Below are 72,089 nucleotides of genomic sequence, written 5' to 3'. Positions count from 1 at the left end.
AGTAACAAAGATACTTTGGCATCTTGTGCTCCCTTCTTTGCCTATTTCTCATATTTCCTTTGTTGGCATCATTTGGCTCTTCCACCACATCAGTATTTTGGCCAAAGCTTATAGGGTCACTACTATCATAAAACCTTTTCATAGTCATTGAATTACCCATGGATAATTATCCACAGAAAAAAGTTAGCATGTAAATCCTTGTTATTTACGAGATTACTTACTAATTTTATTAATATTAATAAAACAAAAAGAAAATTAGATCCATAATAAATGTATCTATGCGAAGAGAATCCTTGGAAAAAAGAATGAATGGGTATAACTAATTAATCTATGAGTAAAATTAAAAATAAAAATGTGTCTACTATTCTTCCCCCAAAATACATAACATATTCCAAATTTCTTAAACCTTTTTCTCCAAAACCCTTCCCTCCAAATCTATGCAAATAACTAATTAATCTATGAGTAAAATTAAAAATAAAAATGTGTCTACTATTCTTCCCCCAAAATACATAACATATTGCAAATTTCTTAAACCTTTTTCTCCAAAACCCTTCCCTCCAAATCTCCCAAAACCTTTGATGATTCTCACGCCTTGAATTAAGCGAACATTTCACATCGTCACGTTGTCCAGCTCACGCATTGTGAACCAAACACTAGAGATATGAATCCTTAACGTCATCCGGCTATTGAGAAAGTCTAAAATCTTGAGAAAATCTAGAATCTTGAGAAATTCGAAAAATTCAAAAACCTTGAGAAATCAAGAATTTTGAGAAGTCGATGAGAACTTGAAGAAAGTTGACGAGAACCTGCAGAAGGCGATTAACCAAAGGATGAGGTAGGATTTGCCATGGCAGAAAATCAACAAGAAATGAGAAAATGTAGAAGATTTTTTTTTCATCTGATACCATATTAGATATGTATAAGCCATGTGAAGGAAAAATAACATGTACAAGAAGTGCTTGATGAAAAGTAACTCAGAGAGCTTTCTTACTTTTCATATTAATCCATTAGAGAGTTGTTCAATATATAGAGTATAATATCCCATGATGTAAAGGAAAAAGTAAAACCTAAGATATCATAATACATAATATTTAATAATAATAAAATATATTATATCTCCATTATAAAATTAAAACTAGGAGATATATCAAATAAATAGATTAAAAACTAAAAGTATCTTTTATATTCAATGTTTTTTTTTAATGTCTCTTTTAAAAAATAAGACATAAATATTAATTATCACCTATAAAAATTATCCCACATATTTAAATCACTTGAAAAAATAGGTCACTATCTCTCTTTTGGCATTTGTAATAAGAATGTGTTACACATAGTTAAATCACTTTTAAATTTTAGAAAAACAAAATTAAAGTTAAAAAATATATAACTTATTTAACTAAACTAAAAAAGTAGTCGAAATAGTTCAGGTCGGTTTGCTTGAAATTATTTTTACTTTAGTTTAATTTTATCAAACTATTTTTCTAATTTAATTCATTTTTTTTAATTGAACTCATTTGTTTGTAATAGACTATTAATAATTTTTTTTAAATCTTTACTTTTTACTTATTTTGTTTTATATTTTACCAGTATATATATATATATATATATATATATATATATATATATATATATATATATATATATATATATATATATGTATATATAGAAGTATTAATTTCATATTTGGTTTCAGTTTAGAAAAAAAAATTGTAACTAAATTTTGTTTAGAAAAAAAATTATATGTTTATCGAAATATTAATTTGGATAATTCTCCTTGACATTGTGGTTACAATTAAAATCTCATTTACTACAACAAACTTAGTAACTTTGTTAAATATAAAAAAATCATTTTTTACCAAAGTCTTCATTACACTACGTAAGTTATTATAGTGGTAAGTCTCGTGTCATAAATAGCAATTTTATAGTTATTCAAACTTTGTTATATTTATTAAAAAGAGTGGCACCATGTTCACACGCGTGTTGTGGAATAACACATACTTTTTCTAAATCAAGATAGTTATATAAAAACATACCTATAGGGGAATAGGAATTAGACATGGCTATTTCTTTTTTTTCTTTTTTACTTCTTTCTGCATTATGCTACAGGTTGCTACATATTAGGTATTGTGGGTTCGTGCCTATTAGTAATAGGCTACTGTACATTGCCTTGACAATCCTAAGTTAGCATGAATGGGTAGCTTTATTTTTTGCTTGCATTCTTGAGTGCTCCTCGTAGCATATTCATGCAATTATTATTAAATAGCTAAAATGAGAGTTTAAGAAATTTCAATTCCCTTATTCTTTAGAATGAAATATTACAAGGGATTAAACGTGGGAAGAGAAGATATATGTCCGGAAAAATTTACTTTTTTTTTATTATAAAAAATATACATAATACTTTTTTAGTAGGATACATACACTGAAATCAATTATTTTATTTTTTATTGTTTTAGTTTTTGAGAAAAAAAAGAGAGGAAAATTTGTTTCTCTTGTAAAATTATCTTTGTAGTTAATTTTCCTATTTTAAAAAAGTATGTTATTATTTTCTCTTGGGAGTTACAAAGAATGGTAGTGGAATTTTATTGTAAAATTAAATTATTATTTATTATTTGTTTAGTTTCTCTTTATCTTTTATTCTAGTTGTGTCTTCTTATATAGTTATTTTGGTACTTTAGAGAATATCATGGAAAATTCATGTGCTTTTGGAGATAAGTTGCAAGAAATAAATGCAACAATTGCATCAACAAGTCAAGAAGCAGTAATTATGTGGCATCATAGACTTGATCATATGTCATAAAAAGACCTTAAAATTCTTGAGAATCTATCGTAAGCAGTTACATACACTACAAAAAATTGTGTAATTATAGAGATTATTTAAAATTACTGATTTTTACATTATAATATGATATTTCAAGAACTTATATATTTTACACGTAAAATGTAGCGATTTTCATTGTCATTTTTTAATAAATCAGAATAGTATTTTTCCTAGTTTCTTAATTAAGAGTTCCCTCTACATTTTTTTGTTTCATTTCCACACTTTACCGTTTTACTTTTCCAAAGTCTCAAACCTCAATTTCAAAAAGTCTCTTGTGTTTAACTCATTCATACTAATTCCTACACTAATTCACAATCGATGGTTACTCTCATGCTTCTCCCATTCATCCATTAATTCCCAATCTCTTTTTTCACTTGTGTTTTCCATTTTTTTCACGTTTTCCCTAATTTATTTCCCCTATCGCATCAAACTTCAGTGTCACATTTTCTCCACTCACATTTTCTCCACTCTCTATTTTGCAAACTCAATCCATTGATTCATGCATTTGTCCTTCGATTAATGTTGGTAATTTTAAGGTTTTTTATTTTGACTTAACATGTTTCATTACTTCATTCACACATTTGTCCATTCTGGCATTTTTCACCAGTGTTTGATTTTGATTGTGGTTCTTAAGACCATTTGGCTAGATAAATCCAATATTAGTGTCGTTCCCTATTGACAAAGGTTAGAAATTTTGTTCATTTTGCTTATTTTGTGTTTCTTTTAGTTTTGGTTAGAAATTAAAGTAATCCAATATCAAAATTTACCTCAAATTTTCCCATGTCACATATGCAACCTAACTAAGTGACTATATATATATATATATATATATATATATATATATATATATATATATATATATATATATATATATATATATAACAACCACTTTCGACGTATTATACTTGAATGTTTTAAATTTGAAGGATTTTCTTACGTTAGAGTACTATTCTCCTTTTATGCCATATTCGAGTGAAAATACAGGTCCATATTTGAAGACTTTTCTATACACTTTGATCTGTATAACTTGTTATGTTTGATTTTATGCTATATTTGACTTTGTTAATGATGTTAAAGAGCAAACCAATCACCATGATTCATGGGCATCTCCATTAATATATGAACATGTTAGCATGTTGTTGTTGAAGAAATTAATTATTGTCATACATTTATGTTATTTTGCCATAGCTAAAGTGCACTTGTAATAATAATAAAATATTTAAATTGCGAAAATTGATAATAGAGGTAATGATAAACATCACAACATAACGTGAATAATGACATTTTTATGGGGTTTTTTTCTATTGTAGGCAAATGGGATGGGTTTATTACGGATATGGACAAATTTTTTAAAAATTATGGAAGTAGGCAAAACGTTCTGGGGGTGCACATTTTCGTAAGAAGAAATCGTGTAGCCCCCATACGTTTTTGTGGGTCAGCGTGGTCAGAGGGGAAATCGTGTGGGGGTGAACGTTGTTGGTGGCGTAATCGATTACCGTTTGTTGTAATCGATTACTGCATGTTGTAATCGTGCAGGGGTATAACGTTTTTTAATCAGTAATCGATTACCGTAGTTTGTAATCGATTACTGAATGTGTTGCAGTTTTCTGGGTATTGTGTAATCGATTACGCACATTGTGTAATCGATTACAAGCGAAATTTTTTGAAAAAAAAAACATTTCACTCGATAGGAAAACAATGATGTATAATGTAATTGAATATGAGAGTAAAAAATAGTGATATTAGTGAAAAAAAAATGACTATCAATTAAAGTACTAACATAATAATATCAATGTCAAAGTGCATTAAAGAAATACAAAGTTTTTGAATGAAAATAAACATTTGAAATGCATCTAAGATGGAGGAAATTGGCGCCGCACATAAGCCATGTCTTCCTCAAGTTGTCCAACCTGAGCATCTATACTGTCAAATCTTGAACCAACAAAAGTCCAGAGATCGCGGATTTCATGGATAATATCATTAAGCATAGCAGCAGATGCATCCTGGGTAGGCTGAGGCGGTGGAGATGGTGTTCGGTCATCATGAATAGGTGCATCCTGCATATCACGTTTATGAATCCATTCACCATTTTGGTTTTTTACAAAACCAAAGGAATGAATCACTTCAGCACCAATTGGACCTGTTCTCCAATTAATCTCCTCAAATGGTTCATCATCTAGAGGAACATTAAACTTAATAAAAATGTTTGTAATATGATTAGCATATGGTAAAGGGGCATGGTCTTTTAATGCCTTTTTCATCCGATATCTAATCAGATGACCCCAGTTAAGTTGCCTTCCGGTCAGCATTGCCCACATTAAGATAATGTCTTCTTTAGTAGCTTGGGCAAGGTTAGTTGATCGGGGCACTAGGCATCGACATAAGATGTAGTGCAGGATACGTGTTTCCACTCTCATTTGCCCTGCCAGTATTCTTCCTCCAATATTTACATTGTCAAGACAAATCATCATTTTTGCATTGTGACTTGAATAATCATCTCTCCATTCCTAAACTATGTTTCCCTCAAAACAGACCCCTTGAGTGCCCAATTGAGTGATACGATAAAACATATCTATATCCATCCTAATTTTGACATGCTTAACTTCACTAAGAATAACCCCTTCCTCAGTAATTTGTAAGTTGGAATAAAATACCCTAACTAATTCCGGATAATAACGTTGACGATTAGTCAAAAAAGGTAATAATCCCAAGTTGTGGAGTATATCATAGCACTCAAAATTTTGCTCAGCAAGAAAATCATCAGGATATCTGGGTTCAAGAATATCTCTGGCAGAAAATTTTGAAGTATACCTCTCGTATTATGCTACGGAAGAGAAGAGTCTCTGTGGTTGTGAAGGTGCGATAATTTCTTCAGGTTCGTTGATGGCGGGACCACGGCGGCGGCGAGCACCAACTTGAGTCTTGCGTTTCCTTGATGATTCTGCCATTTGAGGGTGTTTTTGAAGATTTGAATCGGTGGGTTTTGTAGAGAATTGAAAATGAGAAAGATTGCAACAAACGGGATGTGATTTGGTGAAGATATGAAGGCAGAGTGATGAATTGACGGAGGAGAGAATGGAGGCGCGGGTGGGGTTTGTTGGATGCAGCGGCGGAGAGAGAAAATGTTGTTTTTATAGTGGAAGACGAGTCGTAATCGATTACAGGGTTTGTGTAATCGATTACGACGTTAAAAATAACATTCCAGGGACTCCTGAAAGTTGTGTAATCGATTACAGGGTTTATGTAATCGATTACGAAGGAAAAGAATCAGTTGCAGTGGTTCGTGGTAGAGTGGTAATCGATTACAGTGTTTGTGTAATCGATTACGAATGTAGAAAAGAATTTTGGCAAATTCTCCTGTTAATCGATTACAAGGGGGTTGTAATCGATTACGAAGGTATTGTTTGTGTTCCAGGTTGTCCTGTTGCTTGCGTAATCGATTACAGACTTTGGTAATCGATTACATTGAACAAATTTGGGTTTTGGTAATCGATTACGGTGGTATTACAAGTCCAAATTTTGGTAATTGTAATCGATTACACTTTCATGGTAATCGATTACCACACACTTTCATGATAACAATTTATTTTTTTAGCCTTTGTACTCCATTGATAAGAAACTTTAACATATTCCATTAATTAAAGAGAAATAAAATGAGAAATAAGTTGCACATAACTTCAAATGGAAAGTAAAATAAAAAATAAAAAAAACAATTTACGGCAACCATCTGTATCTTCTTCTTCCGCGGTGATCCACAAACCATCCAGAATTGATATCTTGGTATTCTTCGGAAGGTGTTGGTGGTCTGATGTCTCTAGTTTGGATGAAAAGGTCGATATAGGAAGATATGCGTGGTTTTTTGACAGATTGGTCTAGACTTTGTACGTGTGTCCAACGACTGATCATTTGTGAAACATCAAAGTCACATTTGATTTCCGCGGTGTCATGATATAGTCGCCTATTGCGTATTGTTGAAGGGCGACGATAGTCAATTTGCTTGACAACTCTACGGTCACCACACTCCACTAATTGAGTTACGGTTTGTAATAATTCATTGTAGGTGCAATTATGTGTGATGGAGAATGTTTTCGTGGAATCGGAACGAAACTCAAGACCAAAACCTAATCGACTCTCTATGATAGTAGCACCCCTTAAAGGTCCACCAAAATAAATAATAGTTGGTGAAGTTGGCAGAGTGTTTGAGGATGATGATGATGGGGTGTTTGTAGTTAATAGAGAAAGTATTTCTTCAGGTGATCTTGTGAAGGTCACGTACAATTCAATCATGGTGTTCAAAGGGAAAGAAGACTTACATTCCAACATTTGAAAAACATGTTCATCTGTCTTTATTTCAAATGCGTCATAGACAACATTTCCTTCAGAAGTCATTGTGGGTCGTCTGAAGTATAGGTTGTTAATGGTTGTGTGTGACTGGCTTGGAATGGCTGCACAAACTCTTTGCTTCAGCATGTTGTATGTGCAGTTGTATGGAATGCGAACAATCTCTGGAGTCTGACATATGAACTTCACCCCATCGTCACAGAGTTTGATTTCACCGTTTGTGTATAAGGCAGCTATGTATGAATTGGAGAAATCCTGTGACTCTGTTATGCCAAACATTTCAGGGGAAAATTGTTCCATCTTTGGGTTTTGTATTAACAAAGAAAAAGAGGAAGGAGATGTCAAGCAATTGATGTGTTGAAAAGTTGAAACTTTGCATTTGATGTAGTGTGGGGATGTGGTTTTTATAAGCATAGTAGTTCCACAATTATTGAGTGAATGAAGAAAGACTAAATGATAAAGGTTGAATTCATTACGTACATATGGAATTGTCATATTGAAATAATACACATACAAAGTACAATATTGTCCCATAATGTTATAAGTTTATTTCACAACAACATAATTCAACGGTGGCTGCCTGTGCCACATGGTGGCCTTCGTGTCGGTCGTCGAGGTCGTCTCTCAGGTTGTGGGGGAGGAGGGGGTGACTCACTTTCGTCATCAGTATCTTCCACTTCCACAGATTCAGAACCTCCTTCTGACACATTAAATGGAATTTCAGGTCTGTAGTATGGTTGTGAAGATGAGGCACCTCGGTATGCAGATGGTGGAGTTAGTGCTGATGTCCCAAACATTTGTGATGGAACACCCCCATAGCTGGAAATGTGTGGGCCACCTGAACCACCATAACATTGCGCTGGACCTGATCGAAAGTTTGAAGGTGTTGGAAAAAAACCATATGAACTGGGAACCTGTTGAGATGACGATGGAGGATGCATTCTGTGATCCCAATTCCCAAATCCAGCAGATACATTTTGTGACTGAAGGAGGTCGGAAAAGGGTGTATCCGGACGAAACTGCTGATGTGAAGGCGAATTCTGATATTGCTCCGGCATGTCATACTAATACAAAATATAAAAATCAATTTTATTATTTCAAATCAATTATAATGAAAACTTTAATTAACATGCAGGGAATGATAAATTGATTCTCACTTCATCATCGGATGATTGCGCATTAGCCGTGATATACCGGATGGTATGATTTATGTACCATTGCATGTAGGGCGAGTTATCACGCAGATGGCCGCTTTTGGTGAAAGGTTCGCCCTAAACAATGGAATTATGGCGATTATTCCATAGCATGATAAAGCGATGATGATATTGCCTCCAATTAATTTCCCCCCTTCCTCGGAGATCAATTCGGTGAACCTCATCCAGGTTCATCGGGTCGGATGGAATGTTTTGTCGCCAACCAAACTGTCTAACTACCCGGTCAACTTGGTGAAATTCAACCGTCGCAAAACAAATAAGAGGAACCAATGCCCGACTAATTGGAGAAACATTTATTATTATCATGCGATTAACATGTGGCTGTCGATATGGTGTCCATAAAAACTGCAAAAATTAGTGTTAATAATTTGAAAAGATAAAACTAAGGGAATTTCAAGGAACAAAATACTAAAGCATGGATTGATAATAAACCTGCTTTGGTTGAATTTGATCAAATTTTTTCCGGAAGCCAACCACAGTTGTTTGGTCATGGAACACAGAATGTGTTTGTCGACACCATCTCACACTTAAGGGAAACGCAAGCCCAGCCACAATCTCGTCCTCCGTGACTGGTTGTATTTCTGGAGAGATGCATGTAAATCTCTCCCATGCCCAACACTGGAGCAATAACATGCATCCACCAATATTGTCTTGATGGAATTTTGTGCTGTGATCCAGTGCACGATAGAGGCATGCCAATACTGCGGAACCCCAACTAAAATTTGAAATATGCTCCAAATCTGCTAACAATGGCAAGAACATAAAATGCACGAGACTGACTGATGTATCTGGCATCAACATGCTGCCAATCAAAATGAGGATGTGTGCTCGTGCATACTGTCCAACTGTAGCCAGTGTTGCGTCATCCGGTAATTCTCGGAATCTGCTATTCAGCCATGATAGCTTTATTCGGTTCCCTGTAAACATATTTTCGGGAGAAATATCCCCCAATAAATCTTGACACAGTTGTAGTAGGTTTCCTGAAGTTCCACCGGTGACAAGTTCACCATCAATTGGCATCCCCAGTTGTAGTGAAACATCTTCCAGGGTAACAGTTGTTTCTCCGAGTGGCATGTGGAAGGTGTGAGTTTCAGTCCTCCACCTTTCACATAATGTTGTTACCATTAGGTGGTTAATTTCCATATTACTCACTTTCAGAACGTGACCAAAACCAGCTGCATCAATTACCATTCTAACCCTAGGGTCAATAAGATCAGTATGTTTTAGTATCCAGATAGAATGGCATCGTGGTCGGAGGACCCTCTCGTTTCCTTCCCAAATGTGGTTGGTGATGTGATCGTCTTGATGACGCAACACGGACAAGTTTGCTGGGAGGTTGTTGTTCTGAGCCATAATAAACTACATCAAAGTTTATGAAAATATTAACAGAATATCATTTGAACTTAATCACTAACAAAACAAACAAAAAACAAATTATCATAAAATTTTCCAAACCTGTTAGGTTAACGGAGGACAAATAAATTTTTCTATGCTGCAAATCCAACAACTACGGGAAGCCAATGAAGTATTCAGTGATGTGAATGTTGCACCTCATATGGATACTTAAACTACTTCACAACACTATTCACTCACATGCCTTACTTCTCATTTTTCTCTCTCTCACGTACTCCACCACATGTCTAAAAAATAGGACACTATTTTCCTATACCTCCATGCACACCACCACATGGCTCCCTATGTTTGCCACTCAAACCTTCTCTTCAATAATAATCACTTTTTCAGAGAATCTCATACTATTTCTTATATTTGCAGGTGGCAGAGACATTTCCAATCAAACCATTATTGTGAATACTATCAAAAAAGGATGCATTATTTTCAATAGTAATGTGCAGAAGCATAATTGATTTAATTTGACCACAGAAGCGTGAATTTGTAATAGTATGATGGCAGGTGCAGTGCAGGAATCGCGCAGAATCGAAAAAATGTAAGAACAAAACGTGCTGGGGGTGCACGATTTTAAACTAGAAAACGTGTGGGGGGCACGTTTTCTAGTAGAAAACGTGTGGGGGGTGCATGTTTTCTTAAAAAATTAATTTTTTTTTACTTTTCACACCCCCTGACCCCTCCTTTTGCACACCAACCGACTCCAATTCATTGTAGTTACTAAAACGCCTATATATTCAACCACACTACCATTGTTTCTCTTATCAAAAGTTCTCTGCATACAAGCTTCACATCTGCAATTTTCTGATCTATTTTTGGATCTAAAAAATTCCGGTGTAACCTTCCATACCAACCTGTTCAGAATGAGTTCCTGGAATTATGGAGGATCTTCTTCGTCTAATCCAATTGATGACGAACCTATCATTCCAGACATTGTCGAAGACTTTACTTCCGATGATTTTGAGGAAGACAATGCAGACAATCAAGAAATTGTCCCAATTCCTCCTATGGATTACAATCCCTATGGGGAAGTCCAACTACAAGAAGCCATGCAATTCGATTCTAAAGAAGCAACGGTGTATGCCATCAAACATTATCACATCACTAATGGATACAGCTTCAATGTGGTAGAATCAAAACCGCATCTTTATGTTGCACGATGCATCCATTACAACAATGGATGTCAATGGCGTCTGAGGGCCAGTTATAGTAAAATCCGACATCATTGGGAAATCAAGTCCATTGATGGTACACATACGTGTTTGTCTACATTAATGTCACAAGATCACTGCAACCTAGATTCCACCCAAATTGCTTCAATTGTTTTTCATTTGGTCCGCACAAATCCAAGCATTCGCATCAAAAGCTTGGTCGCTGACATCAAAAGTCGTTACGGATACACAGTCACATATAGAAGAGCATGGATTGCGAAGGAGAAAGCAATAACAATGGAGTATGGTGATTGGGACCAATCTTATAATGAAGTTCCCAGATGGTTACTAGCTGCCCAGCAAACCAATCCTGGGACAATTTTTCAACTTTCCGGTCCTCCAGTTAATATTGATGCTGAGGATGGAAGTTCCACATACATTATGGAACGTTGCTTCTGGGCATTTGGACCTTGCATTGAAGGTTTTAAGTATTGTAAACCTGTTGTTCAAGTGGATGGAACCTTTTTAACAGGCAGATATCATGCCACCTTGCTAACTGCAATTGCTCAGGATGGAAATAGAAACATATTTCCTTTGGCATTTGCAATAGTAGAAGGTGAGACAAAGGAGGCATTGATTTGGTTTTTTCAACTACTGTGAGAGCATGTAACTCCTCAGCCAAATCTCTGCCTAATTACTGATAGAGGCAAGGGAATTTTGTCAGCCCTACGATCGGAAGAAGTTGACTGGGAATCAGACAATCTTCACTCTGTTTACTGCATACGTCATCTGGGTTCCAACTTCAACAATCGCTTCAAAAATTCCGATCTCAAGAAACAATTCATTAACTTGGGTAAGACGTTTTCCTAACTTTAAATTCCAGATGCACAAAATATTTCCCATACATAATACTTTTTCATTTCATTTTATATTTCTTTTTCACAGCTTATGAAGTCAAACAACCTATCGTGCAAGCAAAACTTTCAGCTATGAGGTCCCAATACCCACAAGCAGTAGCTTGGATTGATAAAATCCCCTTACATAAGTGGTCTCAGGCTTATGATGGGGGGCGCATGTACACGCACATGACAACAAACTTGGCGGAGTGCATGAACTCTGTGCTAAAGGGGGCTCGCTCATTACCTATCTGTGCACTTTTGAAAATTACATTTCAAAACATAAATGCCTGGTTTGTTGAACGCGGCTTAAAGGCAGACTCTATGTTAAGAGCTGGACATCAATATCTAGAAGATGTCACAACCTTGCTCCAACAAAATCAAAAGAAATCTGCATATTGTCATGTTCAACGCTACGATCGAGATAATTCAGAATTCGAGGTGCAAGAGATATCGAGCCCCCATTACTATCGGCCAAAACCAATCTCATTCACTGTCAGATTAAACGATTGGTGGTGTGATTGTGGTCACTTCCAAGCTAGTCGATTACCCTGTCAGCACGTCATAGCTGTTTGTTCTTTTGGTCACATGCCACTTTCAAATTTTATCGATCCAGTTTACACCCTTGATAACATAAATAAGGCTTATCAAGTCCAATTCCACCCCCTGCGAAATGAGGACTATTGGTCAACATATACAGGTCCTAATTTCACTCTAGACCCCCAAACTAGGCGTAAGGCTTCCGGACGACCTCCAAGGACTAGGATCCATAACGAAATGGATCAACCCGTTACGGATAAGCCAAAAAAATGCTCTTATTGTCGCACTGAGGGTCATCATAGGGGACAATGTCCATTTCGTCAATAAGTTGTACATTTTTTATTTCAATTAATTTAATTGTCAATGTTTTTTTCTTCTTTCTACAATGTCAAAACTAAGACAATTTTCTATGAACATTAATATTTCTTATGCCTTCATCAACTACAAGTTCAAATACTTTATTCTTTTATGGACCAACAAAATTTATCAAATGAGAACAAATTATTATGCTCGCCTATGTATCCAATTCAAATTTAACAACTTTGTTTTTCAAAATTCGCAATGTAATCGATTACAATACCATTGTAATCGATTACACTTCACTCGAACAAATGCATTAACCATGTAATCGATTACACTTCGTCTGTAATCGATTACATTACACCCAGAAAACTGCAACACATGCAGTAATCGATTACAGTATGGGGTAATCGATTACTCATCTAAAAACGTGCTCCCCCCCAACGATTTCCTTCCAATGTCGTTCCGCCCCCACACGATTTTCTTTAAATGTCGTCCACCCCCCGCACGATTTCCCCTCTGACCACGCTGACCCACAGAAACGTATGGGGGCTACACGATTTCTTCTTACGAAAACGTGCACCCCCAGAACGTTTTGCCTACTTCCGTAATTTTTAAAAAATTTGTCCATATCCGTAATAAACCCATGCCATTTGCCTACAATAGAAAAAAAACCCATTTTTATGTGTTGTTATTTTCATTAGATTTGATTTTTGGTCAAAAACTTATAGCGCTTTTAATTGTCATTATTTACCCCAAAAAACCATCACTTTATACAATGAAATAAATGGTAGTTACTGCGGCAGTTCACTTGAAACCACCATGATATACTTTGTGTCAGTAAGATCTATGATGGTTTTTGAAACCGCCACACACTTAAATTTTGGTTGTTAAAATCGCCACATTATACAAAAATAATCGACACAATTTACACCATTTTTTGTAGTGATATTAGACTTAATTCTTTTTGTTGCGGGGAATCACCAATATTATATCCCTAGATATATCCTTAATTATGATGATCATATTGTTATACAAGAGTACTATGTTTCTAATAACCACAAAATATCATATAGTGAAATTACTATGTTTTGAATTCTAATTGGATGGATGTGTAGAACTCACAACTGGGACTCCTAATACATTATATTATCTTTAAACATATTAAAGATGGAGTTAGAAATCTCAAAAAATACATAGAAAAATTTAGAAAAAAATTTATAAAATAAAATTCAATTAATATAAATTCTATTTATAATCTATCTTTTTAAAAACTAGAAACCCCAAACTTTTAAGTCCTCATAATATTTGTTTACAACATCTTACAATACTACTACAATTTACTCCATATAATTTGAACTTTTAAATAAATGATTAAATATGTTTTTTTAATTCTTTTTCTATTTCGAGATAACTATTTAAAAAGAACATAAATATCTATTTATAAAAGGATTATTGTTAATTTTTGTTAAGCAATACCAATTTAGTTTTTATAAACTAACAATACAAAATGTTATTATCAATCAATTATAAAACAAGATATATATTATTTTAGAAACAAATTTTCATAAGACACAAAATTATCAGATCATAACTTTTTATTACATGATAGAGGACAATTTATTTATATTATCAATCAATATATTATTTTTTTAAAATAATGTTTGTTTAAGAAATAAAACTAAAATAACCTTTTTACATTTTTTAAATAGTCAATGTAAGGCTCAATTATTTTTTACTCTTATTTGTAAGGGCTGCTCCTAATCAGTTGGGTCTAAAGGCTGGTCCATAGGGTGCCTAAAGCAGCCAAGGTCCCTCATTCTACACTCACTTGCCAAAATTAGTGCTCTCACTCTTCCCTTTTCTCTCCACAAAAGCTTTGCTAAGGTTTGGGTCTTACCCTTCTGCGCGTTAGCTCAACTCCATTCTTCAATCCATCTCGTGAATATGCTTCGTGGTCGGTAGTACTCACTTGCTTGGGTGTCGGGATATTCTGCTAGCTTTTTTCAAGTAAGGGAAGCTAGGGTTTATGTTATTAAAGTTATTTTGTCGATTTTTGGTCTGCTTGTATGACTGTGATGCTTGAATGAGGTTATTGGTCGAATAAAAATGTATGGTGTGCGAGTATGTTTGATTGATGTGGCGTTACTCTTTTTTCTACACTGCACACTTTTCGTAAAATGAAGGTTACTACTTCGTTAACTGTTGCATCTAGCTGAAATTTTAACAGTTGATCCTTAACACATAATTCTTGACTTTGATCGGTCGGATCTTGAATCGGAGCTCTGTAGTGAGCGTAGTTTTTATCGCAAGGTCACTGTAGTTTGGTTGTTGACAACACTACACACTTTTCGTAAAATGAAGGTTCCTACTTCGTAAACCGTTGGATCGAGCTGATATTTTAACAGCGGATCCTTAACACATAGTTCTTAACTTTGACGAGTCCGATCTTGAATCGGAGCTCTGTAGTGAGAGCAATTTTTATCGCAAGATCACTATAGTTTGGTAGTTGACAACATTGACCTTTGTTGCTTGTTTGGTGCATAACTTTCTTTATAGTTATTCAATTAAGTTGGTTCTTGTTTCATTTGGTTCTTGATTCAATCATTTTTAATTTGAATATAAATACAAAATTTTTGGAGCTTTACACAAGCTGCAATTTTATTTCTAAAATCCAAAAATCGTTTGCATAATATGTTGTTAAGTTGGATTGCTATGTTAAAGCATGAGATGAGTGAATATGCATGAGTAAAATGGTTTATGGGTTGTGAATGATGAGTTTGGCATGATCTTGGCGTGTAATGAGTATGGGATGGTTGGTTATAAAAGTGACATGTTATTGGTATAAACAATAATATATTGATTGATGGAACATGATGTTGGTGTGGTCAGGATGTAATTTCATGATAGTTTCGTGGTGGTGCCTCATTGGTCAGGGCGTAATTCCATAGAACTCTAGGTGAGATCTCATGGTGCTGCCTCATTGATCAGGATGTAATTCCACGTTGGTTGCGTGGTGGTACCTCATTGGTTAGGACATAATTCCATGACCCTTGTTAGTGAGAGTTCGTGGTGGTGCCTCATTTATATAATCTAGTAAGGATTCAAGGTAAGGATTGCATCCTAACACTCTAAAGAGTTAGTTAGTCTCACATAGAGCGTACTGACTCTAGTGATGAGAGTAGCAGGAGGCATGTAACACTTTAAGGGCTAACCTTGTGTGTGTGGGATGAAACACTATAACAATTAGCTCGGTAAAGCAGCTCGGTAGAGCAGTAAAGACCACCACAAGTGCAAGCATCCGTTGAATCCGACTAATTATATGTATTCAGATGAGTCGTCTCTTGAGTCTTAGTGTAGTGTTTGTAAGTCATATATAACATGATTGATTGACATATGCATTTTGGATTATGAAAGTGTATGTAACTGTATGATAAACTATTTTCTACTCTAGCTTACCCTTTGCTTGTTTGATTGTTATGTGTGTGGTCTTCTCTTTTTGCGATGATCATCAATTTATTGATATGAGCAGATGCGAGAAATCCTCATGGTCAATAGGAAAATGGTGATTCCACTGCATAACTCTGAGTTGGATTTCGTTTTTGTGTCTTCCTTGAGGGCTGTGGCCCATGTACCGTTTTATCTTGGCCCTGTATTTTGAATATTTTAGACCCTTTACCTTGTTTTGTATCGGCATCGTGGTGTGTCCTTGATTACTTTCCTTCAAAGTACCTTGGATACTTGTAGGAGCGACGTTATACTCCTTGACTCAGCTTCTTATATTATGTTGTGTAATGTTTTCATCTAATTATTTTAGTACTTAAATGTGACGTTACAGTCAACTAAATATAAATCATGATAAATTATACTTTAAAGATAATTATTGTAAAATTTAATATATTTACTTTTCATAATAATTTGTTATTGAAGAACAATATAAAAACATTCTATACTAATTATTATTTATTTTATTTTTTATATTCAAATGAAAAAAAACGTAATACATGCATTTTGATATATAATTAGAGGAATGATTAATGAGACTTATGAATACAAAAATAAGATATTTAAAAGTTCATACGCATTTAAAATATTGGTAACAAATAAATTTATATATATATATATATATTCTTTTATTAAATGTAGTCACTTAATTGAAAGTGCATGCATATTTTTTATTTGTTTAATGTAACAATTATGTTTAACATTTATTTTTTAAACTAAAATCCTTTTTCCAATAATTACCATATATAATTTATATATATATATATATATATATATATATATATATATATATATATATATATATATATATATATTCATACAGGTATATACAAAAAATTGCAACAATAGGAAATGAATATTAAAAATGAATACTCGTGGATAACGGATACAAGTATTTTTTATACTCGCATGTTAACGGGGCAGGTACGAGTATCACAGTATTCGTACCCGTGGATACCTATGTCCACTATACTCTAATTTAAATTAAAAAAAGTTATTAAAATATTAACACATTGATTTTGAATGGGTTATTTTTTATCAATTGGTTTGAAAAAATCTTCATCTATTTGTAAACTGTCATTCAACCCTATCTAAATGTGTTATTTGCACTTTGTTTGAAATTTATAAATATTATGTATTGTATTTTTATTTGAATTTATGGTTAAAATTTGTTGTTAAATATTAAATTTTCCTTTTTGTAAATATTAGCGGGTACCTATTGACAGTGGTGGAACTTGACCAAAAATCCTAAGGGGGCCAAATTATATTTGTTATATATAAATTATTTTTTTAATTAAAAAAATTAATTTCTTTACATCATTTTTTTTATTCAAAATAAGCACTCATGACAATAGAATCTAAACAATATAACAATAATATATATGAAAGAGTAACATAAAGTTTATCATCAACAATAATATATAAAAAAAAACAAAAGTTACCTTTATTCAGAGTGTTCCTTTACACTCTTTCAATGACTTAAAATCTTCAATAATTGAATCAGAGTTGAAACTAGTTGCAATATCCCTTTCAATATAGATTATCATAGTGCTTGCTAAAAATTCAGCCTCCATCTTATTTCTCAACTTGTTCTTGATTATTTTCATTGCAGAAAAAGATCTTTCAGTTGTAGTTGTAGAAACTGGAAGAGTCATGATAAGACAAAGTAATCTATTTATCAAGTAGTAAACTTCAGACTTTTTTGTTGTTGCCAAACATGTGCATAACTCTTGCATTGTTGATAAATTCTTCAATATTTGGATTCTCGTGAAGTTTCTCAATTTTAGATGACGTAGATGCAATTTTTTCAATTTCATCACAAGCCTTCCTCTTGAAAAAAGAATCAATTCTTTTACTCTTTATCATAATTTTTCTAATATAAAGTTTTCACCTCTCACCTATTTACTAAAAGATAAAATTATGAATACTTCATATTAAATCTTAAAAGCAAGACTCGATATTTTAAGAAAACTAATAAATTCTAAATGATTAGCTTCCCTTACCTTAGAGTAATTTCTAATCTTGTTCTTCCCTTACACAATTTCAAAGCTTAAAATAGCTCTATCTACATAAAGAAGAGTTTGATCAACAATTAAAGCATGATTTTATGATCTTTAACACATACATGCCTAGAGCGTAGAAAAGCCACATACAAGAGAGAAACATATTGCTTCAAAAATAAAAAGGAAAAGATGAATGTACTCAAAAGAAGAAATTGTTCAGTCCAAAATGTTTCTTAACTCTTCAATTTTGTGGTAGTGCAATTTGATTTTGAAAATAATAAGGAATTGATGGTAAAAATTGAGATGAAAATAAAACGGGAAAAAGAGATGAAGGCACAGAAGAGAGAAACCAAATAAAAAAGTATAAGAAATTATAATAAAGAAAAAAACGTGATTTTTAAATTTTAAAAAAGATTTTTCAAACTAAATTAATTTAAATAAGATAATAATATATAAATAAAGTAATAATATATAAATAAAGTAGTAATATATAAATATATTTTTAAAAATATATAGAAAATAAAATAAAATAAAATAAATTAATATAAATAAAGTAATAATTTATAAATATTATTTTTTAAATATATAGTAAATAAAATTAAAAAAAATGGTTGGGGGAACCGTGGCTCCCATGTCCCTTCATACTTCTGCCATTGCCCGTTGATATATGTAAATATTAAGAAAATATACGAGTATTCGCATAACGGATGCGCGCATGGATATGGGTACTAGTACTAGACGAATATTTATCCAACAAACAAGATATATAAAAAACACTACCCTTATCTTACCCGTCCCGTTGACATCTCTACGTACAATGTATTAAATAATCGGATCGTCCTTGTTTGATAAATTATAAAAGGAAACCAATTTCAACAAGTATATTTCATTTATTCCCTCGTCATTTGTATCACTTAATATTTAAAACACAATTTGTAATTTAATTAAAATAATAAATAAACAGTTCCTTTTCAAGTCAAATGTCTAGATATAAAACGTTAACATTTTTAATATATTTTCATTAATCCTTAAACGTTAAATTTTGAATATAGTTTCTTTAACTGTTATTTTTAAAACTTAATATAATATTAATTATTTTTATTAATTTTTAATTATTTTATATGTTATGTATTTATTATGATATAGAAAGTATATACAATAAAATAAAATTTTATTTTATTATAATGATACTTTCATCAAAAGCATTTAAACACAACTTAAGAAAAATTGCTGTTTAATCAATAATTTTATTTCTACCATTTTGAATTTACGCGGGTAGTTTGATGCACAGACAAAGGCACATTTAAATAAATAAGTAAACTCAAGAGAAGTGAAATTCTGAAAGCTGTAAAAACACTCTATCAACACGTAGTTTTTATTTTATTTTAACTTTTTAGTTTTCATAAAATATTAAATTATTGAAATAAAAGATGATGACGTGGATCCGTGTAGACCGTCCCTTTTCTCTATTTTATGAGATGCCATTTGCTTCTTCTCCTTCTCTTTCTCTCCACACTTTCTCTCTCCTCCATTGTGTATCTGTTGTGTTCTGTTCTGAGGATTCTCTCTCTTCCATTCATTCATCAGCATCTCTTTAAATAGTTTCTCTATTCAAAACCATATCTTCCAACCAAAAATATTATCAATTCAAGGATATTCAGGCCGTGCTTCTCGCCCTTCTCTCTTCCTCACACAAAAAATCTTCTTTTTTGTGATTTTTTTGGCATAGCCCTGAAATCTAGAGACCAGCCGCAAAAAACAATCCATACCCAGAATTTTCTCTCTGAAAAATCTTGTGGGGTTTATCTGTTTTCTGTAGTTGTTGTACTCTTTGATTCCACCTTCATAGACTGAACTTTTTTATGTATACTAAAATATAAATATATAAAACTGTATTTCTTGGGTGTTTTGGAGGATCTGCTGTGTTTTCTCTGTTCAGTGAATTGTGTTAAAGGGGTTTTGAGAATTTTCGTTGAAGTTGAAAAAACTGAGAGATTCTAGTTTAAGTACTGTTGGCATGGCTGCTCAATTGCAAAAGTGTAAGCCCTCATCTCTTTTACGTTGTTCTTTTGATTTATGGGTTTTATTCATGCTTTGGATTGTTCTTTTTTTTTTTTTTTTTTCTTTTGGGTACCCTTTTGAAAATGAGATGAAGAAAATTGTGAAAAAGGGAGAGATTTTTAAATCTTCTGCTTTTAACAGCTGCAGATGACATGAGGAAGAAGCTTCATGGTGATTCTTCAGGGGCTGAACTCAATAATTCCAATACGGTAATGAATGATAATTTTTATTTTAGCCTCATGCCTCTTTTTCTGTTGTTGCATGTGATGTGTAAAGTATCACTTTAACTTTGGATTTCAGGATCTTTAATATTTTTAATATTATGTTTTCTGTTCTTTGGTTTGAAATGAACTGTTTCATTGGTGGTGTATGAGAGACATAGACAATTCATGTTTTCTTAGTGTTCATGTGGATGTTGTCTGTTCAGGTTCCCTCGAAGGGCGCAAGTTCCCCATCTGATGCAAGATCATGTGTATCATCGATAGGAGATGCTTCTGGTAGTGTTAAGGATGTTGATGTGGATCATGAGTACTTGTCCACAGATCAAGGTGTTCCTTATCCTGCCGGTGGCTATTATGGTTACTACTATCCAGGTTAGTTGCTGCTGATTAAAGACGTTCCCTCCAATGGTTCCCTATTCATTTCAATTGGTTGCAATATTTATGTTTTCACTTCTTACGGTAGAGTGATCACAGGTTATGGTGGTTTCTTTGGAGAGTCAGACAACCAGGGGTACTATGTTGGTGCAGATGCCATGGATCTTCAGTACCCTGTAAGTCTCTTGAGTTGAACTGTGGTTGGTCATGCTGTTGATGTTATTGTTGAGTCTTTCTTTGTGGCTACGCATGTATAAATACTTCAATTTAACAGCATTTTCACTCTAATGTTTTGAGAGATAATAAAGCTATGTAGACACTAACTGGTTTGCTGAAACAATGGGATTTCACTATGCACTATGTTTGCATTCTCTTTCCTTAAAGTCAAGCTAACATATAGTTGGTCTTTTTAATATTCATTGATGTATGATACATGTCTCAATACATATTTTTGTTCTTTCTGTTGCTTCATTTAGGTCATGCAAGCAGATAATGGATCTTATGTCTATCTCGTGCCAGGATTTCAGACTGGCTACCCTTCATACTTTCCTATAGGTACAGCTGGTGTTGAAGGACAGTATAATGTCTACCACCCTGGATCCATCTTTCAACACCCAATTGGATCACCTGGTTATTTACCAACCTCTCTATCCTATGGAGAATTACCACCATCAACATACTCATGGGATTCTTCCCTGATCACACAAGATGGGTTTCAAGGACATGTTTATAATGATCTGGCTGGTAAACCAAATGGTAGATCTAATTTGTCTTCCCAGAGTCATTCTGGTGGTGTTGTATCAAAGTCTTCACCCTCATCTAACTCGGCAGAATTGAAGGGCTCAACACCATTATTGGAGGTCACATCAACTCATGTTAAGAGAAACCAGCCAAAACAAACAAACAAAGTAACATTACATTTCTTCTTCCTTTAGCTTTACCCTGACCCTCTTGGAATAGATTATTCTAATGAACTTGTAATGTTTTTTCAGGCACCTGTTTCGGTCCTCCATTCACCTGTTGCCAAGTTTCCCACATACAATCAAGGGAAGAGTGGATTCCTGTACCCAAACAACTTGCTTAGTGTGAAAACAAATACAAAGGGCTGGGTTAGTACTGATAAGTTGAAAAACAGAAACAAGGTCAATGATTCACTTAATGAGCAGAATCAAGGTCCTAGAACAGCCAATGCAAAAGGTGGATTAGTGTCTGGAGGTAACTCTGTGAGAAACTTGGCCCTAGGTGGGAGTGGAAATGTTAGTAGCAAAATCAGGACAGATCAATACAACCTTCATGATTTTCCAACCAAATACGACCATGCACTTTTCTTTGTCATCAAATCATACAGTGAAGATGATATCCACAAGAGCATCAAATACAACGTGTGGGCAAGTACTCCTAATGGGAACAAGAGGCTGGATGGTGCATTTCAGGATGCACAGAAGAGAATGGAAGAGAAAGGATGCAAGTGCCCTGTGTTCCTTTTCTTTTCGGTACGCTGTTTGGTTCTGTCTCAAAAACTTAAATTCCCTGCATCCATGTTTATCTGCTTGTGTATTTTAAGATTGATAACTGTCTCTCAATATCTTACTGCTAGTTGTTTATGTTGTTCAGGTCAATGCCAGCGGTCAATTTTGTGGAGTAGCTGAGATGACTGGTCGAGTTGATTTCAACAAAAGTATGGATTTCTGGCAACAAGATAAATGGAATGGATACTTTCCTGTGAAATGGCACATTATAAAGGATGTTCCAAATCCTCAACTACGGCACATAATACTTGAGAATAATGATCACAAGCCCGTCACAAATAGTAGAGACACACAAGAGGTCTGCATTTTGCATTTTTCATTGTTAACCAACACAATCCACTGAGAAAGACTTGGTTATTTCTTCTGCGTGCTTACTCATCTTGTCGTCTATGTTTTTCTTCTTTCAGGTGAGTTTTCCCCAAGGTGTTGAAATGCTCAACATTTTCAAGAACTATGTGGCAAGAACTTCCATATTGGATGACTTTGAGTTTTACGAAAGCCGCCAGAAGGTCTTGCAGGAGAAGAAAACAAGGCAATCTATTCCCCATACCAGTATACAGGTTTGCTTTACACTGCTTGCTACCTTATTCCAAAATTTTACAAGTTTTTACTTTTCCTTATTGATATGATGGACAATGGCAACTACTGATGAACGCATGTGATTGTGGGTCCTCATTGGCATAATTGTGCTTGGAGTAGCAACACTTTTTGCTATATCTGATCATGCCTAGTTGATAAAAAAAATTCTAAAGCCTCAAAGAATAATTTGGTCTTGAGAAATTTCATAAACTAAGAGCTCTTTATAGACACTTTGGAGCATTGGTATTTATTCTCAGTTCTTTATTTAACTTTTCTGTGTAATCATATTCCTTTCAAGATGCTTTCCTCTCCCCCCTAATTGCTCCATTATAACAATTTTATGAATAAACAATATTTGCACTTACAGTGTCAAATATCACAAACTGGCATGTATGATTAGAGTGTTACACTTTTGTAATAACTATCTTAGGAATCGTTCTAATGATGATTTCTGACAACATAAAAACTTTTACAATTGCTGTATACAGATAAGTTTGTTCATTTTTATAAAACTATCGTAAAATACAATTAAGATATACAGATTCGTTAAATTTAAAATCTTTATACTGGGTATGTCTGTTAAAGTTTTATTTTATTGGGCTTATAAATTTGTTGACTTCTATCGTAATATTTTAGCAGTGATTTGTGATTGATTGAAAGTCTAGAAACATCCATTTCAGTACATTTTTATTGAAGTATTTGTTATATTTGGCAGCATGTAGATGAATTAACCACAACACTAGGGTCAATAGAGCTATCATCATCATCATCATCTGTGAAGAACATGGAGGATCCTAAGGTGGTTGAGAAAATGAATGACTGAAGAACACGTAGGCTGATACTGTTTCCGGGGACCTGCCATGTCAGCATGGTGCATTGTGGCACTGCCACGTGGGCCATAGAGTAAGAAAAGCTAATGAATTCAAATTTGAAGTACTAAAAAAAAAAGTTCTTGCTGATGATGATTTAGAAAAGGAAAAAAAAGAAAAAAAGAAAAGAAATGAAAAGAAAATAAATTTTGTCGGGGAAAATGGTGACTGCATTCCTAATTGTACAAAACTACAAAGGAAGAAAGTCTTGGAAGATGATGGACCCGGTGATATAGCTGTTACATAGTGCTTTGAAAAGCACTTCTCATTTACTCTTTTTATCTTTGTTTGCACATAATAAGCTCAGTTTGGTTCTTCTTTGTTCTTGGTATTTTCAAATTTTATTCCATGTAGTTGTAGTTACCGATTTTAACAACATAACAAAAGCCACGATTGGGACAGCTCACCAATAATAATGCGTTCAAAATAATGATGCTAATTATTGAACTTAGGAACTTTTTCACCATGCATTATTTCATTCTTTTAATTTTCAATATATTATTGCATATCATGGTCGTAGAATGCGCCCATTATTTTTTGATGAAATTCCCTCTTCATCTGTCTTTGCACGATCAAGAATCAAAAATAAAAAAGATGTAAATCATGTTCGAATTCATACCTAACTTTAAAGTTTCACAGGTAATAGAAGTGAATAAGATAAATAGTATTGAAATAGAAAGATTTATGAATTTATCATTTTATGATTTTGGGTTAGAGACAAGTGTTTTAATAGTTCGTATATGTTTATTTATTAATATCAAAAATAATTTTTGTTTTAATTTAATTATAATACATTAATACAATGTACAATGTTGATTGTGTTGTAATCATTTGTTGATTATAGAAACTGGATGTTATTTATGATTTTATAGTTGTTACTTTTCAGTTATATTTATAATATCTTTTAAATTGATTAATAATATAAATCAAGCTATTTGACCTAACTCTAACAAATGGGACATGGAAGGGACGCTTTAAAATTTGAACTTGAAAATGACAAGCCTTAATCTCCAGTAATTGGGTAATTTTTGCAGAGTTAGAATGAATTACCTAATGTACACAATGTTTTATGTTTTATTCCTAATAAATTTCTAGATTTTGTTTTTACCTTTAATCACTGTTTTTTTGTTTTATTTTCGAAAAAAAAATAATCTTTTCTTTATTATTAATTATGATATATTTGTTTACTTGACTACCATTTGGTTGAAATTGGCCTCCATTTCAGTTTCATTGGACAACGAAGCACCCTAGAATTCAAGTAACTCCATTCAATACATGAGAGGGAACTAGTGGCCAATTACAGTTTGTGAAGAAATTGCTCATTATTTTTTCCTACACCCTCATAATTTCTTCCTCACCTCCATACTCATATTTCTTCTCACAAAATTACCCCTGATTAAAAAATAATAAAAACCCTAATGTTACGGATTGTACAATCCAAAATGCTTTGGGTATGTCAAAAAAATCCAAAATAGGATAAGAATTTGGAAATCGCGAAACGTATTCATCATCCGAAAATGGAGGTGCATGGCAGGGATTCAAGGTGCAGTGGCTATATGGAGTTGCAGCGCTCATGCTTTGAAATAAGAGGGAACATTAGGGTTTTAAATCAGTTTTTAATGGAAGATAGTTATGTCATTTCCATAAATATATGGGGTGCAAGAAAAAAATATGGGGTGGGTGGAAGAATAAATGCCCTTCATTCAATATATGAGAGCAAACTAGTGGGCCAATTTTAGCCCATGCAAGTCTCTCGGAAAGTATAAAGAAATTCTACTTCTATACAATTTGTACAAAATTAAGAAGAAAGAAAAAAAAAAAATCTAGTATTATGTACTTTTCAATTTTATAGTCTTCCTCTCTTAGGCTTGTGACTAGATGGTTTTCATCACAGTGGCCAAGTTTACAATGGGAAAAATTAATCTAAAAGCTCTACTTGGTTTACAAAAATTGTCCTTGATAAAACTGACATTGGTAACAAAAAAGCTTTTCAGAAAAAGGTTAAAGTTGACAAAAATTTATTTTCATACAGAAAACGTGTAACTCTCCTTTCATTACTTGTTTCTATTACATGAGAAAAGGGTCATACTACTAGAAACTGTAAAATAAATAAAAAAGAATGTTGTTCCTAATGAAAAAGTAAAGTAAATTCCAAAATATGGCAATTATAAACTTAACGATGTTGGATCCAAATTAATAAGGGTACCATACTCTATTGTATAAACTTAAAATCATATGTGTGTGATAGGATGAGAAGTCTTACTTCTTAGGTTTGAGATAGAGAACTACAAAGAAGCTACAGAATAATTCTAAATAACTATATTTGATGCATGGCACAATTGCTTTACCACTTGCTTTACAATGATAGGGTAACATTAAAATTGACATATTTGATGGGTCAATTTCATCAGATTAATATTTTTATTCCCAATAATTGGTTTTAATTGTAATATGCTACATTACTCCATTGCACTATGTTAAAAACCTTGTAATAAACTACTTTAGTACTGTAAGGCTCACTTACATTGCTGCCCTTATTCTTAAAGGGCTACCCCAAAATCAGTTGGGCCTAGGGCTGGCCCAAAGGGAAACCAGACCCTAAGTCTGCCCTAACACACTCTTCTCTTCTCACTTTCAGAAAATAGTCGCCTTGCTCTTCTCTCCTCACCCAAAACTGTGCTATGCTAGGGTTTGATCTCCAACTTCCGTCAAGTCCGTTCAAGCTTATTCTTGCCCCGCGTAAGTTACTCTCCGACTCATACCACTTTTCCTTATTATATTTTTTTCGTGTTTTTCCCAGCTAGGGTTCTGTAGTGAGCTCATCTTAAGATATGTTCCGCTGTTTTCCAGCTTCTAAGCCTATTCCTAGAGCTGTTGTGCACGTGGTTGGTGTCGAGATCCTATACTAGCGTATTCCAAGTAAGGGAAGCTAGGGATCTTATGTTTAAATCCGATTCTTGCTCATTTGCCACTGTTTTCATGATTGTATGGTTGTTGTGCTACTGTAAAATGTGTGAATGGACGTGTATTGCTGTTTGGGGTATGATTGTATGGCTGTTGCAGGAAGAATAGTGGCGAGACTTGATGTTATCGCCCAAGCGACCCAGCCTCGCCTAGGCGTGACTTGCAGAAACAGGTCCGAGCTCGCGCTCGCGCTCGAGCTCTCGCTCAGGCGAAGAGCTCTCGTTTTGAGCGAGACACCATCTCGCTCAGGCGATAGAGGCTCGCCTAAGCGAGGACGCGTGGGGGCTTGAGGCACGTTGTTGCATGTGTAGCCCAGGCGAGGGGTATTTTCGCCCAAGCGACTAGTGGCTCGCTTCAGTGAGAACTCGTGAGTCTTGTAGGGTCCCCTATTGACAGTTTCGCCTAAGCGAGAATCTGTAGCTTGAGCGAGACTGGCACGGGACTTCACTCCATGACTGTTCCTTCCATGTTTTTAGGTTTTTAATTGTATGCTTGACTTGGTATACTCTATCTTAAGTATGAAATGTATGAATATGCTTATGAGACTTGATTATATGAGCTGAAATGTTGAGTTAACATGACTTTGGCATGAACTGAGTATGAGATGGTTGGAAATTAAAGTGGCATGGTATTGAGATGAAATGAAATTCTATATTCATGGTTTGGGAAGGAGGAGTTGGTATGGATTCAACATTGAAAATGAATGAGGATTGGTTATAAAGGTTGACATGAGATTTATGTGCATGATAAATATTACTTGATTGATTGAGTATGATTGGTCTGTGGTCAGTACGTAATTCCATTGAGCCTCTATGTGAGACTTCATGGGGGTGCTTCAGTGGTCAGGACGTAATTCCATGACCCCTGTTAGTGGGAGTTCATGGTGGTGCCCCATCTATATAATTTGGTAAGGATTCAAGGTAAGGTTGCATCCTAACACTCTAAGGAGTCAATTAGTCTCACTTAGAGCGGACTAACTCTTGTGGTGAGAGTAGCAGGAGGCCTGAAACTCATTAAGGGCTAACCTTATGTGTGGGGGATTGAGACAATGTAACACTTAGCTCGGGGGTGAGCAGCTCGGGGGTGAGCAGAATAATCCACCACAAGTGCAAGCATCCGTTGAATCCGACTAGATTATATGTATCCGGATGAGTCGAGTCTGAGTCTAGTGTATTGCTTGAGAAGTCATAGCATGTTTGGGTGATATAGATACTGCTTGGATTGTGTAACTGTATGTGACTGCATGATAAGCTGTTTTCAACTCTAGCTTACCCTTTTATTTGTTGCATGTCTTGTTTGTGTGGTTCTTCTCTCTTTGCGATGATCAAACTTGTTGATGTGAGCAGATGCGAGAAACACCCGTGGTCAATAGGGAGGTGATGGTTCTGCTGCTTAGCCTCTAGACTGGCTTATGCTTTTGGGTTTTTCATTTAGGGCTAAGGCCCATGTATTGTCTTCTCTTGAAATTTATTTAAGTTATTATCACTCTCTTACATTACTTTGTATCTGGCATCGTGGTATGTCTCTATTATCGTCCTTTAAGTACTTGGGATATCTATAGGAGTGACATTATACTCCGTTGATCTTACTTCTTATATTATACTGTGTGACATTTCTTTTAATTAGCTTTATTAATTAAATGGGGTGTTACAAGCACCATGTTCTCCTCCTCCACTACTCCCAAGAAGAACTCCACACCATGGGAACCTTCAATACTAACATTCTCTCCTTCCTCTCCATATGCTAGAAATGAACAGAGTGAAATATTTATTTTATTTTTCTCATCAATAAATATTTATGGGAAACCTTTTGGAGAAATACCAATCGACAAATTTATGTGGAAAATAATATTAAAATACATACTTTATCCATTAACAAAAACATGTGGAAATAATGTAACCGATACAAGTAGATTTAAGAGCTCTAGGATCTAATTTACCTGTTTTTAAGATTGCAAGAATCAATAAGACTAATGTTATTTAAGATATGAGTAGGTGGCCTCTTGATAAGCCATGTAGCAATTAACACATTTTCTACCAAATAAGTTTTAGGAATAAACATGGAAAAGGAGGGTTCAGGAAACCCTTGGATGATGGTGATTTTTTCTTTCAACAACTCTATTTTATTGTGAATTGACAACACATGTTTGTTCATGACCATTACCATTACCATTACCATGCCTAATCCTTTTGATTTTATTTCAAATTTGAATTTTGACAAGATAAAAAAAATAACAAAATTTGAGGAACCTTATATTTACTTTTCATAATGTATGTCAACGTGATGTATGTCAACGTGATGCATGTCAACGTGACATGAGTATAATGATTGTAACATCCAAATTTTAGCAGTTTCATAAAAAAAACTAATAAAATAGGACTGTTTCACTATAGTAGTCAAAACAGAAGATTCGATGAATAAAGTATATTAATACAGTCCTAGAACAGATAAGACTATAAAAGTATAACATTTATACAAACCAACTAAAAATACTAATTCTAATTCTAAGCAGAAACTAATCACTTACAATAACTCCCACTAAAACCTTCGATCAACTTAAAAGATGACTCATCAACCTTTAGAGGTGCCTCTGACATTGCAGCCACATCTGCTCCCACCGAATAGGTGATCATCGCAAAAGAAAGACAAACAACACAGAAAAAGGGTAAGCTAATGTAAATAAGGAAATATTCATATGAAAACTTAACGCAGTTTACCAACATAAATCACATAGGCATACATATGAGCAAAGATACAATTGACACTAAACTCAATTATTCGGATACATGCAAGTGACATCGGATCTCTCGGTGGCTTGCACCTGTGTGGTTACCAAAATCTGTAGAGTTTGGCCTCAAAGGGTTATCACCCAACCACTCATAAGGTAAATCCCCTTCGCGCCTAGGACTTGATCAAGTCCAGTGACTAGGACCTCCTGCTACTCCTCACGACATAACTCATTATGCTCTACGTGAGCCTTAATGATTATTAGAGCATCAGGATACCAACCAATACCAAGTTCGTATGTCATTGCATACACTAAAATACCACTATATAGAATTTCTCCTTGAAATTCCTTAAACATCATAACTTCTCATGCTCACACAACATTTCATACCAATCATCATCTTATATACCCACAATAACATTTTTATCTCAATTCATAGCAATAAGTACTATATAATCCAATTCAAGTATACATAGAGCATCCAAAGTAACCAAAACATCAAAAACAGAAAAACAGAGCAATTGGCACTATATATGAAATACATCCTAATGGTCAAAACCATTTCTCTAACCACAGACTTCAAAACAAAGATCTCACCAGTCAAAATGAAGATTCACGTGTCTAAAATCAGTTGTCAAAATTTTAGCTTAATCTGACGGTTAACGAAGCGAGAATCTTCATTTTACCAATAAGACGCAGTGTTTAAAATAGAATAGTGTTGAGCGCTAGAAAGTGGCGTCCAACGCTGATCAATTCACAAAACCAGCGCTCAACGGAACCTGGCTAGCGCTCAACGCCAATTGACACGCAAAAACAAGCGCTTAGCGCTGCCACGTGAGGCTTAGCGTTGTATCAGATATCAACAACATCACATTAAGGATTTTGAGCAATCTGAACCTGTTTCATTACTCCAATTGATACTTCTACTTTAGATAGTGGTAAAAAAGAGTTTTAAATTATAGTAGGTCGGACCAATTAGATTTATGATCCAACAACTCCATCTTTCTCAAATACCCCCAATTCCAACAATACAATCAATTTCAATTCAATCATTTAAAATATCAACATACCACAATCACAAGCATCAATAATTCATCATAACATATTAGAGACTTCACAATCATACAAGATATGACTCACTCACTCTAAAAGCTATTAGCTTCCCTTACCTGTTATCCAGTTTAGGTCGCTCTATAAACGTCAAATGCCTTTAACTCTACATGATGCTCTATCTACGCATAGAAACATCACAAGAACGATCAAGACATATCGTTATGATCATTGATCAGCAGAGACTATAAAAGCTATTGCGTTCATTATTTTGGGTAGCACTATGAAAAGAGGAAAAAGACTGATGATTAAAACGATGCATGCAACCGAAAAAGGATCACATGCGACAGAAAACAAAAATAGACCAAAAAGATGACAGAACTCAACTTACGCGAACGGAAAAACTGATCAATCTAATTTGAAGAGCTAGTCGAGAGGGTCAATTCTATGGTCTCGATTCTTCAATCAGACGATCAGAGAGACATGACTCCTAGAGAGAAGTCAGAGAGCTTTAGAAAAGTAGTTTCTAGAGAGATAGTATGTTTTAAAATAATGAAAGTCTTTTAGAATGATTCTGTTTATATTAAAACTTTTTAATATTAAAATAATCGAGTCTCACTAATTTTAAACTTCTATCACTTCTAAAATGCCATTTTCTAGAATTTCACAATGATCAACATAAGTAACAAACCATTTTACTCCAAAAATAGATTCTAAAGTATGTTCACAAACATCGGAGTGAATCAAGTTAAATGAAAAATTACTCTTTTACTATAGATGGGATAGATGCACAATGATGTTTTGATAGTCAATAAATTTCACATTTGAAAGAATAAACAGACTTTGTAGTGAATAAATTATGAAATAACATTTTTATAAAGTTGAAAGAGCAATGCCCATTTGTTGATGAAGTCATATTTGGAAATTTACCCGTTTTTTTGTGGTGCTTGTTGGCTTATGACCTTTGTTTCTGTTTTGACACTTGGATTGTAATGTTTACAACTCATTCTTTTCCTTAGCAACTAAAATTGTTTCCCATGTAGAAAAGTCCTGAAATACACGATAAAAATTATTGAATAGTTTAAATCTTATGTAGGTTGTTGAATGAAGACAATATTATTGGTCAATTATGTTAGATAATCTTAAATTAATAATTAGGTTGTTTTATATAAATACACATTTGGTACCCAAATTTTTTCGGAAAGTTCAATGTGGTACCCGAACTTTAGGAATGTTCAATTTGGTACCCCAATTTTCTAAAGAGGTTCAATTTGGTCCTCTCCGTTAAGTTGGAATTAACACCGTGTGCGTATAGGACACGTGTCAAGCCATGAAATTTTTATTTTTTTTAATTTTTTTTTTCAAAAAATTTAAAAAACTGTCACGTGTCAGTTTATCATCGTGCCACGTGGCAGCTTACAAGCATGACACGTAATAGTTGTTTTCAATTTAGTACCGCAATTTAAATTTTTGGTTCAATTTAGTACCCCAATTTTTTAAAATCATTCAATTTCGTCATCTTCCACTTGAGACCAAATTAGTAAATAAGCTTAATTACAACCTATATATACATGTTACAATAACTTTTTATAATATATATACATCAAATCATTTCACCTAAATACTTAAATTATTTTATTTTTTTCATTTTAACCTTTGTAATTTTTTATACATGAAATTTTTTACACTTGTAAAAAATAAAATAATTTGAATATTTAGGTGTAGTGATTTGATATATAAATTCAAAAAAATTATTTTAACATGTTTATATTAAGCTTATTTACTAATTTGGTCTCAAATAGGAAAGGACGAAATTGGATCATTTTAAAAAATTTGGGTACTAAATTGAACCAAAAATTTAAATTGGGGTACTAAATTGAAAACAACTATTACACTGCCACGTGTCATGCTTGTAAGCTGCCACGTGGCACGATGATAAACTGACACGTGGCAGTTTTTAAAATTTTTTGAAAAAAAAATTAAAAAAAAATAAAAATTTCATGGCTTGACACGTGTCCTGTACGGACACGGTGTTAACTCCAACTTAACAGAGAGGACCAAATTGAACCTCTTTAGAAAATTGGGTACCAAATTGAACATTCCTAAAGTTCGGGTACCACATTGAACTTTCCGAAAAAGTTTGAGTACCAAATGTATATTTATACCTATTTTAAACGTAAGTTGCATATCTTTAAAATAATATATTTGGGTAGTTTGTTTTTATTAGATTGTTGAAATATTGGATAGTTTAGATTGCTGAAATATTGGGTTGTTCCATTTTATTCGGCTAGTGATTAGGGTGGTTATTTATATGCTGTACACGGCTATTTTAAAAGCCAATCAAAAATAAAAAAGTGAGTGTTGCGCATCTAATTATTTTTCTAGTGTAAGTGAATTGAGTTTAACAAAGTGATATCATAGCTCTTATGCTCTTAATACCAAATGAATGAAGAGAAAGAGAGTGAAATAGTGTGAGGAAAATAATGAGAGCTTGAGTGTTTTGAAAATAAAAAAAGAATAATGACAAAAGTTATTAATGATATGATCGTGTTACAATTATCAAAGAAAACCAATTATGATAATTGGTCTTTACAAATGAAAACCCTTTTGGAATCCCAAGACATATTGGTCCAGATTACCGCATTGAAAAAAACGCAAGTGAAAGATAAATTGGCGTTGTACTTCTTGTACAATGCGATGGACAAATCAAGCTTCGAGAAGATTGCAAACGTTGCATCTTCAAAAGAAACATGAGATTCTGTAGGTTGCATAAGGGGGAGCAACCACGTTAGACAAATCTGACTACAAACCCTCAGGGGAGAGTTTGAATGCCTAAAAATAGAGGACAAAGAGTGGATAACCGACTCGAGTAGAGAAGGTGACCAACCAACTAAACAAGAATGAAGAGCCAATGCCAACAAACCGGATTGTAGAGAAAATTTTGAGATCACTACGAACAAAGAAGAAAAAAAAACCTCTTACCAAGCAGTCCAATATTATATTGAATGGAGTTTATCTTTAATGTTAATTATTTGAAATTCTTTAACTAGACTTATAACACGTATAGAATCGGAACAACCGGGTTCTAAAATTTTATGTTCTATGCTTTCATTCTCAATAAAGAAATTAATGTTTACCTTTTATATTCTTTAAAATTTTAAAAATCTTAATGTTTATCCTTTATACTCTTCTTTCTTAATATTAGCCTTTGGGTGATTTTTTACTAAATCTATCAAGCATTATCCATATTTTCATGACATAAGAAATCATTATTCCCCCAACAATCCATTACGTGTAGAAATCTATCAAACCCAAGATTACCATTATCACACAACCAAGGTCATGATTCTAAGCAAAATTAGATAGGAGTAAAACCAGTGAAAAGCAAAATTGCATTTACATGACGAGAACAGATCGCCAATTTACACCTAATAAGTGGTCTATAATGTAACAGTCGGACTAAGGAAGAAGTTTAGAACCCTGAGTCAAATAATTTCCTTTCATGACTCACCACCAGAAGGTGGAGGAGGCCGGCGTACTACTGTTCGACCACGACCGCGCCCACGGGGAGCACCTCTTCCGCGACCTCTAGTAACATTAGGGGTAGAAACCAAACCAGCCTGTCTCATTTGTGCCCTTTCCCGTGCTCGCTCTGACAAATTTATGGTAGTCGAAGTACTACCAATAGGTGATGCCTGCTTTGTTGTCTCTTCTGTTTCAGAGGGGGTAGTGGGGGTTCCTTGCCTTGGAACCGGTATGTTCACCTTAGACGAACTACTTTCTGTAACACTACTTGTCAAAGTAGAACCATCACTCACAACAGGTGTCGGTTCAGCTACCTGATCACTCTCAACTGATACTGGCTCATTAACATCAATTAACTTGTCAGAAGCATCAGCAGCCTCCTCAACCAAGTCAACCTCATCATTCTTATCATCGCTTGAAAGCTCAGGAGAGTTAATCTCACCGGCCTCTAGAGCATCATCATCCCCTCGTGCTGGGGAACGTTCAGGGGTTGCAGCAGACTCAGATTGACCTTCCCGAGATTCTTGGTTTTCAACAATGTTAGACAGATCACTACCACCCTCAAGATCTCCAGCATCTGGCAACAATTCTCCCTCTTCTCTCTCACCACTGGGTGCCAATGTTGACTGCTGGTTGTCTGGGTCAGTGTGATCCCTCTGCATCTCATCAGGTTGATCCGGACTCTCATCTAAAATTCCAGTCCTGTCCCCTGGTAATTCCTCTTGACTTGTACCATCCAAGTGTTGTGGATCTTTGGATTCCTCGTCATTCCCAACAGCAATTTCACCATCTTCATTTTGGACTTCACCTTCCTCATTTTGGCCTTGTGGCAACTCATTGCTATCAAATAATTCTTCAGTTGCTTCCAGAGCTGCAGCAGGTTGTTCTTCTGTACTCTCTTCTGGTGACTCTGACCCTTTTGACTTCTTCAACACAGGTGCTACTACTGCATCAGAGCCCTTCTCTCCAGATGCAACTGATTCTTCACGTAACTCAGAAGTGGACGTCGGAGCAAGACGTTTACGAGCCAATGGTTGAGATGATTGAGCAAAATTACTTGTTTCTGTGTCACTAGACGGCCCAGTCTTGCCCAGTGGGCCTTCGGCATCTGACATTTCAGTGTCACCTTGTGGCTCATCCGGTCTTACAAGTCTAGGCCTGACCAATTTTCTACCAGTACGACGAGTTTCAACACTAGCTTTGGGTAATGGTAATGCAAGTCTTTTCTCACTTTCTCCAGTGGCTTTTGGTGGTAAACTGCTAGCTCCAGGAGCAGCCAGAGATGTGGTGCTTTGGGATTGAACTTGGACAAGAGAACCTGATATATTCTATCCATTAATATAGCTAGAGGTACAAACTTAACTTATCCAAAACTTCGTTCTTTCTAAAATAAAATCATTATTCAAGAAACTTGATCTGCAAATTATAAATGAAACAACCTGTAGCAGCTGTTGAACCATCTGTAACTGTAGCTGCCTCCCCTAGATTACCGCGACCTCCAAGCTCACGAAATATTGAATGAGCTTCCTTTTCAAAACTTTCCACAGCAGATATGTAAGAAGCAGCCAAGTCATCAACATTGGATCCAGAAAGAAGTTGAACCACATTCGAACCCTAAAAAAGGATAAAATTTTTTTGCTCAAAAACAATTGACTCAAATATAATAATAGCAAGTAATGAGGGATCAGAATATAATAATAAAGTTAAAATAAAAAATTCACGAAGGCTAAATTATTTCTACCAGTTCAACATTAGATTTCAAAGTAAACCACTGTTCTATATTCTTACCTCGGGAAGATTGCCAATAACAATCTTAATCTTTTCGACCTCGTCAGATAACTTTTTCAGGGACTCCTTGTGCTTCTCAATTTCATTAACAAATTTTGTTTTCTCCTGAAAGTAAACAAATAAATAAAAACATTGAAGAAAATACATACATATTATGGTTGAAGAACTGGACAAGAAACTACAAAAAATGAGATTACTAACTTTCCTCAACCAAAGTAATATCTGTGCATTATCAGTATCAGTGAGCCAGAAATATATCTTTCTGTAATGATGCATATTTGTGCATGTATTGACAAATACAAAAATTACAGACAGCGAAAATTTAATGGTCTAGTACTTTAAATCGGAAGTTAACAGAAACCTCGTCACTATCGTTTCAGCTTTCACATCAAATCTCTATACCTCAACTCAAAATGATGTAACTAAAAGGAAATCCTCAAAGACCACGGAAACAAGCAAAGAAACAAAAACTGCATTCTTCCAATGCTACTATAGAGAACACTTGCACCTGCTATTGAGACCAGAAGTAATACTGAAGGAGTTTAAAAGCATGAATAACAGTATTAACAGTATATATGACAAATTAAGGCCTGAGACAAGTATAAAAAAAAAGCACTATTGATTCCAATTTTCACAAAAAACACGCTAAAATTCATATTATGCATATATGAGCAGTCGTACTAAACATTTTCGTTCATTGAACCTACTAAATTTCGGTTCAAAAGCAGAAGTTTAACAAAAATAGTTTATTGGCCAATAAAATGTAGGGGCAAGAAATGGATGAATTCTCAAGACAGTATTTACCTATTTTTTTCTCTACTAGCTTAAACCCCACCAATTATATCCCATGAATGGGTAGGGGCAGATTCAATGATAAAAAAATCCTAATAGGTTTTAAATAGTTTATATTGGAAAATTGCTGTGTTGAACCAATGACCTGTACGTAAAATATATTGTCTCTCTACATATCTCAAATTATTCCGTTTAGAGAAAGTATTCAACTATACCATGGTTATTGCATTGAGATTCGAATCGTGAATTTTATTTTTTTATGTATAACTTTATTGCATTGAGATACATAAACAAAATCCTTCACAATCACTAATTTTTATAGAAATAAAGAATATAATAAAAAGTGTATATTAATTCAAACTTATTTTCTTTCCAAAAAAATTAAATAGAAAGAATCCTTTTCAAATAAATTAAATAAAAATAATCCTAAATAACAACTAATTTTATAATTTATACAAAAATATATAGTAAAAATAAAAAATATATACTAATTTAAATAATAGTGTGAAACTTCTACAAAAATAAGATAAAAAATCCTTAAATAAGAACTACTTTTATAAAAAAAAATAAAAAATATAATAACAATTAGGTATTATTTTAAATAATAATAATTTTTTTCTTAGAGATCATGTTAGAATATAAAACAAAATAAAAAATAACATAAAAATATTATTGTTACGCAAGTGGTAAGATTAAAAAAATTAAATTTTTCAGTGGCAAAAAAGATGAAAAAGCTATTCACGATTCTCTCTCTTTCACGGATCATCTTCTTCCTATTGACGATTAAATTTGTCTTTTCCTACTCTTTTTCAATGTTTGTCTTCTTCGTTCCAATTCTCCCATGTTTGCCATCTCCGTTGAAACTCATTGTTCAAATCGTACTATTACAAGATTGTCTTGGAAATCCCACATTCACAATAGTAAAGGCCAAATTATAATCTCTCTCTCTCTCTCTCTCTTTATATATATATATATATATATATATATATATATATATATATATATATAATAAAAGGGTGTATTTCTCACTTTACAAGCAGATTATAATATTGAATTAAATTTAAAATGTACTTTAGAAAATGATATTAGAACATATCCTAGCAAGGCTTGTAAGCCACTATTAGCAGACTACCCATAAATAGCCACAGATTTGAGAATCCAGTTGAAGATCCCAAGTACATTAGCAATATATCTAAATTATAGTATATAAAGTATAAATCCAACCTTACAAGTCAATTTTGTATGGTTGAGTCACTAAGTACATTTTCAAAGAAAGTGGATGCAAAATAATCTAGTTTCACCAGGTTGAGTAAGACTTTTGGGTCTTATGTGCCACTATTAGACTACCCACAAATATCTAGTCTCACATCAAGATGTTTGGTCTTTTGACACAAGGTGGTACGTTTGAGATCTCACTTCATTTAAAGATATGGTTAATATAGAGTGTTAGATATAGTTTGATATTATTAAGATATTGTTAGATATTGATAACCACAATATCAAACAATATCTTCTATTTAATCTTTTTATTTTCAGTTACTCTTTTTACTTGTACCTCTCTCTATTATAAATAGATTACCCTATGTGTGGTTTATACACAAGGGAGATTAATCTCAATCCCTATCTTCTTTATTCTCAATATGGTATCTAGAGCTTAAGGTTTTTTTTTTTCCACTATCGCTGCCTCCACCTCTGCCGCCACCGCCGCTGCTGCCACCGGAGCCGCCGGCGCCACTGCCGGCGCCGCCGCCGGAGTAGTCGCCGGAGCCGTCGCCGGAGCCGCCGCCGGAGCCGCCGAAGTCGCCACCACCGTTGTCGTCGCCGGAGTGTTAGTTCCGACCGGCGACCATACAGTTTTGATCATCCCTCACGCGCCATTCGAAGCCGCATTCGAGCATTCGAAGCCGCGTGTCTTCCAGTTCCTCTATGGCGTCTTTCGCTGCCTCTTTCCGTTCTGAACTCTCTTCTGTTTCATCCGATATACTTGTTATGTACAACAAATTTCTCAAATGGTATAAGGATCAACAATTTTCTAGTTCCACTGCATCTGTTGCTCACACAGGTACATCTTTTGTTGGTCTGACTCAATCTTCTTCTCCTGGTCCTTGGGTTTTTGATTCAGGAGCCACTGATGATATTACTGGTAACAAATCTTTGTTCTCTTCTTTATCCTCTACTAATCCTTTACCTTCTGTTACACTCGCTAATGGTTCTAGAGTCTCATCTCATGGTGTTGGCACTGTTAAACTTTTTCCTTCTTTAACCATTGATAATGTTCTTTATGTCCCTGGGTCTCCTTTTAACCTGTTGTCCATCAGTCGCCTAACTCGTTCTCTTGATTGTGTTGTTTCTTTTACCAACAATTCTGTCTGTTTACAGGATCGGAGTTCGAAACAGGTGATTGGCACAGGATATGAGTCTCATGGTCTTTATCATCTTCGTCCCTCTACACACATTGGTGCAGTTATGGAGTCTCCCTCTCTTATTCATGCTCAGTTTGGTCATCCAAGCCTTGCCAAGTTACAACAGCTTGTCCCTGCCTTGTCCAAGTTGTCTCGTTTGGATTGTGAGTCGTGTCAATTAGGCAAGCATACTCGTACTTCTTTTCCTCGTAGTGTCACACGTGATGCTTCGTCCCCTTTTGCCTTGGTTCACTCTGACATTTGGGGTCCTAGCCGCGTTAAGTCTACTTTAGGTTTTCAATACTTTGTTACTTTCATTGATGATTACTCCAGATGCACTTGGTTATTTCTAATGAAACATCGTTCGGAATTATTTCATATCTTTCAATCTTTTTTTAATGAAATTAAAACTCAGTTTGGTGTTTCTATTAGAGTTTTGCGTAGTGATAATGGCCGTGAATATCTTTCTCATTCTTTCAAACAATTTATGGCTTCTCACGGCATTATGCATCAAACTTCTTGTGCTTATACCCCTCAACAAAATGGTGTAGCTGAACGTAAAAATAGACATCTTATGGAAACCACTCGCACTCTTTTAATTCATGGCGAGGTTCCTGAACATTTCTGGGGTGATGCCATTCTTACTGCCTGTTATCTCATTAATCGTATGCCTTCTTCGGTTTTAAAGAATAACATACCTCACTCCATTTTATTCCCTCATGAACCTCTTCATCCCTTACCTTTAAGAGTTTTCGGGTCTACATGTTTTGTTCATAATTTTAGTCCTGGTCTTGACAAGCTTTCTCCTAGATCACATAAGTGTGTTTTCTTAGGGTTTACAAGATCACAAAGAGGATACAAATGTTTTTCTCCTTTTCTTAACCGTTATTTTGTGTCTGCAGATGTCACCTTTAATGAGTTCTCCCTTTATTTTAAGAGTCAATCTTCACCTCTGACTCCATCCAATCCTGACAACTCTTCTAATACCTTTAACGTTCCTATTGTTTGTGACCCTCTTACTGTGTCTTCACCCTCGGTTCCTGCTCCACAGTCACCTGCTCCTCCTCCACCTCTTCAGGTTTATAGTCACCGTAATCGATCACAACCACCACCATGTGACTCCACTCCAGTGCCAACTACTCTGTCTCCTCCGGCTCTGACACCTGAGTCTGACCTTCCCATTGCCCTCCGAAAAGGTATGCGTTCTACCCGTAATCCCTCTCCCCATTATATTCCTTTGAGTTATCATCGCTTGTCATTACCTTTTTATACATGACTTTCCTCTCTTTCTTCTGTGACCATTCCAAAAACTGTCCGTGACGCTTTAGCCCATCCTGGTTGGCGTCAGGCCATGGCAGATGAATTAAGTGCTCTTCATAATAGTGGAACTTGGGAACTGGTCCCGTTGCCGTCTGGGAAATCTGTTGTTGGTTGCAGGTGGGTGTTTGCTATCAAAGTTGGACCTGATGGTACTATTGATCGCCTCAAAGCTCGTCTTGTAGCCAAAGGTTATACTCAAATTTTTGGGTTGGATTATGGAGATACTTTTTCCCCCGTGGCAAAGATGGCTTCTGTTCGTTTATTTATCGCCATGGCCGCTCTTAAACAATGGCCTCTTTATCAACTGGATGTTAAGAATGCTTTCCTCAATGGTGATTTGCAAGAGGAAATTTATATGGAGCAACCTCCTGGGTTTGTTGCTCAGGAGGAGTCTTCTGGGATGGTATGTCGTCTTCGCAAATCACTATATGGCCTAAAACAATCTCCTAGGGCCTGGTTTGGAAAGTTTAGCAATGTTGTTCAACAATTTGGTATGACTCGGTGTGAAACAGATCATTCTGTTTTTTATCAACACTCGAGTGCTGGATGTGTTTACTTGATAGTATATGTTGATGACATCGTTCTTACAGGGAGTAACAACCATGGCATCTCTCAGTTGAAACAACATATCTGTCACCATTTTCAGACCAAAGATCTTGGCAAACTCAGATATTTCTTGGGTATTGAGGTGGCACAGTCCAATGATGGTATTGTTATATCTCAAAGAAAGTATGCCATGGATATTCTGGAGGAAACTGGATTGATGAGTTCAAAGTCTGTTGATACACCCATGGATCCCAATACTAAACTTCTACCAAATCAGGGGGAGCCTATATCTGATCCTGAGCAGTATAGACGATTGGTTGGGAAATTGAATTATCTTACCGTTACTCGTCCTGACATTTCCTTTGCAGTCAGTGTGGTAAGCCAATTTCTTAATTCTCCATGTGAAGATCATTGGAATGCAGTCATTCGCATCTTGAAGTATATTAAAAAATCTCCTGGAAAAGGATTGTTATATGGTTCTAATAACCATACAAGAGTTGTTTGCTATTCAGATGCTGATTGGGCAGGATCTCCTTCTGATAGAAGATCTACATCTGGGTATTGTGTCTCCATTGGTGGTAACTTGATCTCGTGGAAAAGTAAGAAACAGAGTGTTGTAGCAAGATCTAGTGCAGAAGCAGAATATAGAGCTATGGCCTCAGCTGCCTGTGAACTTGTTTGGCTCAAGCAATTGCTTCAAGAGTTACAATTTGGAGATATTACTCAAATGACACTTGTATGTGACAATCAGGCTGCCCTTCATATTAGCTCTAATCCTGTCTTTCATGAGAGGACTAAACACATTGAGATTGATTGTCATTTCGTTCGGGAAAAGGTTATGTCTGGAGACATCAAGACTGAGTTTGTTAACTCAAGTGATCAGTTAGCAGATATTTTTACGAAGTCTTTACGGGGGCCTAGAATTGATTATATTTGTAACAAGCTTGGCACATACGATTTGTATGCTCCAGCTTGAGGGGGAGTGTTAGATATAGTTTGATATTATTAAGATATTGTTAGATATTGATAACCACAATATCAAACAATATCTTCTATTTAATCTTTTTATTTTCGGTTACTCTTTTTACTTGTACCTTTCTCTATTATAAATAGATTACCCTATGTGTGGTTTATACACAAGGGAGATTAATCTCAATCCCTATCTTCTTTATTCTCAACAGTATAAGAGTGAGTGCAAATTTCATCTTATAAAGAGATTTTGTAAGGTTGAGTTAAACCTAATTCCACACTTTATGACCATAAATATAAAGTTAGGGTATAAAATTTTCACTTACATGAGCATATTAATAGGTACAAGAAATTAAAGCAAACAAATTACTGAAAGGTACTGGCACAAAAAGACAATTAGGGGGTGGGTGAGGGGAAGAACCTGCTCAACATTGTTGTAAGAGTCCTTTATGGCCTTTTCACTCTTTAGTCGTCTCCCTCTCTCCAGGCGACTTTCTTCCTTCTCCTTCTTTAATTCATCTCTGAGTCTCTCTAGATGTTTCTCCAGAATCTAGCAATCAGAAATAATAAGTAAAATTAAGACAAATTTAGTTGCTCATCACAAAAAAGGTAAAATTATGACAGTGAGTTAAAACAAAACTAGTGTTTCAAATGAACCTGTATTCTTGTGTCCTTTTCTTCCTTCATCGCTTGTTCACCAGTTGTATCAGATGTTGACCTTTTCACTAATATACACCATGAAATTTAAACAAGAATTTCCAACAGCAATAGCAGTTTAGAAACAAATATAAACACGGACAGCAAAGGAATAGAGATTGGAAAAATAATTTAATCACCTTGTTTAATCTCATCTAATTGCCTAGATAGTTGCTGGTTCTCTTTACTTATGTCTTCCTTTTCCCTTAACAAAACATCAATCCTCTTCTGGAAAATGATGGCAAAGAAAAGTAATGTGAAAATCTTTTAACAATTGGAGTATACAGTTATTCAAAGAGAACACTATCCACTTTTCAAAATAAGAATTTCTACGCACCTTATACTGAGCCAGCAGTTTCCTATGCTTCTCCAAATCAAGTTTTAGGTTAGCCTGGTTAAATCATAACAGCCAATGTTAATAGAGAGAATATATCACCAAATATCAGATATAGAGAATATCCCAGTGACCTCATTATGCAGAACGTCATTAATTCTCTTCTCTCTCTCTACAAGCTGCAATCGGCAGTTTGCAAGATCCTTTTCTAGACGTGAAACAGAATCCTGCTTCTCTGATAGACTTCTACTCATTTCCTCAATCTGAGCATCCCTATCTCTTAGTTTGTCCTGATCAGACAAATGAAAAAGATAATGATATCTCACTTCAAACATAGAAAACAAAATATAAATCTAGCAATAGCTATGATGTGTGTGTGTAAACAGACATGTAAATGAAAACTAGAAGTTTCTCGCCATCTTTAAAACTGCTGTATCTGACATCAAGCTCGATAGGTATTCCAAATACAGTTATAATTTTTGGAATTATAAGTTCTCTTCCAATGTTGTCAAACTCGAGTATAGTAAGAGGATCATAAAGGGGGATGAAAAAACTTGAGGACCATAACTTGACTAGTAAGTATTAAGAAGTAGACTTTAAACCTAGCTCATCCCCAAAAGTTGGCTTGTAAGGTGAGGTTTGCACCCACTTATATATTGTGAATTGACCTTATCTCTAGTCGACGTGGGACTTCCAACAAAATATAATATACATTATCAAAATAACTCATAATAATAAGTCTTAAAGGAGCAAGATCCAATAAATAGCTCAACTAAAAATAGATTCACAATTCATAAAATTGTTCATATAATAAACAACTAATAAATTCACAAATGTTTGAAACAGACTATTGAATAAAATCATTCATATTAAACGCAAGATAGAAGTTTCCTCAACATGATCTTCATTTTCATTAAAGTCATCATCTCTTCCATGACCTTCATCCAATAAAATCATTCATATTAAACGCAAGATAGAAGTTTCCTTCCTCAACATGATCTTCATTTTCATTAAAGTCATCATCTCCTCCATGACCTTCATTATTACGGCAATTGGAGGAAACTTCAAATCATCCATAGCTAGAGCAACACCACCACTAGCATCTTCATCTCTTCTAACTTCAATTAAGATATCTACATTTGAAGCATCCAAAGTTGAATTTGTTTCATTCTCTTTCACAAGCCATTCATCATCATTCATCATCAGATGCAAGATCATCAATGTTATCATCATTTGTTTCCCAAAACCTTCTTGTTCAATCTTGAATTAGCCATTACAAACACAACATCATTCATGGTCTTTTGTTGTAAAGGATTTCCTTTTTATGATGTCAATCTAAATAATCATAAAACCAATTTCAGAAATTTAAATTCGTAACCCTCTCAAAAACATTCCAATTATGCTCACAACCAAATGAACTACTAGTCAAACTCAAACATCTAATAGGTGTCCTATTGTAGTGATGGAAGTATCATCTGTTGTGGAGAATTTCTTATCGTTAGGGTGGTGCAGGAGGTAAAATTTTTAGGTAGAGGTGCATGTGATCAGAGCCACCCGAATTCAGTATCCAATATTTCATATAGAATCTCATTGAGTCCAACAGCAAAAGGAAACTTCCCCAACGTACACTTTGGTTTATCCAATATGATGTAAAATGATCTCATTTTCTCTATTTCATCTTGATTGAGTTGAACCAATTACTCTTTGTTTTGTCGCCTTTTTCCCCACACTCCTTCACACGCTCCGGGGGGACCCAATCTTTTCTAGGTGGCTTTTCATGCATATTGCATTAGGTACACCACACTCCTTCACCTTTGTTCACAATGTTGGTTATTATTTTCTCTTTTTTCTAGTTTACCATCTTGTTCGAGGCCCCATTGGTGAACTATATTCACTTTTGACCATAGCGGCTACTTCATTGATTCCTGGAACTTTTACTTTTTTTAGGGTCTGAACCCTGACAAAAGTCGGAGTTGAGCCCCAAATCATAAACTCTATCCTGCACAATATATTCTTTGAGCATTGCTGAATCTGCTGAACTTGGCCATCATTGACGCCAATGAAGGATGTGTCATCTAGGGCTTTTGGGAAGCAGAGTCAAAGGCTGCTATCAGGATTTGAACGCTCAAATACCAGCTCAAATATTAGGATAGAATAAAATGATTTTATTGCTAACAATACATCATAAATATACAAGACATTGGAAGACTAATTATGGAAATACAATAACAATAATTATCTAATTAGATACCTATGATTCAAGGATATTTCCGTTATACACTTTAAATATGATATGCTAAAAATAGAAGTAATAAAATGTGATTGTTAATATAATAGATTTCATATTAGTTTTACAATAGGCAGACCCAGTTTGATCGCCAATTGTCCTAACTTTAAATATAATATGCTAAAAAAAGAAGTAATAAAATCTGATTGTTAATATAATAGAATTCATATTACTTTTGGCAGACCCAGTTTGATCGCCAATAGTCCTAAATTATTAAATGCACAATCTTTAGATAACAGAGTTCATTTATAAGGCATGAAACATGTATCAAATAATCAATTGTGCTATACAACTGAAAGGTTGAAAGAGGCCTCAGTACTCATTTAAATGAACAATTTATGCTAATATAACAACCTGAATTTCTCTAGCAAGTTTCTTCACTCGATCATAATCCTCAACATCAACGGTTTTAGTCTTTTCAAGCAACTGAAAAAAGAATGGAAAAAAATTAGAAAAAAAAAAAACTGTAGAACAAAGGCAGTAATACATTGTCATAATTTACTTTCAACGTCTCAAGAATATACCTCCAAAACCTTGTTATTGAGATTATCTTTTTCCAATTTTAATGTTTCAATTTCCTTCTTACAGCCTTCAAGCTCAATTTCTCTTTCCCTCAGGGCATTCTCAAGTTTCTCTGTCCCAGCTCTAGCCTTTTGTGCTAGTTCACGCAATTTCTAAGAAACCGAAAGCTGCAAGTGTCAGTAACTGGAAAACATAACACAAGACAATAGATGTTACCAAAATACATTTCAACTAACATAAACAGCATTTTGTTATTATGACATCACCAAAAACCTTTTTTCCTAGCCTGTCAAAGCATTGCAACGAAGTTCATGTGTTGGAGTAAAAAAATCAGACAATGTAATTGACATAGCTGTATACCTGACACTCCTCAAAATTGTGTTTGTTTTCTTCCCTGAGCTGCATGTTACTCTCACGAAGTAAGTTCATTTCTCTGACCTAAATATTTAAAAAAAGAACAGCAAATTATTTGATTGATTGATCAATAAGACCATTAAGAAACAAGCCAAAGATAATATAGAAAAGTAGATTTTCATGATAGGACTCTCAACCTGGAGTTGCAGCGATTTGAACTCTTCTTCAGTAAACAAAAATGATTTTGATTTTGCACGCTCAGATTCTAGTGATGCGTGTGCAGACTCTGCTGCCTTCAAAGCACTCTCAAGCTACAGAGAACCATGAGATCCCAGAAGATTATATCATTAAATACACAAAACAATAGCAAAATCGCCACCCCCATCACAAATCCTTACGAAACCAAGCACAATTATCACCAGTTCAAATTAGAACGACAAACAGTGCTTGGACGAGAATTAATAAAGTTACAGATACCAATAAAGATAGAAGGTACTGCTGGTGTTAAACAAATGGTGCAATTTTGAACAATATATCAGGTAACAAACAATAATATGAATATAAGGATAGTTCTAGTATTATTTAGAATACTTGACGAATAATTTGTCCATCATACAACCCTGACTACCACACATCATGCAAGAAACATAATCAATACAAAATATTACCTGTGACTGTAACCGCAGCTTCTCTTGTTTTAACAAAGAAACTTCTGTTTCTGCCTGTAAAAGTTCAAAAACATTATTAGATAACCAGGAAATGAACAAAAAGATTAAGAAGTATTTATCAAGGCATAGATATTTACTATTTCTTTTGATCGTCTGAGATAATTAATCACATTTTGAAGTCCAGCATCACCAAAGGCTTCTGCGCTACTACTTCCGGATGAAATACCAGCAGCATTACGCTCCTTCTCAGCCCATCGAATATGAAAAGCCTCAAGTTGGCTGTGTAATATTTTATTCTGAAAAATGTAGCAAATTTATATGGTGAGAATGATAACAATTAGTGTGTACAATATAAGTAAGAAATCACTACAAGCAAACACTAGGTCATACAGAGCTCAGACTTCTACACAATAAAAATCCTCAATGCATTTTTCACCATGGAAAATAGAACAAAAATTATATATCTACTTCACCGATGCAAATGCAATTGAACAGATCTAAAAAGGTATTATTAAGTCAAGAGAAATCAAAAAATTGTCAAGAAATCCTTCAAAAAATAAAACGAATGGGAGAATTAAAAAGGAGAAGACAAAAATGGGAGAAACATTGTCCAATCCCAGAGAAACTTAAACAATAATTATAGCAGTTGCAAATTAAGAATAACATAACAATAATACTAACCCATTTCCCAGATGAATGAAATTAGAAACCAAAACAATTTGACAGTAAGGAAACAATCATGTAGCATCACTCAATATTCTAGTGACATAATAAAGCTATGCAAATAAATTTGCGTCTATGATACACGACAAACAGTTTACTGCACATCCTTTGTACTGAAGCATAAAATAGGGTAGAGATATTCTCAATCACCTGTTCATTGATTTCATTGTATTTCTTTTCAGCATCATTCCTAGACTTCTCTAATTGTGCCTTCTCCTCTTCCCACCTAGCCTTCAGTTCATTCTGTCCAACATAGGGTTTGTAAATTAATTGCCGTATTTTTATTCAAAATATGAAAAGCAACCATAAAACATTGTTCAGAGACAAAATAATTGGTACAAATCCCAAAGTATCACATAAAGAATTAGGGAAAATCAAGTAAAAGAGCAGGTACTCAATGTTGAATGGGGAAGTAACATGGAGCAACTATGGCGTCTTTCCATCACTCCCCTACATCCCAAGGCACCAGCACACAGCATAGCAAAAACAACTGCGGAAAAATAGATGACCTAGGCATAGGGTTAAATATCTTGGAATTTGGGCCAATGATCTAATTCAACAACAAAGTTGGGGGGTGCATGTTTGGTGAGCATTACCCTAGAATCAAAAGCTCTATTGAATCACATATATAATCGATGTGGAACTAAACTACCACCCTAAGAACAAAGCTACAAATAGGCAAGCAAAAAGTCACTGCAATTAATGAAACTTTCCAACAACACTATAAAAACTCAGGACAGGATCATAGTGACACCATTCTCCATAAGCTGTGTTCTAAAATTTCATTGACATGTTTGTAAAAGTATGGAATTATTGTGTTTTCCGTATTTTGCCCATTGATACCAAGACTTCCTCAATTATGTTGTATTGTCATTCTAGCATGTTTGGATACCTATAACAGTGATTTGTTTTCCTAACTAGCTAATATTGAGTTAACATCCCTTAGAATTCAGGGGGTTTAAAGCCCCAGTACAAAACCAGCTTGTTAAGTGTGAACTACCCAAGTCTTTTAAGTTCTTGTTATAATTATAGAAATAAGGAATAAATCATATAAAATGTGGAATATCTAAATTATATATATATATACATATATATATATATATATATATATATATATCATTAGGAATTATTTTATTTATTCTCATATCATATCTTCATTAATAGAGGACATATTGATTCCGTTTTCTCAATACAAATAAAGTACTTGCACTGCATCAAAAACACAGGTTTCAGCTCAGGAGCTCTGTCTTTCCAATAGTTTAACTGTTTTAATCAACTAATATCCACATTCCACTTGTAACAACATCCACCCTTGAGGCTACAATATCTTTATCATTAGAGGATATTAAATCTCCTTTATTGTGTATTGATTCCGATTTCTCAATAGAGGATATCAAGTCCCCTTTCCCTATTATATGGATTCTGTTTTTGCAAAACTAATAAAGCATTCACACTGTACCAGAAACACACGTTTCAGCTCAGGATCTCTCTCCTTCCAATAGTTTAACTGTTTTATTCAATTAATATCCCCATTCCACTTGTAACTACAACCACCCTAGAGGCTACAATCGATGCAGTCCCCAAAGAGGACACAACTAAAACAAGCTAGGGGTGACTGAAATTATGTAGGCTTGTCCAACACTCTTCCTCACGCTTGCAGTACCTAGCCTGCATAGCAAAATAAACTAACCCAATTAGATATAGGGGGAACTCTAATACCATCTTAGAGTGAGCAAGTCTAATCCAAAAGTGCGACTAGCTAAGCATTTTAGTCTTTTGTCATTAATTCAAGGCTGCCATTATGGAAGACCCTAGAGAGGTCACAACAAAGGGCAACTAGGGGGGGTAACCTTAATCAACGTAGATTTAGCAAATATCAGCTTGGTTCTTATTTATTTAGTCGTTTACTCCCTCAATATCTAAAATTGTATGACATTGACAATGTATCACAGCAAAACCATTCTACATAACCAGAGGTATATTTCATTGCTACAATCCTAATAATATGAAATTGTTCTGCTTTCAGTAACTTATACCCTAATTCCAAGATGGTTTCTTTGTGATGTATCCTTATTCCCCCGAGTTTAAATCTCCCATTTTTGCCACCACTGTTAACGCTTAGTCACTCTGCTGAACATGCCTATCCAGATCTGTACTGAAACCACCAAGTTAAGACGCTTTGTTGTTCCCTCCAGCAATTCCATCTTTTTCCACTCTACAACATGCACTACATCACATAGACTTTTGGATTTTCGGCACTATGTTAAGCTTTATTATTGTTTGGTTATTGTTGGAAGTCCCACATCGACTAGAGATAAGGCCAATTCACAATATATAAGTACGTGCAACCCTCACCTTACAAGCCGGTTTTGTGAGGTTGAGTTAGGCTTAAAACCCACTTCTAATATGGTATTAGAGCCAGGTTAGAACCTATCCTAGCGAGTTTTCTTGGACATTTTGTTCCACCCGATATCGGATCGCTAACGGACCACCCATTAATTTCCAGTCTCACGCACAAGATGAATATACCTCAATGTGAGAGGGTGTGTTGGAAGTCCCACATCGACTAGAGATAAGGTCAATTCATAATATATAAGTGAGTACACTCCTCACCTTCCAAGCCGGTTTTGTGGGGTTGAGTTAGGCTTAAAACCCACTTCTAATAATTATCACTAATTAGTGTTGACCTAGTTTCCCCTTTGAACTTCTCTTTCAAAAGTTACATTTTTTGTGACAGCTACCTCATATCATATTTGTTGTGCCCCTCTCCTTTGATTGTTTGAAAGGCATGCATGTGCCATTATTGCTAGCAACTATCTTTTTTGTTTAATATAAGAAAAACATATATTTGTAATAAACTTACAGCTTAGTAAGGCTTAACTTAAGGTAGTGTTAGAATATATGAAAATATATTATCATATCTTTAGGATTAATTTTCATATTTCCTCTTCTCTTATCATGGTTTTGTCTAGGATTATTACTACAAGTAGGAGTTAGTACAACAGCTTGCACACATATAGCAAATGAAACAATAAATGTCTTAGTCAATATCAATTCAATGTTTCACTATCTTTTATCTCTTTTTCTCCACCAATATCTAAAACAAGATAATTTCAAGAATAAGAAATGCAAAAGAACATCAAACCATTTGTGTTATACAGTTGCACCATAACAGTAATGCACTAGTGCTTCATTTTAGAACATGGCCACTCTTAACTTAAGAAATAAACAACTAATCTTCCATTCTTGGGTAGATGTGCACAACCTCAAATAGTAATTAATAAACAACTCATGGGAAAAATCACTAAGATACAAGATACTGAATCCTTTCAAGACTTCGTGATAGCCAAAAAACAAACCAGCAGCATAATCCATGTCAACAAAATTATGGTATGTTAATCTGATGACAATCCACAAATAAAACCAACAAATGTTTTATAAGGGCTATAAACACCTCAGTAATAAAAACTTAAGCAGAAAGGAAAATCAAATGTATTGTAGTAAAGTATATTATGGGTAGAATATGAAATATTGAGAAAAAAAATACATGAGAAAACTAAATTATGGATTGAATAGGAAATAGTTTACATTTTCAACTTTCTGAGTATTGTTTAGTTTCCGTAATTCAGATGCCTCCTCCTGTAGCAAGGATAGTGCTTCAGATGTTTTTGTTAACTCTTGAATCGTTTCAGACTGGAGAACAACCTGAAAAATAAAAAAACATCTATGATTAAAACCAATCGAAAGAAATAAAAATAGCGTTATCTCAAACAGTTTATGAAATTCCTTAGAATATATATATATATATATATATATATATATATATATATATATACACACACATTCACGTCCCCAAAGATTAACAATTCTAGCAACAAAGAAAAAATTTCAGAATATGACTTGCACTTCCATATGCACATTAAGCAGACAGGTTGTGTATTATTAGTTTATTTGACAGAAGAAGAAATTTCAGCTGAGAAGGCAAAGGTGATAGGAAGACTAAAGGTCCAAGGATATGCTCAACAAATACACAACAATACGATTTAATCCCAGATCACGGAAGGGATGGGCCAATCCCAAAATGAAATGACAGAACAGTCACTATTTTAGTTATATTATAAATGAAATACAATTTTATATTCTTTCAGTTGATTATTACATATTTCATTTCAACTAAAACAATTGATGGTTAATGAACATTAAAGATAACAAAACTAAACCCAAAATCAACATAAATATCAGTGACATTAAAATGGCACAATCAGACTGCTCAAAAACCAGACAAACTAGCAAAATATCATGCAATCCAAGTAAACATATTTCACGCACCTGTCTCTCATAATTAGTTTGGGCTGCCCGCCATTTCTGATGCTCCCTATCCAGGTTTTCCTTTAAACCTGATAGCTCAATTTCCAATGCTGAAATTTGAGAACTACACAGAAAAAAGGTAAGGAATGTGAAACCAAACTAACACTATGTTAAACGCTGCTGCATTAAGAAACAACTTACGATTTTGTTAAAATTTCTTCTTTAAGATTTGTGATTTCAGCCACAGCAGATGTAAGAGCCTCTTCCTTTCCCACAGTTTCAGAAGCAACTTCTTCATATTTCAAACTAGATTCATTTTCAATCTCTAACATCTTCTCTCTAAGTGAATTAAGTTCAGATTCAAGAACTTTCTTGGCATCTTCAGCCTATTTGTTATCAAGAAGACAAACAATATACTACAATATCAAACTGACTGAAAAAACTACGTCAAGGTTCAATATGCATAATTACCTCTGTTTTAAACTTCTCATGTGCCATTTCTATCTGTTTCAGTGCATCTTCATTCACCTCAGCAATGCTCTTATACTTCATTGCAGATTTTAAACCCAGGTGTTAGTTTAATTACAAATTAAATATAATTTGTTAAGAAAATCATAACAACCTGAAGCATGTGAACTTTGTTGGCATGTGCTTCCTCTTTAAACTTTTCTATCTCTTCCTTTGCCTTTTGCAATTCAGTAACAACCTAGATTAAGTTGGGGGCAGATTTGTCAAGCACAATTCCAAGTATAGTTTGAAAAAATATGTTTCTTGCAGAAATAGTGAATAAGCACTAAATACTATGCACCATTCAATAAACTTAATCATATTTTTCATATGCACAAGAAATGCCTCCAAATATGGTGAAATTGATGCATACAAAACTGCGCCCACCTCATCACTTGACAAAGTGGAAGGTCCACTCTCTCCACCCAATTCGAGAAGCTACATTCAACAATTTAAGAAGTTAGAATTAAAAAATAAATATTGTGATTGCAGGAGAGCAAACATACTAAAATTGGACTTCAGCATACTGAATGATAAACAATTTAACATCCCAGAGGTTATATGAGACATCCTGAATCCATCGGTAAGTAAATAGATACTTCACCAAAAGAAGTGGCATGCAGGTACTTTGCAACATTGTAAACGTTCCTCCATTTTTCTCATGCTTCTCTCATATTCTTAGTCATTCTTCATTTCTATCTCATCTAATAGATTTCTTCGTTCAATGAAAAACAGACCCTTGAAAACTTATAATGCCCAAAAAAACATTTTAATTTGAAAGTTAGAAAATATATGCATTGAAAACTTCTACAAACTAAACCATAAGGACTGTAAACTATAAAATAAACCATCAGCAACACAAGTCATAAATTAACAAAACAAATCAAAGAAACAAACCTTGTCATTTGTGGAACCCAACTTTCTTTGTAGACTAGAGAGTTTTGCCTGTGCATAGAACTTGAAGTTAATCTCTACAACTTGTGAAGTCTTTAATAAAGTGTACAAAAGAGAATAGACAAAAACCCATACCTCAGCAACAGCAGCCCTTGATTCAGCAGATGCAGCTGCACGTAAAGCATTAGCTAACTCTTTGTTCATATCCTCAACCTGTCTCAGAGAACTTTTTATGGTCTGGTCCCTATCTAGTGTGAATCTACGCACATTTTCCCGCTCTTCATTTAGCTCTTGCTTGGCTTCAGCCCATTCCTTCTGAATAGTGAGAATTTTTATGATAAATATGAAAAAAATGACCAAAACTGCGCTTTCTTAACTATATGGAATTATGATTAACCAATTAATCGGAAGTATTTATAAGGAAACGAGAACGCACCTCCAATTTCCTTATATATTCTTCTTGCTTAACCCTCTCTGCAGCTCTTGCTTCCTATGTTTTACAAATATTAAAGATCATAGATAGAAAGTTTCGTAGGAACATGAAGGTAACTTGTTGATGATTATAACCTACCTCTCGAACTTCCTCAGTACTTTGTATGGTGCCCAAACTAGCCTGCAATAGCAAGTGTAAGAATATGCAAATTTAAGAAATATAAGAAACAAAAACAATGCTTACCTGCAAACGCTGAACTCTTTCAGACAAACTGCGAACCTCGTCAGACGCTCTCTTCTCAGCATTTGATATGATTTCTTTTTCTTGTTTTAAAACTGATATCTGAAATTAAGTTATGGAATGTGTCCCCGAAACAAAGGTAAATCTCAGCTCAAAAGTCTATAAATTTTAAAATAGCCCAATAATTAACTTGAATAAGATATTAACCTCCATAGTAAGTTTCCGAGAAAGCTCCTCAGCAGCAATCAATGACTCAGAGCTTTCACGCAGCTTTCGTTGGTAGTCAACAACCAGCTGAGAAAACTCTACATTTCTTTCTAAAATGGCTTTTGCTTCAGCTTTCTAAAATGTCATCCAAAAATCCATAAATAAGTACAACACATATATTCGAGAAAAAGGCACTAAACATTATGGATAAGTACATGCCTGATGCTCAAATTCTTTCATAAAGCTATCAAGTCTTTCCCTAGAAAAATCTGCTTCAAGTGCCATCTTGTCACGTTCAGATCGTAATAAAATAATCTCACTCCTGAAGACACAATTTCAGAATTTGAAACCATACATATGCTATACAGCAAGCTCATAGGTACCTGTATGTAAAACATTTACTTACCTATATACTGTTGTTATAATCACATTAAGATTACCTGGTTATAATTGCTTTAAAATAAATAAATAAATAGATAAAAGGGAATTATGGTTGTGACTCAGCAAAATCGTTAATTGTTAGAAGGATTGAGAATAAATAACCTGAAATTAGAAAAATCACTGTTGCATAACTACAAGTAAACCAAATATTTTGAGAGAGTTCCAAGAACTGAATTTATACTACTTCTCCAGGTAAGTGGATTAAACATTATAAAGGTGTGAGGCAGCCCTTTAACACACTCACATTGTCTATAGGACCCTTTCTAGACAATGCATATTCTTATTTCAGCCAATTAGACATACTGAATTAATACATAAGCAGATTAGAAAAGGCATAGTACTACTATTTAACCAGAAGAAATCCAGAACCACTGAAAGCAATCACGTTTTTCAAAAAACAATTAAGATTTTGTATGCAATGTTTTTCTGAAAACAATGTCACAGCAAATTTTCAACCATACCTAGACTTTGCTAAATCATCCTCAAGGCATCTCATACGCTCAGCAGCTTTTTCCAGGGACTTCTTAGAAGCCTCCTGTGATAATGAAAACACCCCAAAATTCAAGTGCTAACATTAGAACCAAATAAATAATGCTTGTTGAAGAATTAGTTATTTACATGATGTCAGAGCAGATAAAAAATAATGGGCCACAATAATGTCAAGGAGATCCTTAAGAAGTAATCACCTGTGCACTTTCAATTGAAGTCTTAAGGTTGTTTCTTCCAACTTCGACAAAAGCTGAAAAACCCACAATCAATAAAATATAAGATGGCAACACTGTATAGGCAGACATGTCTTTTACAATAATCAAACAAAGATATCAAAGGGTCCAAAATCATAGTAATAGTAAATTCAGAAAAGAAAAAAAAAGGCTTTAGGTTTAAAATTTATTCTTGTTAGATATACATAGAGATGTCAAGAAAATCCGTACCCACTGCTAAAACTCGCAACGGGTAGGAAATGAATATTATAAATGAATACCTGAACAGGTACGGGTATTTTTAATACCCGCATGTTAATGGAACAGGTATCGTAGTATCCGTACACGCTATACTCTAATTAAAATTAAAAAAACAAAAAATCATGATTAAAATATTAATATATTGATTTTGAATGAGTTATTTTTTTATCAATTACTTTCAAAAAAAATCATTTCTTTGTAAATTGTCATTCAACACTATTTAAATGTGTTATTTAGACTTTGTTTAAAATTTATGAATGTTATATATTGTATTTTATTTGAATTTACGATTAAAATATGTTGTTAAATATTTATTTTTATTTTTTTGTAAATACTCGCAGGTACCCCCGGAATATACATGGATATTAAAAAACGCATAACGGATACCCGACAAATATGAATAAGAGTACGGGGCAGATATTTATCTAACGGGTAGAATACAGGACCTGTTGACATCCCTAAGTGGGATGATCAAGCAATTTGTTACTATTTCTCAAATTACAATTCATTTTTACTCAGATTTTCTATGCTACCCAAATATAATCTTTTCTAGAGACAAGAATAATAATAACCAACACTCAAACCCTATAATGTGAGATCTCACATTTTACTCAATGTGAGATCTCCAAACTGATTGCACAATAGGGGGAAACATTAAAAGGAAATTCCAACAAATAAATAATTGTTAAACCTGCACGAGCTTCTGAAGAATGGTTATGAGATAAATGAAGATTATGCTCCTCCTCATACAACCTTTTGTACATGGCAACCTACAAGATGTAGACATCACAAGTATGAACTTAGGAGGCCTGAAGAGTGCAGTAACAAGGAATCAACCTTTAAAAATTTTCAATACATAAAATTAACCAAAGAATACAACTTTTCATAAGAACAAAAATCAAGGTAAAATGTATGACAATTACAAAAGAGGTGGAACATTACAAGTGAGACCTACAGTTATAACTACAGTCATTATAGTTAGTATTCTACATATAGTGGTTTAATCCCACAGGGAAATGTAAGGCTATGTCCTCATATCTAAAACAAAAACCACCCATCCCAATCCTGTCCCCTCCTCCCCAGGTTGCAGACTATGAACTATAAAAATAGGCAATATATAAACTTACAGATGCATGAAGGGCCTCAATCATTTTCCCTTGCTCTTCTGCTCTCTGCAGAACAGCAGCAACTTTAGAAGCAGCTACTTCAGTATGCTTTTTGAGTTCCATTTCAAGCTTCTCCTACAATTTATAGGACAAGAACAATCAAATATTGTGGTTAAGGGTCTTTGCAGTAATAAGTATAAGGATAGCAAGAGATTTATTTCTCAACAAACCTTGAATTCCACCTCCTGATTTTCAATCTGGCCAGAAAGACTACGCACAAGGCTTCTAAGTTGAACGTTCTGCTCAACTAGTCCATTAATGTCCTTAAAGGTCAACTGCATCCCAAATTTCAATTTAACACGTGTAACAATGAAACAGACAAGTTCAAGAAGAGACAAATTAATTCCATAAGCAGGTTACCAGTTGCTCTGATATGACATGCTCAGCTTCAGTCTCTGTAATTGTCCTTGAAGCAATATTTGAAGAATCATCAACATTATCATACCCCATTGAGCCACAACGAAGTTGAATGTCTCGACATTCCTTTAAAAGTACTGTCACCTGTAAAGAATCAATTATTGAATAATAATCTGTAATACATGGAACCATGATCAAGGCCATGAAAATCATGACCTTGATTATAATGAAGACAAAAATGGTCCAAATGAAAATTTAGATAAAACTATTACATCATAAGAAAAGTACCAAAAGTACCATTTGCTGGAGGCATTTTAGAGTTATAAACAGCATAGCATACTTCTGTTAACATAAGATGTCAAGCTTTTGATGTTTCTGTTAAATAGTTTATGTTATTGTGATATACCTGTCATTTGCGGTCAGAGTTAGTTTGTAACTAACAGCTTAGCCTGTAATCAGTTTGATAAATTCCACTCATTTTCCCTCACTTTCTTCAACTTCTAGTAAAGTTTAAACTATTTGCATTACAAACTAATCCCAACAAATAACTTGATGAAAGACATATTTCATGTCACAATCACACATACAAATGAAACACAATGACAGCACAATTGCACTGAAGTGGAGCACAGTAGCACCCTGATGCTCCTCCAAGAGTCATTGTAGCACAAACCGCAATCATGGTAGGATCATAACAATTTGCAGAAGAAAACATAGCAAATAGTGGCCTACAAAGGGGTTATGTTGAGAATACACCAATAGTCAATTCTGGCCCTGAAACCAGGTTGTAATTGGACTCAAATTTGCAAAATCCCATGTCAAATAAATCTGATGCATTTTGAGTTCAATCTCACTTAATTTTTGTCTCGCTCCTCTGCATTCGCCCCGTGACACCTTTAACTTCTTCCTATGTTCTAAAACTTCTCCACACCTCTTCAATCATATTTTAATCTGCTTCAACCTTGTTCCAGTGAGCTTTATAACATTCAGATGTTGTCTCTTCAATTCCAGAACTAACCCATAATTTTCATTCAAGGTCAACAGTGATCTTTGTTTATTCCTTGCTTGGTTCAGTAGTATAAACGATTTTAATTTTAGCAACTTTATTTTTAACATATATATGTTATGTAACAAAAACCTACTCAATGTTCAAATAGCAACCATCCCCTATCCGCTATCCCACAACAGATTTTTTTGGTGGCCACTCCATGCTGCCATCTTCTGTTGACTACTATGACTCAATTACATGCTACAATAACAAATACGTGTTCTTCTTTGTTACCTGTTTCCGAAGGTCGTCAGTTTCCTTCAGGACAAGATTATAATCGCGTTCACGCCTTTTCAGATCAGCCTGCATGAGATCACCTTAGCAAATCCACATGTAAACAAAAGTATAGATAGATGACACTGTATTTTATGTTTTGAAACCTTCAGTTCCTGGATGGTTTTCTCATAGTTGGAATTTTCATTCAGGGAGTTTTGCAACTTTTGGCTCATCAGCGAGTATGCATCGGCCATCTTCTCATGCTCCTCTGCGAGCACATCATTATATTTATTTCAGTGAAAAACTACAGCATCAATGATAAACAGATATAAACAATGACATGCTAGCATATACCCCACAGTGAAATCAGGCACAACTGATTCCTGCTAGAAAAATTACCATTATATACATAAAAGTTCACCAGCCAGTTTAAAATTCAAATGAATAATCAAATCCAGGTGTATTTGCTCAAGCAGTGCACAATGAAATCTTTGAGAAACAACAGCACCACCACCATCAAAATGATAAAAAATAGGAGGAAGCACAAAAATAGAAACCACCAAATATTATTGTACATTCATAACTTCATATTAGACATCTAATCAGAGAAATAATGCAGTACAATCGAGATGCAGATCTACATTTTTTTCTTTCTAGTTAAACTTTTTCAGTGGATCAACAAGGAGGGCAATGTTGGATTGGGATTTCACACAAAAGCATACCTCTTTCATCTATAATTGCTTCAGCTTTCTCCTCTAACTCATATAGAACCTGAAAAGGTTAATAGAATAGCATTGCATCATATTCAACATAATAGACGCAAGAAAACATGGGTTAGTATTGAAAATATTGCAGTTAACTATATGCGATACTATAAACAAATTCCTTACAAAAAAATAAAACTTTTTATTCAAATGAATATAATTTGTCATTTATAAAACATAACCTTTGAACATGGGCAAACCAGAACACTGTTGTGTCGTAGAGTAGAGTTGTAGTAAATCAATTTTCCAAATCAAATCACAGTGCATCCAGAAAACAATTATAATCAGGGTATCTCAAACATTCATCAAAACATTTTTAGCCAACCAAAGAAAAAGAAATAATAGTCAGTTGACACCATCTCAGTCCTCTAAAAATACAAGTATCATTATTCATTAGCTTGGTCCTTCACTCATAAATAAATACACAAAAATGGTCATTTCATGCCAATTCTTTTCATCAAATTTTGAGGTTATACATAAAAAAGATGCACCAGGTCAACCATACCCGTTGCAGTACTGCCTCTGACTCCTTCCTTCCCAATTGTTCATGCCTCAATGCATCAATAGCCTCTTGGTATTTTGAATACATTTTCGCCAACTTCAACAAATAGATGTATATGGTAAGATGTATCATTGTGTAATTCAAAAGAAAAGTGAGATCGGTGTTAAAAGTAAATTTTAAAACTCACACTCCACCCATCTCGAAGAAGTGAAGCAGCCAATGCAGTCCCAGAAACTCCAACAGGAAGTTTTGGGACTAGCAAGCTATTTTCCTCCACCATGCCATCGGCTTCAACTGATTCCATCCACCTTTAAGACCAAAACAACTAATTAAGAAAAAGAAATTATAGGAGCAAACAATGGCTTTATGTTATCTCTTATAATTTTCATGTATAGGTATGTTTCCATAACTTAATACATGAAAAGGATTGGAAGGAAAATCAATTATATATGCTGATTTTGCACAAAAATGTCAACAATAATCATCTATCTACTACTTCCACCGAGAATATTAATCATTTACTCTTCCCTCATTTACTCATTGAAATAATATAATAAAGTGATTCCATTTATATAACTAAAGTTGTGTATATAAATAAATATTCAGGTTGTACATTTTTGCAAGGGTTAAAATGCTAGTTCTTAACATAAACAGTTAAACTTCCGTGATTTCTATTCCTCACATCAACCCTGCCCCAAAAAACCAAAAAGCAATTCCCATCCACATAAAGATACAACAATTAATAAAGTAACACAATTTTAACCCTGCCATCCAACTCCAAAACCTCAGCCCAATCACATAACAACACTATGAAGTACACACAAAGTTTGACCATGCTCATTGCTCAATGTTGTCAATAGTGGATACCAGGACAACAATTTAGTTACACATGAGACCTCCATGGCCAAACAACTTATTATTAGGTAGAATAACATCTTCCAATGTGAAAAACAAAACAGATTTTTGCCCTTTTCAACAACCAACGAAATGGGTACTAGATTTTAGATACAAAAGACAGCATATAACAATGCTGCATCTTGGGGCTAGACATTTTCAGCAACTTATACCATGAGAAGGACAAAAGTAGAATATTGAATTATGAGTAAAATCAAAATTCAAAAGAACAAAAAAAAAGGTAAAGACATACGATTCAGTAGTGAAACTGCTAAGAGGAAGATTACTCAGCCCATTGGTCTTCTTCCTTGCCTCACTTTCAGCTTCAAATTTCTCAAGCTTTTCTTTTAAATCAGTGACCTCCTACAAGAACCCAAATAGACATACATGGCTATTAGTACATTCAAGCACAATCTATTTTGAATAAATACCCACCCTCAAACAAAAGGAGACCACTGTCAACCCCATGCCACCCAAGTAGTTATCAACTTCAGGCATTACCAGTAGTAACCTAAAACACTTAGCACCTTAAAGAACCATACTATGTTAACTCTTTTTAGTACCGCTAATTATTCGTGTCAGAAGGGAAAGCAATCAAATTCTGAACATTTAAACAACTTGGATGACAAAAATACCTTTTCAACCTGTTTTCTGGCAGATAATTCCTTCTCAAGTTCCCCTTTATAATGATCCTCAACTTGCTTTAAGTCAGACTGTTTACACACAAGTAACATTTAAAAATAACATGTCTTGTACTTTATAATTTGACTAATTCTCTCCAAACATAAAAAATTGTGCAATGGCAAACAAAATTCACCTCCAACGCTTTTATCACACCCTCTAGGTCTGTTGCTTTTTTTGACAATTCCTTGGAACTCTCTTTATACAGCTCATTAAGCTTATTAACCTGAAAAGGGACATTTCAAATTCAAAATACATAAAAGAGACACAAATAACAATTTGTTGCTTAGAATCTAGAAGAAAATATCATTGTTCATTAAGTGTAAACAAAATTTCACTTTCCACATGAAATAGATCTGCTCCACAAAACATGAATTGCTAGAGTTACTTTATAACTTATCTTTTAGGTTTTCTACTCCTGACGGCTTCAAGGGAACTTTTCAAATATGTCAAGATTAATAGACAGCATTATTCCATTGCAAGAATTTTCAAGAACTCAACTGTCTCCCCTAGTTATATTTCATAGTATTGAAGGATTCCTTGTCCTCATCATAGATGTTTACCATCTCTCTTGTCTCAATTTATTTTTCTACCAGCATAAACTATAGATCATAAAATATTTGGCTTCGTTCAAATACAATGCCTCCAAAAAATAGACAAAACTTGGGTTATAAGATGTTCAATCAATTGCACATGTCTAAACTGTAAACAACAAGTTCATACAATTCCCTTCCAAATAATGTAACCCTCCAAGGCTCATTCAGTCCCTCATAATCATCAGCACAGCATTTGCACAAGGCATTAGTCTTGGCAAAATTGTATTGTATAGTTTTCAGCTATAGTTAGTTAGGACTGTTGGAAATCAGTTACAAATGAACCCTCAATATCTCATAAATATCAGTTGTATCCTATCAGCTCAATCCATTGATACTATAATACAATCACTATTTTCATTCTCTAAACCCTACCACTGTTTTCTGAATCTTAAGAAGGGAGATTGGATTTACCAATGCCTCAAATGCTACTTATTCTGTGATTGTGACTGGTGAACCAATGTCTAGGATTTATAGACAAGAAATTGCTGTTTCTCATGAACTAAAGCTTTCAAATTCATTTTCTCTGTTCAAACTGATACAAAAAAAAAAAGAGAAACACTAAGCTTCACTCGATCATTGTAAGGTTGAAACCTACTCAAATTTAATCAAAAGGTCTTTCCTTTGCATCAATTTCTTATTTCCAATTGATTCCACTAATATGCCACAAGCGTAAAGTCAACAGAAATGAACCTATATCTAATGCCAAACACAACTAAGTCATGTCAAGAAAGAGTATAAGGATCGTTTTTGGGAGGAGAGCATGGATCGTGCATGCCAAAGGTTGTCATAAAACTCACAGTAGAGAGCTCAGCAGATAATTGTTCTTCATTGGCTGCTGCAGCATCTTTAGCTGAAATTAATTCCTAAAAAGGTAAAATAAAATCAATCAAGCACGGTTCCATATAAAAGAAATTCACTAATCACATTTCGAGATAATGATCCAAGTTCAACCTCCTGCACAGATTTAAGCTTAATTTCAAGCTCCCTCACTCTATCCTTATTCCATTGTAGAGATTGAGAACATTCGTTCAATTGTCTCTCCATCTGAAAGCATTGACAACAACCCAAATATCATTAATGCAAAGAAAATAAAACAAATTCAAAAAGAAAAAATCATTTTCCAACTACACTACTAAACTAGCTTACATCTGTAAGCTTGGAAGATGTATCAGCTTCCAAATCTGCGTTCTTTCTGCGTAGCTCAAAAACACTATTAACTTTACCATTCAACTCCTCATTAAGCCAAGAATTCTGCTTCTCAATAATCTCCTTCTCCTGCTTACACACATTGCACAGTTATCGTGAAAGAAACATTTAAGTTTTAACACTAGATAAAACAAGAAAGAGTCTAGTTCATAAGAAGAGAAATAGATATTAAGACGCATTTTGCTGTTTTGGGAAACAGTAAAACAGAGCAGCACAATTCAAAATTTCCAAGTTGTTTATCATTATATTTAATAAGTATAAGCTACAACTATGTTTAATTCAGAAATGAGTCATTTAAAACAGTCAGACGGTGAAGGAATCCAGTACCACCAGTAATCTGCTCATGTAAAAATAGAAAGGCAAATCAAAGGAAACAAGTTACAATAAATAACAGCAAGCACTGAAGAAAATAAAAACCTGTTCAAGGCGACTGCAAGCAGCCCGGCACCGCGCTAATTCTGCCTCAACTTCACTCAATCGAGCCTCCTTATGAGCAGCCTTTTCACCTAAATGGACCTTTAACAACACCATTGAAACACACAAAACACGTCAACACCGTTACAAGAAAACACATCACGTTACAGTTTTGCCATGGCCCTTAGTATTTATGCGGTTGATATGGCCACAATTGGGGTGGCAGACACTACAACACCTCCACATTGCAACCGCCAAAACTACTTTTAAAACCTTACTAGCACCAGAAACCAAAAGGCAAAGAAACTCACAATCTTATCAAGATAGCTCTTCATAGTTGCATTTTTCTCACTAAGCTCCAAATCCTTCTGCTCGTTCAACTCAATCAACTGCCTCTTTGACTTGTGCAATTCACCCACCTCCATCCTCAACCGCTCTATCTCCCTATCTTTCTCAACCTAATAAACCCATAACAAACATAAAATCACAACAAGTACAACAACGACAATAATAACAAAACAGCAATAAAAAAAGTGGACAAATGTTCCGTTTTGGAACGATTCGAACCGATTGCAACTGAATTTGGTGGTTCTGCAATTGCGCCTCGGCAAGTTCGCGGAGGCGCTGATCGAGGGAAGATTGGAGGTCGGCGACCTGGGCCTCCAACTTGGAGAACTCCGCGGTGAGGGAGAGGTATTTCTGCTCGATGAGGGAACAGTTCTGCTCGGCGTTGATGTCAGCGGCGTCGGCCTTGGCGCGGACGGTGTCGAGCTCATGGAGGAGGCCTCGGATGAACGCGTCGGCCTTCGCGGCCACGGCGGCGCCGTCACCGGAGCACCGCGAGTACTCCTCGTCGGAGAGGAAGAGAGGCATCGCGTGTGCCCTAATCGGAGAGTTTGAAAGGGATAGTAGAAATGAAAAAACTAAAGAAAGACAGTAAAGGGGAATGGAAAAGAAAGGAAAAGAGGGAAGTGGGAAATTTGAAGGGGAAACGAAGGGATTGGTGCAATTTTATGAGAAAGGTGAAAATCAGAACTTTATGGGTTCGCAATACTTTTACGGATTGGGCTTCAGGCCCGGTGTGAGTTCACGTTTGGATAAACTAAATCCGTTTTGCTTTAGAAAATATTTTTTCATTACAAAAAAGCATTAATTAAATAAATTCAAAGTGTTATAAATATCATACCAATTGCATAAGGTTGGGTTTTAGAATTTCTGGTTAATTGAACATTTAATTTTTTATTTATCAACAATAATGATGTTGAGTACAAGTACCTTAATTATCATACTGATATCAGAACATATGGTTTTAGAAGGGAGTTGAATAGAATATATGATCTTATGGCACATTACTGGACTTAGACCTTATAGTGTAAAACAGAAAACATATTGGACAATATTATACTCAGATTTTATATTATTCATTCCAAATACTTGGGTTATTTTCAATACTTCTTTAGATAATTAGTTTAAGAGATTTCACTAATCAAACAAACATTATAAATAAGTATACCAATCACTTATGATTACATAATTACACAAATTATTTCTAATTATTACGAGTATATAAAGCAATCTTGATTAAACTTAATCTCCTGGTGAGATTAAAAATTCTCAATAGAAAGAAAATATTCTTTAAGAGAACATAGTTTAAGCTCGCAGGTATAGCTTCTCAAAGTGAAAAATATACAAAAAATTTCTCACAGCCACATAGAACACTTTTGATAATTATAAGACTTAGAAAAAGTTTGTAGCATAGTTGTGGTATTCATCGTCAACTTGAACTCTCTTTAAAACTCTCTTGAAGATGATCATTGCAACTCAAAACAACAAATCTTTAATTCTACAAGATTTTTATGTATACTTTAATCCTTGATTCTTCCATGACTCGCAACTAACCAATAGTAGCTTGGTGTTCTTCCCTCACATTATCTTGGATCATCACTTGTACCAATAGATACCCTCTTTCTTTATCCTTTACTTTGCATTTTATTATCTACTCTAACATAGAAGGAGAGCCGAGGGAAAACAAGCTTAACAAAAAAAAAAAATCTATGAAACAAAATCAATTAAAGTTTAACTCTTTGTCCAATATACTTCATATGATAGAACTATCGTCAACTAATTGCGTAACAAGTAAAAATATTATTTTAATATTTCCTATTAGACGATATTTTTTAAAGGTGCCAAAAAAATTTATAAACACAATTCAACTCTTTGTTCTTGTGTTTTTTCCTATTTTCACACATTGCCTTTTGTTGCTTACAAAAACATAAAGCGTTTTCAAATAGATTTTTACAATTCTTTTTGAATGGTTTTATTGAAGAAGAGGTTTATGTAAAAGTATCTTGGTTTTGAATGTCTCAAAAGCATATCATTTTTTTAACTCAAAAAGGTTATTATGTATGGTCTTAAGCAAGCTCTTAAAGCTTGGTATGACCGACTAAGCAAATTTTTTTAGAAATTGATTTTATAGGAGAAAAGGTTTATGCAACCTTATTTAAGAAAAGAATGCAACAAAGATTTGATCATTGTACAAATATATGTTGATAATCATATATTTAATGTTACTTAAGAATCCTTGTGCAAGGATGAATTTAAGAGAGTATGATAGAAGAGCTCAAGTTCTTCTTAATCTCAAAAAATATGATAAATATTCAACATGTCAAATGTAGAGCCAATGAAAACTCTCAAACATATGTTTGTCTCATTTTACAAAGATGAAAATGGTAAGTGATAAGTGTGGTAGTTACTTATTTTTCATACTTGTTATAACTCTTTATTTGTCTTTGTACCATGCATTTTTGTATTATTTTCATGGAAATATTTAGGATCTTAATATTTTCTTTTAAGATAAATATAATTACCTTTTTGGTGGATTATTTTTGTAGAAAAGTGAAAGAATGGAGAAGAATATAGAACTACTTTCTAGGACCTCCTTGCTCAACTAAAAGATAACTCACCCAGCCAAAAGAATGTTTTGTTGCTCAACCACTTAAATCGTCCTCTAGCAAGAATACTAGACATTTGCTCAACGAGTAGAGTGTTGGCACAAGCAAGCTTGAAGCAAAGAATTGATAAAGCCATGTGCATGAAGATCTTAAGTGTTTGATGAAGATTAATGAAGATCCTCTTGAAGATTAAGTTTTAGTGTGTTAAATTTGTATATAACATGTTAAATGTAATGTGTTAGTGTTATATCTTGTTGGTAGGCTATATGACATAGGTTAGATGTCTTGTGTGCCTTAGTGTGTCTGTTTTAATATGTTAAAATGGTTTTTAATAGGTTAAAAGGCTTGTTATATATAGTTTTTGGTATGAATGTATTCAGTCAGTTGAATTATTTTTCAATCGACTGATTTCACTTAAGTTAGGTGAAATCAGCTGACTGTACGGAAAATTCAATCGACTGTTTTCACTTAAACCAGGCTATATAAGCTGTGTTTTCGCAAGCACAGGTGCGAATATGAGTTTTTCTAAACGAAATCGTGTCATCCATCTCTGGGAAGCATTCTCTCTCTGCAATACACAGCTGGAACTCGTGTTTTGAAGATCTTGGTTGATCTTGGAGGCATTTTGGCTTGTGAGTAGCTTGAAGAACACATGTATGGTTGGCTAGGGACAACCACCATCAGGTTTGGATGTTCTTGTGCCTTTAGATGGTTTGCCTGATGTGATTTCAGGTCTGCAAGTGTGATTCTTATGGGTTGTGTTTCTAGATTTTTGTGTGAGTCAAAAATCTTATGTGTTTTGTTGTTCAAAAGTGTAATCTTGGTGTTTGATTTGTAAAACTTTTGAATATAGTGGAAACCAGACTCAGGTTGTCTTGGTAAACTGGATGTAGCTCTGTGATTGAGTGAACTAGTATAAAAATAGTTGTACATTCTTCTTTCCCTCATCTCACTCTCTTTGAAACTCTTTAAAAACTCAAGAAAACCAAGCAATTTGATATTTGGTGTGATTTAATGCGTTCTTGTGTAATTTAAGGCTTTATACTTGTTATAAATACTTATTGGAACAAGTCTTGTATGCAAAAGATTGTTGTTTGAGTTGAATTCGCAAATTTTGCATTTTGCATAATTCTCCAGTATTTTAGCCGACTGATTTGCCTTTTTAATCAACTGTTTCATAGCATCAAGAACAATTTAGTCTGATGTTTTATATTTTAATTGACTGAAAGTGTACTGCCCCCCCCTTCTTGGCTAAACTCACCATTTCAAAACTAACAATTGGTATCTAGAGCAAGGTTCTTGAAAGGTATTCAAGTTGATAAAAATATTTTTGAAATGGTTGAAAGTAAACTCCCTTTTTCTAAAGGTGCATCTATTCATAGACCACCTATGTTTTGTGGCCTAAACTATCAGTTTTGGAAAATAAGGATGCAAATTTTCATTGAATCTATAGACAAAGGAAATTAGGATGCAATAGTTAATGGACCATTTACTCCTAAATGTGTTGTTGAAAATAAGCAGGTGGACAAGCCTTGAAGTGAATGGAATGATGAAGAAAGGAGAAAAGCTCAATATGATTGCAATGCCAAGAATATCATCACTTCATCTTTGAGTATGGATGAATTTTTTAGGGTCTCCCAATGTAAGAATGCAAAGGAAATGTGGGATGTCCTAGAGGTTACACATGAAGGAACAAGTGAAGTGAAGAGAGCAAGGAAGCATGCCTTGATTCAAGAGTATGAGCTTTTCAAGATGCAAAAAGGAGAGTCCATAGCTGAAGTGCAAAAGAGGTTCACTCACATAGTCAACCGTCTCATGGGTCTAGGCAAAGAATTTGACAAAGAGGAGTTAAACATCAAAGTCCTTAAGTGTCTTGATAGAAATTGGCAACCAAAGGTGATTGCCATATCTGAATCCAAGGATTTATCCATCATCACAACAACTGCATTATTTGGCAAGCTTAGAGAGCATGAGATTGAAATGCAAAGGCTAAGTGAGCTTGAAACAAGTGAGAAAAAGGTAAAATCCATAACCTTGAAGGCTAGCTCTAAGAAGAGTGATGAAACCGAGGAAGAGGTTGTTGAATCTAGTGACAATGAGAACTTGAATCTACTAGTCAAAAAGTTTGGAAAGTATCTCAAGAGGAAAGGCAACAAAGGTAATCAAAGGAGGTACAATTCTAAACAAAATGATTCAAGTAATTCTTCCAAATTCTCATGTTATAATTGTGGAAAGCAAGGACATATCAAGATTGAATGTCCTAATGTTAACAAAGAGAAGGAGAAGGTTGATGACAGGAAAAAGGAGAAAAAGGGCAAGGAAAGGTGTGCCTACATAGCTTGGGAGGACAATGATGATTCAACAAGTACTTCATTTCAAGAAGGAAGTGAGGAAGCAAATCTTTGCCTCATGGCCGGATATGAATCATCCTCATCAAGCCAAGTAAGTTCCTTGTCATCCAAGGATAAAAATGACTATTACCAATTGTTGCATGACTTTGAAGAGTTGCATAGTGAGGCAAACAAAATTGTTTTCGTGAACAATCGGCTAAAAGGATTAAATAGCTGGCTAGAAAACAGAGTTAGCCAACTAGAATCAGAAACAGTTGACTTAAAAACTGATTTTGAACATTTGGAAATGATTTACAATAATTCAGTCGATTGTTCTGAAAAATAGTTGGCTAGAAAACCTTGTGAAAACTGCACTACTTTGAAAAATCAAGTGAAATATCTTTTGAAAACTTGTGCAAAGTTCACAAGAGGAAAAGCAAATCTGGAAGCTGTTCTTGGCTCTCAAAATTGTGTTTTTGGAAAGGCTAGACTTGGTTATACACCTATCCATGAAAAGAAATCCAAGAAGTTCTCTAGTTTCTTTTCCAAAAGTGAGCCAAATTCTATGCCATTTATTTCCTGCGACTGTAAGACCCGTGGAATGTAATTAATTAAATAAATAATTAATTAATAAATGTGGGTGGAAAGATCATTTATGACATTAAATTATGATTGGTATGACGTGGAAAAGTACTAGCTCAAGTGGTTGTGAGTACTTGATTGTGTGAGAGGACTTGGGTTCAAGTCTTATGTATGCTAATTTTGTGTTATTGGTTGTTATTATTTTAAATATATGTTAATTATGCTAAGAAATAATATGATGGTTGAATTGTATTTGTTAGCATAAAATATGAATTGGCTTGATGGTTTAGCATTGATTTGACATGTGCATGGTTGTGGGTTCAAATCTAGGAGAACCTGAATTAAACCTTAAGTTTTTGGTATATTTTTTACTTTGGCGTGAATATGAAAAGTCGAGAGAAACCCAAGTTGAAGGGCAGCTTGGTGGTGGTTGAAAAACAACCATAAGGAGACAATGAATGTCATTAAACAACTCAATTAAGTCTCATAAGTCTCATTTTCGTTTTAGGTAAATAACATAGTTTTTAGGCACCTTTAAAAAGAAAAATTTGGTTAAGTGAGAGGGTTTTGCAAGGCTGGAACTATACTCATACTTAAAGCACGAAAATAATTGAGATTGGTGAGGTTGAGTGAGGTGTTGGGGCTGAAAAAGAGAAGAACCAAGGAGGGTTTGGTGATCAAGGGAGAATTTTCAAGTGTCAAAGGCTTAAGCAAAGGAAACCAGGTTAGGGGAGTTTTACCACGTTAGAGTTGTAAATTTTGATTAATTGTACAATCTATGACTTGGATATGTATGTTTTTCCTCTGTTGAATGCGGATTCTCGTGATTCTAGAAAAATTTCCAGAAACCGCCTGGCGGGCTATACATAGCCGCCAGGCGGCACGTACCAAATTGCTATTTTCTAGGTTCTAGGGAGGAACCGCCTGGCGACAGAGTCCCAGCTGCCAGGCGATGCATGCTTGAACACGTTTCTGGGCTTTTCCTTGAGGCACTGCCTGGCGGTGATGAATAACCGCCAAGCAACATGAGTCAATCCGACTCGTTTTTGGTATTTTGGGTCGCTAGAGTGATTTTAATCGGAGAAAAGGACCGTTCTAGTTGTTGTGAACGAATTGAGGTAATGTCTTGTTGAAAACATGCATGATTGGAAGGGTAAGCTATATGAAATTGCATGAACATGGGTTAGGGTTTACGTGTTTGGGAATTTACGGTTAAGAATCAATGGCATTGTGAATTGGAGTTTGAACTACGTGTCATACTATACTAAGAACTGTTTGAGGTGCGAGAATTGAATGAACTTGGTAAAATGAAGGTGAGGACGAACCTCGAGTTTCTGGATGCAGAAACGCTAGGGGTTTTCCAGAATTTGGATGCGCCGCCTAGCGGCACCATGCCTGCCACCGGGCGCTATACCAGAAAATGGGGTTCTTGAATTTTAGTGCAGAGTGGAGTTGGGAAATTTAATTATTATATGTGCAGTAGAAATTTTAGGAGTTGGAATAATGTAGCAAATTTATAGATGCAGAAATGGGGTATCAATATTATCGAGGTCAATGGTGGTAGATAGGAGTGGAGTGACACTGTGGTAATGTTGAAAAAGAAAATGAAAGAGACAAACTATAAGAATTTTGATGTTAACAGTGGCAGTGAGATTACTATTAAGACCTCTCAAGTTAAGTGTGAATGAATGAACAAATAGAAGTGATGTCTTGAACCTATTAGGGAGGATACTTACTGTTGTGAAAGGAAGATGGGAATGGAGTGTGGGATAGCATAACGTTATTAAGGTTATGGTAAGTAAATAGTTGCCCAAGGTCATCAAATTGCACCCACTAGAGAGAGGTATGCCTACTCGTAAATTGCTAGCTAATCAATAAGTATATAAAGGTGATGATATTGGCACGCAATAACAAGGTAAGAACGCCATGAGGGAAAACATTGGATAAGGGTCTGTAGAATCTGAGGAAAACTAACAATGTGCAGATACTGATACGTCGCCTGGCGACGAGCTAGGTTCCGCCAGGCGGAAGCGTGATAACAGAAACGTACGCACACTGGGGCGCTTGGCGGTAGGGGCCTTCCCGCCAGGCGGTTACGGCGGTGTTACTGAATCAAAGGCGCTACGTGCCTGGCGGTACGCGTCACCCGCTAAGCGGTCTAGGAGCTGGCAGCGCCTGGCGGCACGTGTCCCCCGCTAGGCGATTTTACTGATGCAGCGTGGAGTCGTTGATTTCCTAGAGTGCTCTACATGGCTTTTAGTGATTGCTTTAAAGGTGGGATTGTTGGTGTTCCTTGAGTTGTGGCTTGGAACGCATCCCTTGAGTTGTGGCTCGGGATAGGGGTTAAGCACGTGGTATTCCTTGAGTTGTGGCTCGAAATAACATCTCTTGAGTTGATGCTCGGGATGGCGGATGAACACGAGGAACCCTTGAGTTGTGGCTCGGGTTGGCGAGTGTTGCCGGTGTGAGTGTGCTAGTTGTGGCCAGTACGAATGGGTCCAGATAGATTGTCCTCCTCAGTAGTTGGCTGACGAGTTCGGTAGTCTTGGGACATTGCAAACTATGTTCGCATTTGGGAACTCCACCTGGCGTTACGGTGTATGATCCGTAGCAATGGTTCCTGCACGTGCTCTATCGGTTGTGACCGATAGGTATGGCAGCAAGTCATCTTGAAGTAATCACTAGAAGAGGTAGAACACGAAAGTTATGGTTGTGGTTATGTTACATAGTATTCTAATTATGTATGAGCATGTCTAAATATATATGTGTTATATTTGATGTGCTGTTTTTATATGTTATATTTGTTAAGCTCACCCTATCTGCTTGTGTTTGGCGATGATCGTGTACGCGGTACACGAGAGCAGATGTTGTTGATGCAGGCGGCTCTAGTGAAGCTTAGCTGCGAAGAGGGGATAGA

General features: G+C 34.7%; 2 protein-coding genes and 1 pseudogene across 4 annotated transcripts; 2 read left to right on the top strand and 1 right to left on the bottom strand.

Moving 5' to 3' along the window:
* Window positions 1-10,870: 10,870 nt before the first annotated feature.
* LOC114188240 lies at window positions 10,871-12,691 on the top strand (annotated as a pseudogene).
* Window positions 12,692-19,667: 6,976 nt separating this feature from the next.
* LOC114180877 (YTH domain-containing protein ECT2-like) lies at window positions 19,668-24,136 on the top strand. 3 transcript variants are annotated; one of them, XM_028067179.1, is made up of 9 exons: window positions 19,668-20,210; window positions 20,380-20,441; window positions 20,660-20,825; window positions 20,928-21,004; window positions 21,305-21,736; window positions 21,821-22,321; window positions 22,443-22,655; window positions 22,765-22,917; window positions 23,652-24,136. In XM_028067179.1, exons 1-9 carry the CDS (start codon window positions 20,189-20,191, stop codon window positions 23,757-23,759), a joined length of 1,734 nt encoding a protein of 577 aa, XP_027922980.1. In that variant the 5' UTR covers window positions 19,668-20,188; the 3' UTR covers window positions 23,760-24,136. The 3 variants fall into 3 exon arrangements, with proteins under 3 accessions (XP_027922980.1, XP_027922973.1, XP_027922985.1); XM_028067172.1 differs by having other exon boundaries at window positions 20,374-20,441; XM_028067184.1 differs by lacking the exon at window positions 19,668-20,210 and having other exon boundaries at window positions 20,368-20,441; window positions 20,917-21,004.
* Window positions 24,137-33,816: 9,680 nt separating this feature from the next.
* On the bottom strand, window positions 33,817-64,289 carry LOC114192900 (nuclear-pore anchor-like). The gene is made up of 48 exons (XM_028082659.1): window positions 63,877-64,289; window positions 63,621-63,767; window positions 63,313-63,411; window positions 62,836-62,964; window positions 62,641-62,733; window positions 62,487-62,552; window positions 61,230-61,319; window positions 61,048-61,125; window positions 60,666-60,775; window positions 59,706-59,826; window positions 59,522-59,614; window positions 58,975-59,023; window positions 58,417-58,520; window positions 58,271-58,339; window positions 56,992-57,132; window positions 56,802-56,906; window positions 56,593-56,706; window positions 56,157-56,235; window positions 55,190-55,242; window positions 54,965-55,038; window positions 54,282-54,384; window positions 54,063-54,197; window positions 53,859-53,957; window positions 53,754-53,795; window positions 53,619-53,672; window positions 53,318-53,497; window positions 53,186-53,233; window positions 52,676-52,726; window positions 52,404-52,487; window positions 52,253-52,327; window positions 51,983-52,167; window positions 51,803-51,905; window positions 51,062-51,178; window positions 47,624-47,716; window positions 46,888-47,046; window positions 46,751-46,804; window positions 46,280-46,393; window positions 46,089-46,166; window positions 45,731-45,880; window positions 45,561-45,632; window positions 43,054-43,209; window positions 42,923-42,976; window positions 42,726-42,813; window positions 42,547-42,614; window positions 42,311-42,439; window positions 35,861-35,965; window positions 35,512-35,686; window positions 33,817-35,390 (listed from the first exon to the last, which is right to left on the bottom strand). The coding sequence occupies exons 1-48, from the start codon at window positions 64,180-64,182 to the stop codon at window positions 34,048-34,050; spliced, it is 6,234 nt and encodes a 2,077-aa protein (XP_027938460.1). The 5' UTR covers window positions 64,183-64,289; the 3' UTR covers window positions 33,817-34,047.
* Between the last annotated feature and the right edge of the window lie 7,800 nt (window positions 64,290-72,089).

This window comes from Vigna unguiculata, chromosome 1, assembly GCF_004118075.2.
Source record: "Vigna unguiculata cultivar IT97K-499-35 chromosome 1, ASM411807v1, whole genome shotgun sequence".
Classification (NCBI taxonomy): Eukaryota; Viridiplantae; Streptophyta; class Magnoliopsida; order Fabales; family Fabaceae; genus Vigna; species Vigna unguiculata.
Note: the sequence above shows the minus strand (reverse complement) of the source record. Positions and strands in the feature narration are given on the sequence as shown.

Bases quoted from the DNA above. Each gene is read 5' to 3' on its own strand.
- LOC114192900 (XM_028082659.1), bottom strand. From the start codon at position 64,182: ATGCCTCTCTTCCTCTCCGACGAGGAGTACTCGCGGTGCTCCGGTGAC. The intron at 59,827-60,665 runs GTATGTCTTTAC...TTGGTCTTAAAG, and splicing joins AGCAGTTTCACTACTGAATC to GTGGATGGAATCAGTTGAAG. The intron at 45,633-45,730 runs GTATATTCTTGA...TTCTTTTTTCAG, and splicing joins TCAATAACAAGGTTTTGGAG to TTGCTTGAAAAGACTAAAAC.
- LOC114180877 (XM_028067172.1), top strand. From the start codon at position 20,189: ATGGCTGCTCAATTGCAAAAGT. The intron at 20,211-20,373 runs GTAAGCCCTCAT...TGCTTTTAACAG, and splicing joins GGCTGCTCAATTGCAAAAGT to CTGCAGATGACATGAGGAAG. The intron at 22,656-22,764 runs GTCTGCATTTTG...TTCTTCTTTCAG, and splicing joins ATAGTAGAGACACACAAGAG to GTGAGTTTTCCCCAAGGTGT.